Source organism: Podarcis liolepis (assembly GCF_965112155.1).
Source record: "Podarcis liolepis genome assembly, chromosome: 6".
NCBI classification, from domain to species: Eukaryota; Metazoa; Chordata; class Lepidosauria; order Squamata; family Lacertidae; genus Podarcis; species Podarcis liolepis.
In genome coordinates this window covers 69,680,270-69,749,164 of record NC_139559.1, presented here as the reverse complement: position 1 = coordinate 69,749,164, position 68,895 = coordinate 69,680,270, and the positions used below count along the sequence as shown (strand labels likewise).

General features: G+C 42.1%; 2 protein-coding genes across 3 annotated transcripts; both read left to right on the top strand.

The window, feature by feature from the left end:
* The first annotated feature begins 19,086 nt into the window (after window positions 1–19,086).
* SSX2IP (SSX family member 2 interacting protein) lies at window positions 19,087–33,607 on the top strand. Of its 2 annotated transcripts, none has more exons than XM_083508699.1 (13): window positions 19,087–19,222; window positions 19,927–20,090; window positions 20,263–20,463; window positions 22,507–22,617; window positions 23,902–24,037; window positions 24,775–24,850; window positions 24,964–25,141; window positions 26,555–26,705; window positions 27,875–28,011; window positions 28,659–28,829; window positions 31,007–31,118; window positions 31,421–31,541; window positions 33,327–33,607. In XM_083508699.1, the coding sequence occupies exons 1-13, from the start codon at window positions 19,180–19,182 to the stop codon at window positions 33,496–33,498; spliced, it is 1,773 nt and encodes a 590-aa protein (XP_083364825.1). In that variant the 5' UTR covers window positions 19,087–19,179; the 3' UTR covers window positions 33,499–33,607. The 2 variants fall into 2 exon arrangements, with proteins under 2 accessions (XP_083364825.1, XP_083364824.1); XM_083508698.1 differs by having other exon boundaries at window positions 28,656–28,829.
* A 7,921-nt stretch (window positions 33,608–41,528) lies between these two features.
* Window positions 41,529–66,912, top strand: LOC310709813 (vitellogenin-2-like; the record flags this gene model as incomplete). Its single annotated transcript, XM_083509852.1, has 36 exons — window positions 41,529–41,625; window positions 41,936–41,956; window positions 42,628–42,648; window positions 43,469–43,617; window positions 44,930–45,181; window positions 46,506–46,667; window positions 46,759–46,913; window positions 48,018–48,156; window positions 48,280–48,434; window positions 48,678–48,855; window positions 49,020–49,145; window positions 49,685–49,888; window positions 50,209–50,426; window positions 50,810–50,895; window positions 51,340–51,464; window positions 51,620–51,721; window positions 52,077–52,190; window positions 52,277–52,463; window positions 53,107–53,176; window positions 53,283–53,471; window positions 53,978–54,098; window positions 54,836–55,001; window positions 55,094–55,185; window positions 55,554–56,246; window positions 56,901–56,951; window positions 58,288–58,371; window positions 59,442–59,618; window positions 59,715–59,857; window positions 60,922–61,060; window positions 61,957–62,068; window positions 62,780–62,966; window positions 63,845–63,936; window positions 64,288–64,382; window positions 64,920–65,070; window positions 65,671–65,832; window positions 66,600–66,912. 36 exons carry the CDS (start codon window positions 41,529–41,531, stop codon window positions 66,710–66,712), a joined length of 5,328 nt encoding a protein of 1,775 aa, XP_083365978.1. The 3' UTR covers window positions 66,713–66,912.
* Window positions 66,913–68,895: the final 1,983 nt, after the last annotated feature.

Here is a 68,895-nt window from a genome sequence, read left to right as displayed (position 1 = left end):
ACGGGAGCTCACCCCATCATGGGGATTCGAACCGCCGACCTTCTGACTGGCAAGCCTTGGGCTCTGTAGTTTAGACCACAGCGCCACCCGCGTCCCAAGCCTTTCTCTATTTTATAGTAATTTCTTGTGGTTTGTACTGTAGCTTTATGAAGAACTGTGATATTTTTATTTGCTGTATGCTGTATGCTGCACTGAGTAATCTATCACATTAAAAAGACAGGATAGAAATATTAACTTTGGTCAGGCAGCTTTTCACATATCTGTTAACTTCTTGGTGTTCTCTAAATGACCTTATGAAGCTATTCACTTCCGAGAGAAGCTTACATTGTTGGCAATTTCCATGTGGTATTCTCTGCCTTCTCTTTTCATGCTAATCTCTGGTTCATAAATTATCTGAAGGGATTAATCGGGTCCCCCCTTAAAGAGGGCACGAATTGTGGTGAGACCTGGAAAACTGACACCCTGTGTTGTGGGTGGGTACAATTGGTCAGCCACAACACCTGATTGGTAGGTCCCTTGAAGCTGGGTGCAATCTGGCCAATGGGACACAGTCCAAACGGTTTGAGGGACCTATTTATGCCCATGCATGTGACCCAGAGCTTCCTCTTTCGGTGCATGCATTCAGAACACCCGCCCACCTTTCCTTACTTTTAGGGCTTTGCGCTTGACCTTGCTATGCTATCGTGTGTCGTCTGTCATTGGGACAGGGGCACGGCAGGAATTTCCCCCACTTGGCTGATTGGCTGTTGCCATTTGGGTTTCGCCTGCCGCCTAGCAAATCGTCACAACTTGTAAGGTTGCGGATAGGCTCTGGTTCAGGTGATAGAGATGGGAGAAGGCTCTTGCCATCTCTATGTGAAGGGTATTCCATTAAAGGAATCCAGGGACTCAATGATTTGGTCAACCTCTGTGAGGGGGTTGTGCCCATGCCTGAGTCCAGGGAGACATTTGGGTGGCGGACTTAGCCCGTTCCCAGCTTTCCGCTTATTGAGATATTCACCCTAGGCTGACCTATGCTGGAACCCTGGGTCAGCGCTATCTGCATAGAAGGGAGCTAGTTGAACCGGGCCTATGAGCCAGTCACTTTCTGTAATCAATAAAATTGTGGCCTAAATTCTGCCGAAAACCAAAACCAAAATTTTGAGTCAAGTGTGAATTTATTTAGGGGGGAGGTTTCTGGGTCTGAACATGCAAATATGTACTTAACAACTATCATTGACTCCCATTAAAATTATGTGTACCTGGCATCTCTAAAACATTAAATCTTTATTTTCCAAACACTGTGAGTGTTCAAAATAAGAGGCTGGGGTTTTTTTGGAAAAACAATATGTGCTAAGGCAATAATCTAAAAACAGTGCAAACCAATATTTGACAGAAGCCCTATGCTCTTTCTGGGGGGTGCTAAATGTTTTATACTGAAAAGTTGGGGCACTTCCAGACTGCCACTATTTTCAGTGAGATTCCACCACAAACTGGCAAATTCAGGTTGCACACTTGATTTGGTGCTCTTGCAGAATAAACCATCTTCTCCCTAAAATTGGACTTTTGTCAGAAGTGGTGGGGAAATACATTGGGAAGTGGGGAGAGCATTTGCTTAATGCAATATTCTATAACCCCCTCCCAAAGAAAACCCAAATATGGCTTCTTCTTCTTCTTCTTCTTCTTCTTCTTCTTCTTCTTCTTATTATTATTATTATTATTACTACTACTACTACTACTACTATTAATACCCCGCCCATCTGACTGGGTTGCCCCAGCTACTCTGCACAGCTTCCGACATATATAAAAACATAACAAAACATTAAACATTTTTTAAAAAACTTCCCAATACAGGGCTGCTTTCAGATGTCTTCTAAAGGTTGCATAGTTATTTATTTCCTTGGCTAGGGGGTTGTAGAACTCCATACCCTCCAACATTTCTCTGATGAAAATAAGGACATCCTAAGGAAAAGTGGGACATTCTGGGATCAAATAAGAAACCGGGGCGGCTTCTATAAATCTGGGAGTGTCCCTGCAAAATAGGGACACTTGGAGGGTCTGTATTGAGCCAGAAGCCTTTATACTGGAAATTAACCCCATAATTGCCTGGGCTGTTGCTGTTCGGATACCACCAACAGACCTGTCACCCCAAAGGAATCTAAAAGGCATTGTGAAAAGTTTGCTGGGAGCTATTGGTTCTTGTTGCCATAGAGATTGGCATGAGATTGGCAATAGCACAGTTTTAGAATATTCTTTTAAAAACACGAAACCAAGGCAGGTAATAAATAGATCTGTAGTGTTATGTTCCCGTAACTCATCTCACGTTGCTATTTTAAACCTCACATTTCATTTTCCTCCTCTGACTATGACTTATCTGCCTATTTGAATGCATATGTTGAACATCACCATGGCACCACAGAGGACTGAAAGCTTAGTTTCTGCAGTGCTTGGGCAAGGAGAAGGCACAGCCCGTCCCCTCCCAGTTAGCTAAAATGAAATAATTTCCAAAGTGCATGGACCCAACATTTCCTTGAATTAAGCTTAATTTCTTTAAAAAGCATGTTCATGTTGCCTTTTTCTAGAGAGAATAATTTCCCACTCTTCATCCAGTCTAAATTTAGAAGCTACAGTATTTCCACTCTCTATTATGTTACTAATAAATATACTGTGATATTTATACCACCACCCCCTTTCGTATATATTGCCTTAGCCCGGGTCCTTAATTTCTAGGTATGTGGGTGTTCTGTGCAGATTCTTGGGAAACAGTATAATTTTAGAATCAGCATTCAACTCACTGGGAAATTAAACTCCACAGTAATGACTCTGTTGGAACATCTCGCTGATTTGGAAAAGTGGGGAATATGTGCAACAACTTCCACAGGGCGTATGGGGTGTTGGGGGGGGTAGTACCTCCGGTGGGGGACATGTCATGCTCCTTCTGGGGTACTTTGTCCACCTTTGGTCCTCAAGCTGCACTCAGTTCTCACCTGTGGCTTCTAGAAGCTGTCATCATGCAACAGCAGCAGCAGCCATACCCCAGGAACTGGCCAGCAAAACCAGGTGAGGGTAGCTGATGGGTCTTGAACCCTCGTTGAGCTAAGGATTTCCCCCTACATGCAAAGACATGGCGGATTGAGTAGATGAGATCAATAGTGGGTCCAATGGTCAAGATGGCATTTTCTGCATGTGCTGTAGAGGGAAGTGATGGGCAGATGGGGCCCATCAAATTGTGAAGGTTTAACTCTGACCCTAAACCTCCACTGCCTTGAGGGATATCTTCAGGAGCTGAACAGGCTAAGCCTAAGGAGTAACCCCTACCAGAGTAAAGTCCCTAACACACTTGGATGGCGTCTTGTACACCTCCTTCCGGCAACTCCTGCAGCCAAGCTGGTGCCAAACGTATTGCTCTGCTTTCCTTTGGACCACATCAGTGAGGCCAGGAGTGGAGTCTTGTTGTCTGGGCAGCCCAGGGCCTCCATACACACTGCCCAGGCTTGCACCCCACAGTGGTCACTTTGGTGCTATTAACGCAGCAGTTTGACTTCACCCCCGGAGGCGCACTCCACTGTCTCTCAAGACAGATGCATGCCAACAACACTTCCACAGTTTACCTGGCATCTCAATAAAGACAATTTTTATATTGATTTGATTTTTTTAGTTAAGTAAAATTCAAATACTATGTAAGAATCTTTTTTTAAAAAAAATGCATGAAAAGTTTGGGGAATTATTATTATTATTAATTTATACCCCGCCCATCTGACTGGGTTTCCCCAGTCACTCTAGGCGGCTCTCAACAGAATATTAAAAACATGATAAAAGATCAAACATTAAAAGCTTCCCTAAGCAGGGCTGGCTTCAGATGCCTTCTGAAAGTCAGGAACTTGTTTATTTCCTTGACATATGGTGGGAGGGTGTTCCACAGGGCGGGCGCCAATCATAGCTGTCAAAGTTTCCCTTTTTAAAAGGGAAATTCCTTTATTCCAAATAGTATTCCTCGCAAGAAAAGAGAAAAGTTGACAGCTATGGCGCCACTACCAAGAAGGCCCTCTGACTGGTTCCCTGTAACTTTGCTTCTTGCAGTGAGGGAGCCACCAGAAGGCCCTCGGCGCTGGATCTCAGTGTCCAGGCAGAATGATGGAGGTGGAGACGCTCTGATAAACTGATAAAAACAACAACAGGGCAGGAGTTGGGGAAGATATTTCTTTTGAACAGAGGAATTGTGTTATGTCCGAGGGCATAATACAGACAACAGGTATAAACAAGAGTCCACATTGGGAGGAAGTCAAAAAAATTACTATATTTTTGGCTATTTTATTGTGGTACTATCTGCAGCAGTGCCAACATGTCCCGGATTAGTTCATACTTATGGGCTCTAAAAATAAATAAGGAATATTGCCATACTAAACCTCAACTCAATTTTACAGCCATATGGAAGTAACATAAACTCTGATTCTTTATGTAATAAGAGCAATGGATAATTGTCACTCTGATTCGGAAAGATCAGCTCCACAACTCCAGGGAAATCATTTTGGAGGTTGTTGGTTGTTGTTTTTTACACAGAGTATGACTAGGACTATTACATATATTATGCCTGTGCTATCTTCTCTCCCACACGCCCTCAAAGTTGTGTAAAATGATTTTTTTGTCTAGCCTCTGATCCTGATTGTGCAGTCAGATCAATTTTCCTTACTCTGTGCGGCAAGGAGATTGCCATGTCTGCTGCTTTATTCGATATCAAAATAAGATTCGGATCGCTGCCTTAGTTGAGTCTCACAAATGTTAACTGTGACGGATGGATGCAAATGATCTGATTTTATTTTCATTTTAACTCAGCAGATGGGAGTACATGCTGTTCTTCACTCTGTTTTTCAGTTCAGCGAGAGTTACTAATAAGAGGGTGTAGCAAGCAATAATGGCATTCCTTCCCTGCTGAAAAACAGATTTGGACATAAGAAAATTGATTACATTACGAAGAGGATGCACATTCAGATCAGCCTGTTTAGCCTTTTAGTATATATGACAGTGACATGGATGGCGCTGTGGGTTAAACCACAGAGCCTAGAACTTGCTGATCAGAAGGTCGGTGGTTCGAATCCCCGCGACGGGGTGAGCTCCCGTTGCTCGGTCCCTGCTCCTGCCAACCTAGCAGTTCAAAAGCAAGTCAAAGTACAAGTAGATAAATAGGTACCACTCTGGCAGGAAGGTAAACGGCATTTCCGTGTGCTCACCAGAAGCGGCTTAGTCATGTTGGCCACATGACCTGGAAGCTGTAAAGCGAGATGAGCGCCGCAACCCCAGAGTCGGCCACGACTGGACCTAATGGTCAGGGGTCCCTTTACCCCTTTACTATATATGACAGTTGCTTAATGAAAACTTTTGAGGAAGAGATTTGTGCAAACACTCCAAGGAATCTGCATCATGTCAACGCTTTAAAGCAAAGGGCCCTAGTAGTAGACTTAGGAACCAGATTTTTCTTTGTTTTGGCCCAGTTCATATGCCACAGAAAACCACAGATTATGGTTTACAGTGGTACCTTGGTACTCGAACAGCTTATCTCCCGAACAAATCGGCTCCCGAACACTGTTTCAGTTTGTGAATGTTTTTCAGAAGCCAAACGTCTGACGCAGCATTCGCTTGAGTGCAGGAAGCTCCTGCAGCCAATCGGAAGCCACACCTTGGTTTTCGAACGGTTTCAGGAGTTGAATGGACTACTGGAAGAGATTAAGTTCGACAACCAAGGTACCACTGTATTCTAATCACAAAAAATTGCTTCTGCCTTTGCTCCACCCATTGTGCAAGCATTCCTTAGTGTTACGTCATGGTTTCTTTCACTCCATTTCTGCAGTAATTTACATGCAAATTAATCCTCACTAACATTTTCGTGTGGATTTATCCCAATATACACATTTTTGCATGCTGTTTTGACTATATACACATTTTCCAAGCAGCCCCCCCCCCAAAGGTAATGATTATCCGTATGCTATTTTCACTCAAGTCCAATTTTTAATGAATATTTCTCCCTAGTATGTGTATTTTTGGTTAGAAACATTGTTTGGTTGAAAAACTGCACTGCAAAATTTAGAGATTTCAAAAGATAATTGTGATTTGGTTCCCACGTCAGTTTAAAAAGTGTGAAATAAATAGTTTCTCATTAAAGTGCAAACAGAATCAAATTTCTCCCTCATCTCTGCTTCTGGCAGTCTGAAATTTATTCCACCTAATCTTAGTGGAAGCCAGCAGTACACAACTGAGAAACAGTCCCCTTTACAAATGTTCCATTCTTCCAAAGATAACCTCTATCGGACTGCCGTTCTCAATAAAGTATCACTTCCTTTTCATTCCTGTCTAAAGTCTGCTCCCCTTATTTTAAAATGCAGAGGCTGAGGCATGCAGGGCTCCATAAACCATGAAGCAATGATGACTAAGGCTCTGAATTTCCTTCGATCGCTAGGGGGAATGGACAGCCTCATTGATGCTTGCTGGCCACAGGGGGCCACTGTTGCTCCAGTAAAAATAGATGAGTTGTACTGTACAGGTTATTTTCCTGAGCTTGCCCACCGTCTGCAGATGCAGAAGCGAATATGTGTGTTGTGAGAGATTCATTTCGTCACTGTATTTTTCCTAAAAAGTGAATAGGCAACGTTTCACCACATCGTTATGCATTTGTTTGGATGGAATCTGGGTGCCAGTCACCATCTCTGCTGCTGGAAATGTGCAACCAAATATTTAGGGGGTAGCAGGGAGAAGTTACGCCTGGTGGTAGCGAAATAAGTGTCCTTCTGATCACCGATGCTATCACAGGCGCTCGTCAACAGGTCAGCTTCAGTCCATGCAGTATTATGATTGCAATGGATGTGCAATTTCAGGTGAGAAGCAACACTTTCCCAACTGCAGTAAGTTGCTATTTGAATGTGAGGAAAAGATACCCTAATAAAAAGGTCCTTCAATTCTGCTTTGTTCAGACCTTGTCTAAATTATAGCATTGTTTCCATTTCAGGGCACTGCAGTTTAAGATGGATAATGACAAACTGGAGCATGTCCAGAAGAGGGCGATAAATATGATGAGGGACTTGAAGACCAAGTCTAATGAGGGGGAAATGGAAGGGGTTGGATATCTTTACTCTGGAGAAAGAGACATGCAGGCGATGGAAGCTGAACACACACCTGGGCCATTCCTAAACTCCATGTATTCTTATTCCTTCAGGCATTTTCCTCTTAAACACCCTGATCACTAGTGGAACCCAAGTCAGACTGGGGGAATTGGCCTTTTTCATGCAAAAACTAGGCACACCAATTTGGCATATTCGCTTCCACATATTCCTGTTTTTTCAGTCATGGATATGAAGTGCTATTCCACCAATTGCCAATCAAATCGGTGGAATGAACTTGATGGAATGTATCCAGAGGTTTTGATGTTGAAAAGTTTGTCTTTGTCCCAAGTTAATTTGCCCTGAGTATTCTGTTTACACAGTATTTTTATATTCCAGTACTAACCAAAATTATGTCATGTGTACTATGATGGGACATGTCATAGGCTCAAAGGTCAGTTGTTAGATATGTTTGATTTGTACACGTTTTAGGTTATAATAACTTTCCAATGTACAAATGTATTAATAGCACCATTTTAGTTGTTCTAGGAGTTAGGTCTTTAAAATAATAATAATAATAATTGTCTGTTTTCTCCAGTGCTTTGATTTTGCTGCTCTAAATCTGCATGACAAACATGATAAAATATGCCAAATCTAACAAGATGCACAAAAAGCATCTTTTCTCACTTCCGAAAATTTTTTATTGCCAAGTGTAAGTGTAAAGATCTAATTGTTTGCATAACTTTTTACACCTTTTACCGGCAAGTTCTGTCACGTCAGAGCCAAAGCTACACATATATTATTGATTGCTCATTCCTCAACCAAGGACCAAAATAAACATAGCATTAGTTGTGGGAATGCAATTAACACCTTTTTAAAAAAAGAAATCTAATTAGCAACCACTGAGGGAAGGTCAGAATTAGGAATGCATGCAGGAAGGGAGGAATTCATTCCTTGAACCTCCTTTGGATAAGGCACAGTAGGGACTGTGGTGTCTTTGTGATATATGGTTTATTTACACAGATATACAACCTGAGCCTACGATGGAGGGGTTCGCAGCATGAACACCACAAGAAACTCTTGTTTCTCCCATAGCCACAGCCTTGGATTCAAACAGAAATCAAGCATTGCTCTCAAACATTGCTCAGATTCTCTCTCCAGCTTGCTGCTTTTCTTCTAAGTCACATCACTGCAACTCAACTCTAAACCCTGGTTTTGTCTTGTAACTAACCACCCATTTGCCGTCTCACAGAGAGTCCCTTTCCTTTGTTCCCCTTAATGGCCCATCACGCAGGTGATCACCTCAACAAAGGAAGCTAGCCTGGCTTATATTTTAACACTTGTTGGATCCAGGGCTTGGAAGGGTCTCACATGTAGCCTACTCCCCCTCCCCCAAAACTCATAACAATATTTTGCCCTGAGGTATTAAATAATGGTAGGGCTGCCAGGGTTGTTAGGAACGCCCAGTCTTCAGTGTTGCACTTCCATGAAAATTCCAAGTGCAAACCTGGTTTGTAATCTGAGTAATTTGTGAGTATGGTGTGTATCCAGTGTGCCACTCAGGCAAATGTTCCCTCAGAACACAGATTTATGTGAAGCAAACTTACTCCCCTTCTTCTCCACCTGCCCTGGGAGCAGATTGTGGAACAAAACAGGTTGCATGTGGGGAGAGAAATCCCATTGTAGATTTGCACTGTCACCTACCCCACCCCCCAAATAGTTTAATATTGCATTATGTAGAATCATCGAATTGTAGAGTTGGAAGGGACCCCAGGAGTCATCTAGTGCAACTGCCTGCAATGCAGGAATCTCAACTAAAGCATCCATGACCAATGGCCATCCAACCTCTGCTTACAAACCTCCAAAGGAGAGTCCACCACCTCTCACGCCAATCTTCTTCACCGTCAAACAGTTCTTTCTGTCAGAAAGTTCTTCCTCGTGTTTAGTTGGAATCTCCTTTCTTGTAACTTGAATCCCTTGGTTCCTAGCCTCCAGAGAAGGAGAGAACAAGCTTGCTTCATCTTCCATGTGGCAGACCTTTAGATATTTGAGGAATGTGTCTATTGCAACTTCTAATTGAACAATAGGAAATGCTGTAAGAAGCCAAGTTCGCAAAGGAATGACCGTTCTGTTAACTGGGTTAGTGGCAGCGGTATATTTTTGAACAATGTATTCTTTTCACAAAACATAATTGGTAACGAACTATTTGTGGAGTGTTTCTTCATAGCCCCAGGGAGCTTATAATGAAGGTTTCCTTGGCAGCTTGTTATTTGGCCTCTGTATGAAATTCCTTAGTTTTCCCCATTTTCTACACAGATTTGTTTTCTTAAACCAAGGACTAAAGTATGAGATATCCATGGTATCTTAATTAAATATATTTTACGATATTGTGCATATTTCATATTTTAGTTTTGGAATTACAATCTGACATCTGCAGTATATTATGCTGCTTCAATTAAGGATGTGACTAAAGATCTGAAAGGTTGTGTCAACAAACATTCCAGATAATTACTTATCTCCTTGGCTCTGGAGGGGACATATAACTCCATACCCTCCAACATTTCTCAGATGAAAATAGGGATGTCCTAAGGAAGGGACACAGGTGGCGCTGTGGGTTAAACCACAGAGCCTAGGGCTTACTGATCAGAAGGTTGGTGGTTTGAAGCTCCCGTTGCTCGGTCCCTGCTCCTGCCCACCTAGCAGTTTGAAAGCACAAAGTGGAAGTAGATAAATAGGTACCGCTCCGGCGGGAAGGTAAATGGTGTTTCTGTGCACTGCTCTGGTCCACCAGAAGCGGCTTAGTCATGCTGACCACATGACCCGGAAGCTGTACGCTGGCTCCCTCAGCCAATAAAGCGAGATGAGCACCGCAACCCCAGAGTCGTCCACAACTGGACCTAATGGTCAGGGGTCCCTTTGCCTTTAAGGAAAAGCAGGATATTCCAGGATCAAATCAGAAACTAGGATGGCTTCTGTAAATCCGGGAGTGTCCCTGGAAATTAGGAACACTTAAGGTCCGTTACTTCCAGGTAAATGGGTATAGAATTCTACCCTAAGGCACTGTTACCCCCTCACTACATCTTTCCTACTAAACCCCCCCCCCCCCGCTGTTCCTTCACCAACCATCCCTCTAGGTTGGCAGCCTTCGAACAGAGTACAGTGCTGTGATCATGGACAGACACCTACAGCCACATTCAACAGATCAAGTGTACCTGTGTACCTAAGAGCTCTTTCAATGGCTGTTATAAAGAGCTTATTTTAAATGACAAAACCTTGTCACACAGTAAAGTTAAGGAAACATTTGAAACGGCTTTGTGCAAAGTAGAAAACAAGAAAGTATAAGTACGATTTGAAATAATTATGGTGTGACCGAACACAGGCGGAGGACAAGGGCCTTGCAAAATACTTTGCAGGAAAATGAAATATTACACACACACACACACACACAGCTGGATTTTATAGCTGTGCTATATCATTTGTCCACATGCCCCGTTGCACCCCCACATTGTACTGTATTAACTCACTGGCTTCCCATACAGTTGTAGCACAAGGGTAATCAAATCTTACACTTCAGTGTAAGCTGATAACAGTGGTTAGAAAGGAATGTTTCTATGGATCACACAACTAGCACAATGAACTGTGAGGCTTTCGTAAATTTCTTTGGAAGGAATCAGGTTATGATACCCTACTTCATAGAAATATACTAGGCCAGCTGGTCCAAACTGTTGGGGCATAAATTATTGCCTCTGGTGCAAGAATAGCTATAATGTTGTGTAGCTCAGGGAGTAAGTTCAGAGAGCAAAGCATTTAATATCCAATGACCATTCCAGGAGATTAGTATTTCTGCAGTATTAAAAATCCTATCAAAACACTGTATGGATTTTCCATTTGCAAGACCATGAGGCCATATATTTAATCTCTAGGGTTGTAAAATGAACATAGCCTTCTAGATTACTGCAGAAGCATTTATAAACGATACTGACCCACTGATCACAGAGCACAGCACTTTCTGAAAGTGCATTCTTTTCGCAGGATTATATGGATTCCTTTCTTCAATTTAAATGCAAAAGCCTTCTATTAGTTTCTCAATGGTTGGGTGCCCATGTTTAGGACCTCAGCCTCTGCAGGAGAAAACTTAGAACAGTTAATAATTGTTCTCTGTGCCACATGCCTCTTATTTTTGAAGTCTGTTTTGCCAGCACTGATTACATTTCACTGAATCTGCTATTTCAAGTGTATCTTGCTCATGCTATTCTGTTAGGAATAATTATTCAACTGGCCTTTTGGACAATAATTTTTGTCCTCTGCAAAATTACTCTCATCACTAATATCACAGTCTCAGCAAGGGGCACGAAATCCTAGGTAGTTTTGGTAGAGTTAAACTGTAACCATAAAACATGCACACTCAGATTAAGACAGCGATTGTGAAATACAAACCCTTCACAGTCTGAATTTCTAATCCTGACTTGAACCCGGAAGCCTGGGATTTCTTTATAACCACAGAGTTGTATTCTGTGGAGGCTTTTTAATAGCAGAAAGTAGTGATGATGAAGAAATTAGATTTGGTTGGACTTTTAATAACAACTGCATATTGGTTGGAGAAGTGGGAATTTGGTAAAGTAAAACACAATTATCCTTTGAAATTTGCTCTTCTCCAGATTGTGATGCAGTTCTTCAGCCAAATAACGTTTACCAAAAAAGCATGTATTACTTAGTGTGCATGCCCACAAAATGCAGATATGAAAATAAAATATAATAATGAATGTTATTAGTGAAAATTGCTTGCCAAAATGTGTATATTACTCAGAATCACATACATAAATGTATGTATGGGGTGGGGGGGATCCACTAACATGCTGACAAAATTTCTGTGTTGTTGTTTTTAAAAAAAATAAGAAACAGAAACTAATAGTCCTAGTGTGGAACAAGAGACAGATTAAATTTCACATTGTGTTCACATAGTTGCCCTCTTCCCTTTTATCAGCTTCTTCTATGTTTGTTGTGCATATGAACCAGTGCTTTTTTTCTGGAGGGAGGCAGGGGTACGCATACCCCTAAACATTTTGCGAATCTTTTGTACTTTTGTCCATTTACTGTGTTTATTTTCCCTGATTTGAACTATAAAATGGTGATTTTCTTGAGTCAAAATGAGAGTACCCCTAAACACTTTTTTAAAAGAAAAAAGCACTGATTGAAACCAGTGGCGTAGCGTGGGTTGTCAGCACCCGGGGCAAGGCAAGTAATTTGCGCCCCCTAACCCATGGATTTGCGCCCCCTAACCCGTGGATTTGCGCCCCCTAACCCATGGATTTGCGCCCCCTAACCCTAACCCCCAGATGTTGCGCCCGGTGCGGCCGGCCCCCCCTGCACCCCCCACGCTACGCCACTGATTGAAACTAATTCAGAGCCAGTGCAAACATTCAGACACAGGTGTTATGTATGTAGAAGGAAGGCTACTGTTTATTATTCTGTTATGTCTTACCCATTTTGGACCAACTGCAACCATATCCGCGCGCGCGCACACACACACATATTATGATAGTCTAATGTGAAGAATATCAAGGCATGTGTGACATTAGAGGGCCCTTGTTTCTCAGCAGCAGACACCAAACAAAGATGGTGAAAAGTGTTCCTAGCCTTAATTGCCATGTGAGCTATTCAGAAGCAATTCCAGATCCAGATATTCTCAAACTGTGGACTTGCTCCTTAAGGCAAATGCAATTCTATCTAGAACAAGGCAACTCCCACCATCAACACCCATGTTTTCTGGATTACGTTTCACTCAGTTCGACCTCATCTAGCCCACCTCTAACCTGACTCAGAACCGAGATGGTCTCATGAGACCAAGGAAGAAGCTGAGCTTTGTAACAGCAGCGTGCTGATGATACCTTACCCCCAAATTCCGGACTACCTCACCCAGTGATTTCATGCAGATTTTAAAATAGCATAGGGTACAAGATGGAACTTGCAACATGCCACAAAGCAGCTGCCATGGGGTGGTGCAGAAATTTGCTATGTACAAAGTATAAGACTATTATCCAATTAAAGAAATCTTAGTTGATTAATCGTATGGTCTGCAATCCATTAATTAATTAAGTGTTATATGAGTTTTAAAAAAAAGTTCTGAAAAAGTAAACTCCCTTATGTGTTGTAAGAACAAGCAGCCATGACCTTAAAGATAACAGAGGCTCAGTGCTGTAACATTGGCTGGGATTCTGCAACTAGTGTTTCAAACAAATTAGTTTTTATCTGCAGAGTACAAGGTTGCTTGAATGTCAGAGGCACCTTTGCTTGCCTGCCAGCGCCTTCTCTGGTACCCTTTCTTACTGAAGTAATATGCCGTTTCTCCTACACTTTCCTACTCTGTTAAATGCCATGCAGATATGTGGCAAGAGAAGTACTGTTACTTAAAAAATTTTAAACCCTGAAAAAGTACCAGCTATAGGGTGTGTGTGTCATATGTGTGGTGTGCATATGTAGTGTGTAAGGGGAGCGGGTGGCGCTGTGGTCTAAACCACTGAGCCTCTTGGGCTTGCCAATCGGAAGGTTGGCGGTTTGAGTCCACACAACGGGGTTCGAAAGCACACCAGTGCAAGTAGATAAATAGGTACCGCTGCGGCAGGAAGTTGCACCAGAAGCGGTTTTATCATGCTGGCCACATGACCCAGAAAGCTGTCTGCAGACAAACATCAGCTAACTCGGCCTGAATTGAAATGAGCGCCTCACCCCATAGTCTCCATAGACTGGACTTAACCGTCCAGGGGTCCTTTACCTTTTGTTTTAACCTATATGTAGTGTGTACACATACATCAGCTCTCACAGGGTTGGCTAACCTTGAAGGTGGCTCTCAGGCTGAAGAACATTAAAGCATTCTCCTTTATTCTAGAAATAAAAGTTCCTTAAGGAAAACAGGGATCACACCTTAGTTATTCACTCTTCCAGAATGTAATGGGTGACTCATATATAGAGCTGCCAGACAAACCAAAGAAAACAATAGCATTGCCCACTTAAAGGGAGCTTGATATACAGAGATTAGCAAGTCAAGTTGCCATGGCATGGAGACAAACAAGACCACCTGCTAACTGCTGCAGATCAAGCACTATGCAAAAGACGGTTATGTTTTTTGTTTTGCTTTTTAAAGCTGGTACCCTTATTGCATTCCTATGGACATGTGCGTCTCAGATGCATCTCAGAGCCCACAGCATGCCTAACACTGCATAGGATTGCAGCTTTACTCGGAAGTCATTCCCACTAAACTAAGGTTAGCATACGTCCCCGTTTCCCGGGGACAGTCCCCGGATTTACAAATCAGTCCCCATACAAAATCCATTGAAGTTGAAAAGTGTCCCCGGTTCATTGGGGGGAAAAACTGGTTACCTTACACTAAACTCAGTTGCCAGGTCAAAAGTAGGATGTGGCCATGATCTTCAGAAACTGGATCTCAGTTGAGAACAGAGCAAAAAAATAACCTTCTGAAATTCTCTGCATTTTTTTATGGGTGGTGAAATTTGGGGGAGTTTTGCCAAACTGTTATTTGGAGGAAGGGCTCACTGTTAAGCAGCATGACTGGCATAACTTCCTCCCCCCCCCCATGCAGTAGTAGCTGCCATGGCTGTGGCTGCCACTTACCTGGATGCTGAGAGACCAGGTGGGCAGGGGAAGGTCAGGATGGAGGGAACACACTGCTGGAGCCAAATCTGGTGGTCCTGACAAGTGTGCCTGCGCTGCACTGACTTTTCCACCTGCCCAGGTAACACAGCAGTAATTCCACAGAAATGCCCCACCGGGTTAGTCGTGTTCGCTTTTGCTACACTGCAAGCAACCACAGTGGCAACAGTCGGCAACCTGGCCAGCATTTTGCTCTTGCTGCAATGCTCCAGTACTAAAACTGGTGCAAAGTATCTTATATGTGTGAAAGAGTGAACTGGGTGGCTGAGTTGTGGACTCTCTTCAGGTTTTTAAGTAAGAAGGTTGATGGCCACCTGCCACAGATGCTTTAGGTGAGATTCCTGCATTGCAGGGGGTTGGGCTAGATGACCCTGGGGGTTCCCTTCCAACTCTACGATTTTATCATTAAATGCAAAAAAAAAAAAAAAAAAAAATCAAGGTAACGGCTCTGTACTTATCTTGGGAAGCAAAACAAAAATTATTAGAAATTTTCCCAGAGGGGAGGAGCTTCGGTTACAGAAATCAGTCACCACCTCTCTCCTTTCTCCCTGGAGAGCTTTTAATCATGAGAAAACTGCGAGCACATCACAGACACATCTTATGCCCTTTTAAAATGTGCTTTTTTGTGGGGTGAGGGGCTGTTGGCTTTTTTATTATTATTATTGTGTGTTTTGTGGTTTTACATCTTGATTTTATTTTGTGAACCGCCCTGAGACGGTATAGGCTGGTATATAAATAAAATAAAATAAAATAAAATAAAATAAAATAAAATAAAATAAAATAAAATAAAATAAAATAAAATAAAATAAAATAAAAATACACTCCCCCCCCCATCACTTGAATCCTGTGTCCCGTCCCGTCCCCCCAAAAAACGCTCCCCAGTCCTCCCAGAACACTCTCATCTCTTCTGACTGCAGCCTGGGAAACTCTATATAGCCTTAGCCTCCCAATGCAGAGTGGCCCCTTTTCTCAGAGGAACGTTGCAACAGGTGAGAAAGGCGCTTCTGGCGCGCAGGGTGGGCGGCGGCGTCGTCAGCAGCAGCTGCAGAGCCTCCCAGGGCCTCTTGTTGAAAGGTCTCCTAGCAACCTCCCGGCCAATGGGGCGCCGCGTGGGGAAGGGGGAGGCGGGGCCCGCGCAGTTCGCCCGCGCGTGGGCAGGGCCAGGTCGGTTAGTGCCGGAGGCGGCGGCGGCGGCGAAGGAGGTAGAAGCAGCCGAGGTCGCCAGCTTGCCCCGCCCCCTGTCCTTTCGCGGCAGCAGCAGCAGGTGGGCAGCGCCAGGTGCCTGGCAGGGGAGGGGAGGGAAGTTGCCTCTCAGCCCAGCGGGGGGGGGGGGGCGGAGCTGCCCCAGGAGCAGGTTTTGGTTTGGGGGGCGGCAGCTCACCCCCCCTACCCCGAGGTGGGTGGGGGGTAGGGAGAATACCAAGGGGAAGGGTGGGGGGCAGATGCATAGGGAGGCGGTGCACACGTGGTAGCGGGCCTTGTGGGGGGGGGGGGCTGCTAGCTCGAGCTGCAACTGCATTGTAGATTTTGGAAGGGAGCACGAGGGTCATCTAGTCCAACCCCGTTCTGCAATGCAGGACTCTCTTTGCAATGCAGGACCCTCACGACCCTGAGGTTAAGAATTTGGGAACAGGGACTCAAGCACCCACGTGCGCTTGCACCGCCCACGGGGTGGGATGGGGCTTTGCATACAGCGTTAATCCCTAAATCCCCTGTGGTGACGTGTTGTTTTTTCTCTCTGTCTATCTCGTCCAGTTCTGATCTCTTGTCTGCTTGTAAGTAGCCAAACTGGATTCCCTGCCTCTCCTCCCCCACCCCGAGCTTTTGGAGATTTAAGTCCAGCCCCCCTCTTAAGTTGATGCGAGCTGTTTGTGGATCTGGTTAATCATTGCTTGGGACAGTCAAGGTTGTCTGCTAGTTTGGTATGTCACAGGGATTACACCTGGTTGTTTTCCAGTTCACACTGTGCTTGAGCTGCGAAGTGTGGTTCTTGTGCGTTTTCTTAGCTCTGGTGGAAAGAAAAAATAGCAACATCATCTAGCATTAGAAGGACAAATGGAAATGATAGTGTTATACTTACTAAACTTATTTTTATCCACCAGGCTTTTTTAAAATTGTGGTTGTAGAGCCTTTATGCAGTCCAGTTTCCCCAGATCTTTCCGGAGATTGCATGCTGATTCTCGTTATAGCGCAAAGACATTGTCCATCAGTTGCAGATAAACTGTTTATTGTCCCCTCCTCTTGCTACCTTATGCTTAGTACTCATGCTTCCCCAGACATCTAGTATAAAACATACGGGAGACAAACAAAGAGCTTGTTAGAAAATTTTAATGTTAGTTATAGAGTTGTATAATTGCATCATTTCTGTGGCCCCTTAAATTATCCTTTGCAAAATTGGTTTTGTTTCATACGGATAACAGAGCTGTCTATTAAGGAGATTACTTGCCAAATGAAAGGCTTAAGCTTTTATAAACTCTCTTTGCAATCTAATCTTAGAACACAGTTCTCCATGTGCTGTTCCTAGTTATGGTGTGCAACACCGTCTCCTATAATGGCTTAACATACATCCTTACCCATGGTTAATCTCTGAAGCCATGAGCAGCTGTGAACGAGATTTGAAATAAAGTTACGTGATGTCAACTCTTTTATGGATGCTTTGTCTCAACATTTGCAAAATAATCTGAACCCTGTTAGGGGAGGTACATATGCTGCCGCAGAAAGAGGGTTGTGTTTTTAAGAACTTGGAGCAAGCCTCTTTTCTTTTTGGATGACACAGCATGTGGTATTGAAAAGGCAGATGGTGTAATGTGATTGCACTGTAGTGCTGTAGGAACCTATTTATCTTCTGTCACTTAATTCTGAACTAGCCAGGGTTCTAAAATCTCACTTTAAACCTATTTATCAAGTCTAAATAATTTACAGCACCATATGAGCTTATAATCAAGCTGTTCTGCATGGAAAGGCTTGCAGTAAAGCTGTCGATATGAATTTGTTTTTAAACCTACAGTTAAAATTTGCCACTCTCATAGTCTGAATTCAACCTTGTGTTCACTCTGTTCTGTGAAAATATTTATTCCTGGGGAGGGAATCCTAAGGCACAAATCGAAAATCCACACTGAAGCAAACCAATCAATTGTTGTATGTTATATAGAGTGACAGGAAACATAGATGGGCTGTACAACACAGATGTAGTTAAGTAACATCTAGTGCTGGTGACTGTTAAATTGGGTTGAATTTTGTACTACCCGAAATTATAAATTCATTCTAGGGCTATTGAAAGCCAGTGTGGTGTAGTGTTTGGGTTCAAATCACTATATGGCCACAAAACTTGCTGGGTCACCATGGGTCAGTGGTTGCCTCTTCGCCTATAATTTGATCTCTTTGGAGGAAGTGAGCCTAAAAATGTAATAGCTACTGGCATGTCAATGTCAAGAAAGCATTTCTCTTACATAAAATATAGGTATCCACTATGCATCTTTTGAGCATGGATGCGTAAATGAGAGAGTTTGCTACAACCAGAGGTGAGGTAGCTGGGTAGAGGAGACTTTGGACCCTATAAACTTTTATTTGTGAGAGGATTGGCTCATGATTTCCATTTTCACTTTTAGCATATTATAAAGTCACCACGGGGTTATTTTCCTTAAGACGGTTTTGCTCTTTCCTATGAATGTGGCTTAAGCTGATGTTTGTCTCCACTTCAGGGAGCTAGTTCTGAAGTTTATACCCTGACGCCATCAATACTTCTTGCTACATGGAGTGATGAAGTAATCACCACGCAAAATTGGCTTGGTAGCATAAAAAAAAGAATAGAGGTAAATCGTCTAACAATTTTGTTCAATTCTGATGTCATATTCTGACCTCGAGTGAATCAGATTTTCTTCCCAGTTTTGAAAATCATGGAAATATTGTCAGTAATGTCTCTTCCCTCTTTGTGCAGCACACTTTTTTGGGGAGGAATTAACACCGATTCCTGAATGCTTCTATTTTCCCCCCTCTGTGAAGAATACAGAGTTGATGTGATTGCATATTGATAAACTTCCAATGTATAAAATGCTTTCATTGCTTATAAGAGCACATTTGCCATACACGGATGATAAGGCAATTTGTCTAACGCAACCCTGTTACTTTTCCTTTTCTTCACATGGATGATTAAGTATTGATTTGTAACTTGAGGTTTACCTAACTATCGCAAACCTCTGCATGGTGATGCATTTATGAACAGTTAGCCAGGCCCATGGATCTGAAAATCAAAGAGTGTGGCTTCTAACATACATAGAATGCCTTCTGTGCCTGCTTTAGCCTCTCATTTGATTTAAATACTCACGTTAATCTAAAACGCTCTTGCTATTTTAGGAGATGCTTACGTAGGAGATTTAACCCGCAGTGGCTCATAATGCTTCTCTGCTGAAGCAGTTGATCTGTTTCTCTGGATGCGTTAGTTGCTATGGGAGATTGGAACACTGTTACAGTGCCAGCACTGTCCCCAGGTGAATTATTGAAGTCATAAGTTAAATTTTGGATGTCTTAATGCAGGAAGGGTTGATTATAATTATTAAAAGATCTGAGCAGTTGATAGTTGAGACTGACCGTCTGTATACAAAATAGTTAAATTAATCTTTAAAATGGAAATGCATAACTATGTAACTGCTTCTAATAGGTTTTGCTGAAGAAAGTTGGTTTTTGCAGAATTGTGATATATATATATATATATATATATATATATAGCGAGCGAGAGAGAGAGAGGTAGCTAAGTATTTCCATCTAACAATCAACAGAAAATTTATTGTAATGTTCAGAATGTTGTGACTAACGTAGTAAGCTTTGTTGGGGAAAGTTGAGGTATAAGATACTGTATCTACAAGGTCACTCGTATTGATTATACATAAGAAAGAAGGAAAGCACATTCGTTATTTAATCAGATGCAAAGCTTCACAGTGAGAGATATTGCCACAAATCTTTTGGAATTGTTCTTATAATTAGCTTGCTGGATGTCATAGCTCTCGGTTTCCAACGTTTAGCTGCCATTGGTTAGTCATCCAAATTCTTCAATTGTGTATTGTTTATTTTTGTTACGCAGGAATTACACTTGCCTTGAAACCAATTGAATGGTCTCTGATGATGGGTATACATGTTTGAGTAAAACAAAAACGATTGGTAATATTTTTGTAATATTTTGCTTTTTCCTCTCCAGATAATATCACTTGGTATACCTCAGGCAGAAACATGTCCCCCTCAAGCTTAAGTGCACAGCAAGCGCATTGCTCACCACTGCCTTTGTCCAAAAGTGCGCACAGCTTTTTCAGTGCCTTCTGCACAGAAGAGAATGTTGAACAGAGCCTCTCCTATCTTAACAGGGTAAATTGACTTAATTGTGTAGCAAATATAAGCATGCTTTTTGAGGAATGAATGTGCCACTCCCACCCACCCACCCACCATTTGCTCCTTATGGCAGAAATAGTACTCTGTTTGATAAAGACCTGAATGTTGCCAGAGATTGGTTTAAAAGGAATTTGTTCTGTTGCGCTAGGAGCTGACCACGCTGGGCTTCCCTTCGCTTTATGCAGACTCCAGAGGCAAAGAGTTAAATGTGGTATCGGTTTTAAACTGTGTGAATGACATGCTGCTGCTTCAGCGCAAGACTCTGCGAGCTCAGGAAGAAACAGAAACCCAGCATCTAAAACTGGGTAGCGACATGGACCACCTGCAGAACAGCTATACTAAGTTAAAGGTGCAACATTTTATTATTAATTGTTTTATTTTATTTGGATTACTCATTTGCTCTTGATTCCATGGCAGGTTACAGCCATAAAATTCATTGAAACGCCACCAACATATCAGAATGCAGCATGACAGCAGATAATAATAATAATAATAATAATAATAATAATAATAATAATATATTTATACCCCACCCATCTGGCTGAGTTTCCCCAGCCACTCTGGGCAGCTCCCATTCAAATGTTAAAAACAGTACAGCATTAAATATTAAAAACTTCCCTGAACAGGGCTGCCTTCAGATATCTTTTAAAGATAGGATAGCTGCTTATTTCCTTCACATCTGAAGGGAGGGTGTTCCACAGGGTGGGCGCCACTACTGAGAAGGCCCTCTGTTTGGTTCCCTGTAACTTCACTTCTCGCAATGAGGGAACCGCCAGAAGCCCCTCGGCGCTGGATCTCAGTGTCCGGGCTGAACAATGGGGGTGGAGATGCTCCTTCAGATATACTGGACTGCGGCCATTTGGGGCTTTAAAGGTCAGCACCAACACTTTGAATTGTGCTTGGAAACGTACTGGGAGCCAATGCAGGTCTCCCAGGACCGGTGTTATGTGGTCCCGGCGGCCAGTCCCAGTCACCAGTCTAGCTGCCGCATTCTGGATTAATTGCAGTTTCCGGGTCACCTTCAAAGGTAGCCCCATGTAGAGCGCATTGCAGTAGTCCAAGTGGACAACCAAACATTTACCACTGTCCACCTCAGATCAACCCCCTCTTAAAGCCCAGGCAACTCAGTGTTTAACTGGCACCAAAAGATTAATGATGGTTCAAACTGTTTTCCAAGGAGGAGCGAGTTCCATAAACAGGGTGCCATCTTAGAGAAGGTGATTTCTCATGCCATTGTGCAGTGATTGCTCCCTAAGAAATGAACAGCGAGAGGGGCCTTTCCTGATAACCTTAGCACAAGGGGCACAAATAGGAAGAGATGGCTCTTTCAAATATTTGTGCCCCGAGTCATTTTGCTTTTAATGCTAACTCCTTGAATTGGGCTTGGTAGCATACAGTAGGCGAAGATTATTCTGAGATACCAAGCTGATCACCTGGTCTGATTTCTATTTATCTTCTGAAGTAGAATTTGGATTTATTATTGCAGGTAAATAGAATATTTTAAATGTGCGCTTTGATGTCAACTGACTTACTTAGAATGCCCTCAGTATTTTGTAAGGGAACTCGCTTCAGCCTTGTCATGGATGCAATGTTTAGCTTCCCTGTGTGCCACAATATAGGCATGTATTTTTTTAAGAGTATATCACATGAAAAACTCATAGCGATTAGAGCAAATTCTTGAAGTTGCATTTCACATCAGGGGGCCTTTTACTGCCATATCCTTTTGGTTGGGTCTTCATAGCAGTGCGCTTTATTTAATTCAGAGCAGCGCTACAGCCAGGGCCTTTTTGCAACAATATTCACGGGTATGGAGTACTGGAACATTTATATTTTATTTTTATTTTTTTGCTGCCTGTGCCAGCCATTTTATGCAGGCACTCATGGCACTTTTATCGCTATATGAGCATGGTCATCTCTCTCTCTTTTTAAAAAAACCACTTGCTATGGTAGATATCCTGGTGGTTCTCTCTTTAACACAGCATGGTTAACACAGCACACTTTGCATGCAGTATAAATGACTCTCAGCCTTACCACTTCTAGCCTTGTGTTAATGAATTAATTGCAGAAGGCAGAGTGTGCTGTGCAACGCACAGGGTCGCAACTAGGATTAGTCCCACCTTATTCCAGGTCTGCAGGTTGGAGGCAAATTGAACAACTTCATTAAAATACAGAAGAACATAGAACTTGATTTCAATGCATTCCGTGAAGGTAAGCTGTTGTGCTAATGCCCTGGGGTTCAGACTAATAGAAGCCAATCGCTTAGTACTAAATGTTTGTTTCTGTGACCGAACACTACAATCTCAGTAGTTTGGCAGCAGCCAGTTGTATTTCAGGTAAACTTGTGAGAGTGAATTGTGGGTCACTTCCTCTCCCCCTCTTTTTTTTTAAACAGGAGCAGCTGGAAGCCTCTAGAAGAGAAATAGTTGGACTTCAAGAAAGAGACAGGCAGTTGCAATGCAAAAACAGGAATCTACACCAGTTGCTAAAAACGGAAAAAGATGAGGTTAGTCAGCCTGTACGTTGATGGCAGTGGCATCGATAATTTTTGCGAGACTGAGCGAACTTTTAAAAAATATTGCCAGCCTTTCATTTAAAAGGAAATTCACTAGGTGTGGAGTTGTTGAAACCTGTGTTTGCAGCAGGCTTGTGTAATTGACAATGTGTAAGCTATAGCCCTCCAGATTGCGATGGACTACAACTCCCATCATCACTGACCAGCACTGGCTGCTGATTTTCTGGGGTTCTAAAATGTGAAAGCGTCCCACACAAGTACACATGGTTGCCTTCCGCAATTTGGAAGGTGACGTGACCAGGGGCTAGAGCTGGCATACTCAATGCGGGTGGTGCTGTGGTCTAAACCACTGAGCCTGTTGGGCTTGCCGGTCATAAGGTTGGCGGTTCGAATCCCTGCGATGGAGTGAGCTCCCGTTGCTCTGTTCTAGCTCCTGCCAACCTAGCAGTTTGAAAGCACGCCAGTGCAAGTAGATAAATAGATACTGCTGTGGTGGTAAGGTAAAGGATGTTTCCATGTGCTCTGGTTTCCATCACGGTGTTCCATTGTGCCAGAAGTGGTTTAGTCATGCTGGCCGCATGATCTGGAAAGCTGTCTATGGACAAACGCCGGCTCCCTCACCCTGTAAGCAAGATGAGCGCCACACCCCATAGTCACCTTTGACTATGTCCAGGGGTCCTTTACCTTTTACCTTTACTCAACCCAGCAGCTCACCTATTTTGTGTTAAAGAAACACATTTCTAGGAAACTCTGCACTGTATCTGCAGTTTCACACCACAGGTAATCAAGTTGTTTTCACGATTATTAACTCTGAAATGAAATAGAGGTGATTTAACGTTATTAGCATCTTAGTTTTTCATTCTAAATCTGCTCAGTAGCTTTGAAGTAAGGTTACCAGACGTTCCTGTTTCCTGGGGACAGTCCCTGGATTTACAAATCAGACCCCATACAAAATCCATTGAAGTTGAGAAGTGTTCCCAGATTCATTGAAAATAATCTGGTAACCTTACTTTGAAGGACTTCTTGGAACAGTAGGGAAGGTTGTGTAGGCAAAAGAGAATTTGTGGGTCACCCCTCCCCTTTTATTTGGCTCAAGGAAGCTTCCACTGTATCAAAGAGCTTTCCAGAAGCAGTGACACAATTGTATCCAAACCAATAATTGGAATTTCTGGCTGCATCAATAGCAGAAATACTGACCTAAGCAGTTTCATTTTAGGCAGGAATTTTAATTCAAAACCAAGAGTAATCTTTTCTTTAAAAATATGCATTTTGTAGGTACAGAAACTACAGAACATTGTTGCAAGTCGAGCCACCCAGTACAATCATGATATGAAGAGGAAGGAAAGAGAATACAACAAACTGAAGGAGCGCTTTCATCAACTTCTTATGAACAAGAAAGATAAAAAAATGAGTATGTCTTCTAAATCTTTTTCTAGGGATGGGGCTGGTCAGTTTTGTTCCCCATTCTAGTTTTAATTTATCAGTCATTCCCTTTTTTGTTTCCAAACTGATAGGCATGGAAACTCCTAAATTTTGGTAAATTCTGGCAGTTTAGGGACTGTTCCTCAGGTTGCATTGTCCAAACATCATGATGTATAGTGCAGGAAAAGTGGTACCTTCGAAGAAACACAGTACAGTTGTACCTTGGAAGTCCGTTTGACTTCCAAAACGTTTGGAAACCAAAATGCAGCTTCTGATTGGCTGCAGGAAGCTCCTGCAGCCAATTGGAAGCTGCGGTAGCCCCGTCAGACGTTTGGATTCCAAAGAATGTTCACAAACCGGAACAATCACTTCCGGGTTTGCGGAGCTGGGGAGCCAAAACATCCGAGTACCAAGGTGTTTGGGATCCAGGGTACGACTGTATATTGCTTTTCTCAGAACCTAACTTGATATGAAGCCTAACTCGGGGTTGGCAGGTAGACGGCACTGGATGTTTCTGGTATGTTTAGGTTCAGACATAGCAAGGACGACAACCAGTGCCAACTTGCCAATGTCCATCTGCATGAGGCTGAAAGTGGACAGTGTAATGACACAGTCTCACTCACTTGGGCTTCTGTACTTCACACAGCATAATGCAATACAAAATGTATGGTCAATTGGCATCTTCTAGGGTGTCTGAAATGTGTTTTTAATTTATCCTTCTTGCAGCCATGGATGTTCTAAACTATGTAGGTAGAGTTGATGGGAAGAGAGGTGCATGGAGAACTGGGAAAACAGAAGCGAGGTGAGCTGGTCACCATCTAATGATAAAGGGCTTTTACTGCTTTATTTTTGCTCACAACACAGTTTTATTTTTGCATTTTTCATGCTTAGTTACTATGCGTGTTCTGCTTTCAGAAACGAAGAGGAGATGTTCAAAGCTCTCTTAAACGAGTACGAACAGCGTCAGAAACAGCTTCTGATAGAAAATGCTGAGCTCAAAAAGCTGCTTCAGCAAATGAAGAAGGAGATAATCTCTCTCCTTCCACCACAGAAGCAGAAACCCAAGGAGAAGGCTGAAGATGGCAATGGAACTGTAAGTTTTAAAACACAAACACACGTCACACAGAGCAAAAACAAAATTGCACCATAAGGTGTTGTACCATGAGATCGTATGAATTGTTTTTCACTTTTGTCTTCTGTGATTCATCTTTCAAATGGTTAGACTTGCATCTTCCACCAGGTGCTACTTGAGTAGTTCTGAACTAAGATAACCAAACAGTCCTGTTGAAATCAATGGGAATTAGTCATAAATAACCTAACTTCTCCTGTTGACTTCAGAATGTGCCATAGTCAGGCTCTAACTCCACATGTTTTATTTTCTGCAAGACAGGAATAGCAGATTTCTGTTCCTTGTGGGAGAGCATAGTTTATATATACGGGTGTGTTTTCATTAACTTGGGCATGTGGGAATTGTTGCTCTTAAACCAGAAATTAAATTCCTGCCAGCAGCATTTCATTTTAAAAAATATTTCCCATTATTACACAAACTTCAGAGCTAGATTATATTTGCAAAACAGATTAACTCCAGCTAAACTGCCCTGGTATTTGACTCCCCTTATTATTCTATCTACTCTGTGCGCCTGTATCTGCCAGTTACTTTCACTGCTTCCATAGTTATTAAAGCATCACTTGACAGTCTTCATAACATTTAACACTATAACATTTGAACACATTGTGTCATTCTTTTTTACTTTCAGTAGATGGAGTTATTGCTTTATTTTGCCACAAGAAACACCCTGGTTTATAGGATTGGAACTAGTGACTTGGGGTGCCAGGCTTAAAGCACGAGAGAAATTGGGAGATTCTTGGGGACTGAATTCATGTATCTTCTTTGAAGAATTATATTTTGTGTGGTTTTTTTAAAAAAAATGATCAAAGTACTATTTTCCTGAAATGTTCCATGCTGCCTTTTCAACTGCCTTTGCAGTATATTTGAAATAAACATGTTTTTTTAAAAAAGTTTTTGGAGCCAGCGCAATTTCACAACCAGTTCTGAGTGCATCGTGTCCAGAAAAACAGGATTTTAGAATTCTGAGCTGCCTTAACTGGTAGGAGACGCCTGGTTAAAGGCTATGGAAATATCCTTTTATTTAAGTGGTTTTCTAGAAGAGGTGTACACATTGTGCATATAAATAGCTGTGTAGATGAATAGCCTATGCTGGAAAGCATAATGTTGTAACTGTAAGAGAGATTTCTGCAAGAAATAAATTTATGTATATTTGTTTGAAGATTTATCTTTGTTTTTCAACTCAAAAAAAGTTCTCAAAATAGAGAGGAGCACTAAAATAAAAGTATTTACAGTAAACCATCTACGTTAAAACACAAACTAAATCGACAGTATTAAAAGTAGGATAACATGAACCAAACAACCCCACAATTAGCTCATACACTTTTGGAAACCACTGTTGCTTCATGGATATCTTCTAAAGTAGGCATTTCCTTTCAGGTTCTCTCAGACATGGAGGAGGACTCTGGAGAAGCAAATAAAGAGAATGTGTGGGAACTTTCTTGTGAAACAGTGCGTGAACAGCTTGCTAACAGCATTCGGAAACAGTGGAGAATGCTGAAAAATCATGTTGAAAACCTGGACAACCAAGGTAAAAGTAGAGATCTGCATCATACTTGTGACATCTTCAGTCCTTCTGTAATGTTGGTTGAGCACTTGCTATGGAAATATCTATTTAATACTGTTTTCTAGTGGTGCTGTGATCCCTCACTACAAACCATCTCAAGCAATAGAAACTGGATTTTCCTTACTACAGGGGAACAGCTAGAAGAAAGTTGCATTTAGTACAATCATTTTATTTCAGATATATTATGACAGAAAAATTTCGTTATGCCCTTCAGGAATTGGGGGGGGGGCTTACACCATTGTCTATTTACAAATCACTTAATTCATAATCACACAAGCATTATTAGCAGGTTTGACTTTAATGGAAAAAATTCCTTTGCCCTCAGACACTTTATCTCAGTTCTTTCAGTTGTAGAAGTTTTGAGAATAGCACTTCTGTTATCCTGTATTTTCAGGCATTTTGGGTTCTTCTGCTTTCCATCTCTAAAGTTTTCTCCTTCTATATATTACAACCCCTAACAAACTCAGTAATGTCCAGTGCCCATCTTTTTTATTATTTTTCCTTTGTACATTAAGTAAACAATCAAATTCTGATTCCATTCAAGTCTTTTGGAGCCTTGCTAATGCCTTCATTGGACTTTTGGCATAATTGCTTTGAAAGAAATGCTGGCTATTTATCTAATGACTAAGTGAGTCCATGTAGCCCCAGAGAACCTGAGCAATTTAACAGACAACTGAGTGTTGGTTTTCTCTATTTCCATTATACAGAGGACTGGTGAGTATGATTTGTGCTGCAACACCTCCAGAATTTATTAACTTCTATTAAAAATGGTCGATTCTTTGTAGAGTTAGATTTTTCTCCTCTAGAATGAATTCAGTAACTACTGTATTTTTTGCTCTATGACTCACTTTTTCCCTCCTAAAAAGTAAGGGGAAATGTGTGTGCGTCTTATGGAGCGAATGCAGGCTGCGCAGCTATTCCAGAAGCCAGAACAGCAAGAGGGATTGCTGCTTTCACTGTGCAGCAATCCCTCTTGATGTTCTGGCTTCTGAGAGTCAGAATATTTTTTTTCTTATTTTCCTTCTCCAAAAACTAGGTGCGTCTTGTGGTCTGGTGCGTCTTATAGAGCAAAAAATACGGTATTTCTTAATAAAAAGGCAGAAATTAACAGAAGGCACTTTTCAAACTTGCAGTGTCGCATGTGCATTCTGGGTCACCGAACGAGAAAGATACAATCTCAAGAGAGAGCCATGAGCTAGAAGTCGAGAGGCTGCAGTTGGAAATTCAGCAGTGCAAAGAGATGGTAAAAACTCAGCAGCAGCTCTTACAGGTAAGCATCTTATCAGATGCATGGTCTTAGATGAAGTGTGCAAGAGGTATCAAGTAGTTCAGCCTTAGCTTTCCACTTAACAATTTCCTCATGTTCTTTTAGGTCTGTAGTAATTAAATAATAATAATACAGATCTACAAACAGCTTTAAAACGTGCACATTTTAACATGATTTTAAGAAGTCTGCCTTGCCTGTGCATTGTTGGATCCTGGCACAAATGGAAAAGAACAAGGTCACAAATTCCTGAAGGGGATTATGCAGGCTTTTGTATCCTGGTGTGCTTCAGAACTAATTTTAGGAAGGAGGGCAAGGAAAACAAAACTCTAGCTGCCCTGCTTCCTTGCACTTTGAATTGACTAGTTTTAGAACTTTTCATGCCTGCTGCAGGTTACATAATGTTCCAAGTACAGAGCAGCTGAATTGAAATGGAATCTTTTTCTTATGCCCAGTAGTTCACTTTATAGATTCCTCCTTTCCACCAACACATGCTTTTCTGACTTTTTGGCCTAGTAGAACACCTAGTTAATTATCTTTGTCAAGTTTATTTTGACTTTTTCTGGTAACTAAATATAACTTAATTTTGGCCCAGGTAGTAGCTTCCAAATAATCACTTCTCATTCCCCCCCCCCCATACTTACGTGCAGCAGCAGCTAACTTCTCCATGTGATGATGACACCAATATGTTGCTAAAGGACTGTTACTTGCTGGAAGAAAAGGAGAGGCTGAAGGAGGAGTGGAAACTGTTCCGGGAACAGAAGAAGAACTTTGAGAGAGAGCGCAAAAGTTTTACAGAGGCTGCTATCAGGCTAGGACTTGAGGTACTCAAAATGATTCTGTGCTTTCTAAGGCTGGAGAGCAGCCTTTTTCTGTGCTTCTCAGGTAAATCAAATTACCAGGAACTAGAGCTGATCTGTGTCGCAGGCCTTGTTCATATTGTGTCCACTGTTTACCACACAATGAACACTCAAATGTTTGAAAGCAAAAGCAGGCAGGGCATGTTTAAGGGAGCTGCAGCTAGCTACAGCTTCTTTGCATTTATCTATTTGTATTTATAGATCTGCACCCCTCACTAAAACATGCCTGCTGTATGATGTCTGGTCAGCCTTTGGTTCTAATTCCAACCATCCAAGTATTACAGCTTGTGGGTTCCCCTGGGTTGGCCTAGGGCATGTTGAGCTGAAAGAGCCATGGACCTGATCTACCTCGGATGCTCTTAAATGCTTACAGTTTGTGCTCAGCAGCACCATAGTTCCAGGCGAAGCTCTGCAAAAGCTCTAAAACTTTGCGATAGCATTCCTTCTCTGTTTAGTGTGGGAGGTACGCAAGCATATTTTTTTATTCCTCTTTCTACAGGAAAGCAGAGGTTGTGTGAGTTTAGATCCAGTGAGCCAGTGTGGTGTAGTGGTTAAGAGCGGTAGACAAGTTATCTGGGGAACCGGGTTCGCGTCTCTGCTCCTCCACATGCAGCTGCTGGGTGACCTTGGGCTAGTCACACTTCTCTGAAGTCTCTCAGCCTCACTCACCTCACAGAGTGTTTGTTGTGGGGGAGGAAGGGAAAGGAGAATGTTAGCCGCTTTGAGACTCCTTCGGGTAGTGATAAAGCGGGATATCCAATCCAAACTCCTCTTCCTCCTCCTCTTCTTCTTTTAACTAAGCATCTCTTAGAAGCTCCTTTCTCACTCTTTCCTGCGCTTGCTCAGAGTGGATCCAAATTCTCTCTTTGCTGCTTGTTCTCAGGCATCCTCTCCCTCTTTCATTTCTTCTTTCCTTTTGCCTTATAATCCTTTGAACCTATGAAAATCCGTGATGTTAAAGCTTCTGCGTACTTCAAGTTAGAAGACTATGATCAACTCATGTGTTTTTCATAAGAGCAGAATAGTCCTTAGGTCAGATCCTTCTTTCATCTTTGAAGTCGACACCATATTTCACAGGACATTTTTCAAAGGAGCTTGCTCTTACTCCCTCATGTCCTGAACCCTTTGCTGTTGTCCCAAATGTTCTCTGGTTGCTGAGCAAAACCTGGCACAAATTACCGTACACATCATTCAGAGAGACAATCTCTTTGTTTCCTTCCATCTCACCTCCTTGGGGGAAAAGGTCACCAGCCCTGCAATTGCCAGGTGGACCAAAGCCTGCTTAGCTTTGGCCTGTGAAGCACAGCAAATCCCAACACCTCTGAACATAGGAGGTGAACATTCCACCAGTGTGGCTGCCGCCTCAATCAAATGTCTTCTGCAATCCTGGAAAGCTGCCAGGCAGCAACTTTGGTCCTTGGATAAGCACCTTCACAAGATGCTACAATCAGGACTAACGCATCTCCCCATTGGCCAGTGTTGAGTGGGTCCCCAGATGTTGTGGGACTACAACTCCCATCATTCCTAGCCAGCATGATCAGTGGTCAGGGATGATGGGAGTTGTAGTCCAACAACATCTGGGGACTCACAGGTTGAGAACCACTGCCGTAGGCAGTGTTTTCAGCCCAGAGTTGTCCTCCCTTTGTAAACAGCCACTTGCCCACCCAGTATTTAATAGAGCCTGTTACGTATTCCATCTTGGGAGAACTCCTTCACCAAACAGAGAATGGAATGTTGGTACTTGCAGGGAAGCTCATTTCTGATTTGGGGTGCAGATGTATTAAGCTTAAATTGGCTATCAAATTGTGCAGGAGGCTCTTTCATGGTCTCCTATAGCCAGGTCATTACGTGCATTATTAAATTGCTTTTTCTGGTGCAGACTTGGCCATGATGTGAAACTTATGGGGGTGGGGTGGGGAGAGCTTAGTTTCAGTGCCTGAAGTTGCATGGTCCATGTTTTCCTGTGTGAGTGGGAGATAACCCACCTTTGATACCTCCACTAACCAAAGCAGAAGGGGACCTCCAGCTGAAGGCCAATGTTATGATCTTCTTTAACAGCCTGCGTTCAATTAATTTATTAAGTATAGTGCCAAGATGTATGTTGATTTGTTGTGGTAATTTTGGGTTTTCTCTTGGTGTAGAGGAAGGCATTTGAGGAGGATCGCGGGACTTGGCTGAAGCAACAGTTCTTGAGTATGACTCCTGACCAAAATAAATGCGACAACGCGAAACCTCAAAGTGCCTTCTGGGGAAGTAAGACTTTTATAAAAAAACTCTTCACAAACTCATTCTCCCTTTAACAGCAGAAATGCCTACCTTTAGCTGTAAATCTCTACGACTAAATTTGTGGTGATAAGTGCAATATTGTTCACTGGGTTTCTGTTGTATGCACTTAGCGTAAGTAAAGGACATGATAAAGGACAAGGCGGTGTACTGCAATGATTTTATTTTGCTTCCTAATGAACTGCTCGCTGCACCAACAAACCTCTATTAGCTTTCTGGTTCTGACAGCATTTGGCCTTATTTTTTCCTAAGAAGCAACATTTGTTTTGCAGGTACCGACTCGGATTATCCATTATCAAATTTCAGGTATCGCCAAAAGAAACTGAACCACATGACCAATGCCTCCAAATTCTCAGATGTTTGTCAGGCAGCTCTGCATATCCTTGAGAACAGGTACCCGCATTTATTCTGTCACTTTTGCCTTCCCTTCCCTACAGCATCAGAAAGTTAACAGGCTGTGGTAGAAATATTCACGAACCTCAGAAGTTTTTGGATTAGATGTTTGTTCCAAGAGATGTTAGAATCACTTGACTCTGTGTAATAATTGTTCTCTTGCATAGGAGCCAACTCCTAAGGGCCCGGGGGGGGGGGGGGCTTCCGCCCCCACAATAAAATATTTGAGGGGGCTGGCCCCCAATAAAATTGATGGGCATTCCCAAATGGGGTGTGTGCACTGTGTCATGTGATTGGTTATGCTTCCCCACAATATTTATTCAAGTTGGCACCCTTGTTCTTTCTCTTATGTAATCTTTTCTTAGCTGTTTCCTGGCTTCAACAAGTATAATGGTTAGACAGTTGGATTAGGGTCTGAGAGACCTGGGTTCAAATCCTCACTCAGCCATGAGGCTCACTGGATGGTCTTGAGGCAGTTGCCTTCTCTCAGCCCAAGTGGGGGGTTCTTGTGAGGCTAAAACGGGAAGGTGGGTGACCCACGTTTGCCACTCTGAACTCATTTCCGGAAAGGTGGGGTAGGAATATAATAGTAAATATAATACAACCCCTCCCTAACAGTTTTCCAGTCTCACAAGGTCTTGCAAGAAGTCTGACGGGGAGATGGGTTAATTCTGCAATGAATTGGGGCATTCCAACATAGGTTTATTTTTTATTACAGTCATACCTCAAAAGTCGAACGAACTCCATTCCGGAAGTCCGTTCGACTTCCAAAACTTTTGGAAACCAAGGCGCGGCTTCCGATTGGCTGCAGGAAGCTCCTGCAGCCAATAGGAACCCGTTTCAGACGTTTGGGATCCAAAGGACCTTTGAAAACCAGAACACTCACTTCCGGGTTTGCAGCGTTTGGGAGCCAAAATGTTCAACTCGCAAGGCGTTTGACTTCTGCGGTACGACTGTATTTACTTATAAAAGTATTTAAATACCACTAAATCGCATGAAAGTGGTTTTACAACATTATAAAGATATAAAATAACAAAAGAGTTTAAAACAAGCATCAACAAACCATTGTGGGGGGGAGTACTGATAATTGCCTGCACAGGAGGCCTGGCAGACTAAAAAAGTTTTCAGCAGGCATTTAAAAGTTGTCACAGAAGGCGCCCGATGAATCTCTGTTGACAGAGTATTCCGCAATACTGGGCCAATGACACAACTTGGTTTCTTCTTGTTGTCACACGAACCTCACCAACTTGGGGAACGGTCAGCAATGCTCCTGCATAGGGTCTCAGTGACTGAGCTGTGATATAAGGGTTCAGGGTGCTCCCTGAGTTGCCTTGGAGTGGACCTAAGTTGTTCAGGGACTTGTAAATCAATACAAGAACCTTGAACCTGGCTTGGTGGTAAATGGGCAGTCAGTGCAGCTGTTTTAACAATGGTGCCATACATTTTCGGCCAGAAACTCCCATCAGCGGCCCTCAAGTTTATTGTCGCACACCTGGCCATAGAGCTGTCGTTGGAATTGTTCAGGGCAGGGCAAGTCTACACAACGTAGACCAAGCCGACTGTATCCCACCAGCCCTGTGTTTTGCTTGGCATGGGCCATTCCTTGCACCATGGAGGTAGAAAATGAAGAACCCAGTGGTACATTGCCATATATAATTGCCGTATAGAATTGGTAAACGCTGCCTGTCTTGGGGGAGGTGTCATAAATTGCGTGAGCCAGGGCTCCTCCTCCAAATTAACGTGCTTGACCCTCTCTTCTTGTTGCTGTTTCTCCTTCGCCTCAAGTGCTCCTCTGGATAAAACGCCCGATGACCGAAAGCCAAGCCAGGTTAGAAAGGAACAGTTGAGGAAGATGCAGACTACTGATGCCAGTCCCGTTGCGCAAGACGATGTGGACAGCTTGCACATGCTACTGCCAGCAAACTTATGCACAGAGCACATAGATAACTTGCCTTAGATTCTCGGACCTCTTTCTCTCTCTCTCTCTCTCTCTCTCTCTCTCTCTCTCTCTCTCTCTCTCTCTCTTTGCTTAACTGGATGTGTCCATAAACTTTCGTTTGGCGAAACAGGGTGTTTGTTTTTCATGGAAGCAATCAGCGGACATTGATAGCGGTTGTGCTGTATGTGTGGCTTTTTAAGGATTCCCCCCCCCATCCCAGCCCTCACTTTGGACCTTTCCTGTCTGTACCCTTTTGAAAGGCTGTTTAAAAATATATGTCTTGAAACAGATTATATTCTTAGAACAGAAGACGTTCTTGAACGGAAGGAATATGTGAATCTTCTGATAGCGAAATTGTATTTTTTACTTCAGGTACTAGTAGTGCTTTTAGCACTAGTATGGGGGGATATTCACTTGCGTCTCAAGTGTAACTGGCATTGAAACTCTTCCCCCCGCCCCCACCCCCAACTTGAATGTACAGCATATTGCAGGTGATTAAAACGGCAGGTTCTATATTTATTGTGTGACTTTGGGATTACCTCTTTTCATAAATTAAAAAGTAAGGTATTAGCTTGCACATAGATGGATACACACACACACACACACACACACACGAGATAACGTGTCAATGCCATGAAATTAAATTCATAGGTCCCAAAAAATCATAGTATTTTACATGCCAATTGTCACAGAGGTGTTTTTTTTTAAATGTGATACTATGTTTACAGATGGGGGATTTTTTTTAATGCTCAGAGAAAAAGAACCTTATAATGCATCTGCAAAATAAATGTAATAAGCGTATTCTACAAAATACAAATGAATGGATTCTGGTGTTTTATTTATCAATTGGAGACACTGTACCAAATCGGAGGTAGGTTACGATGGAGCTCCCTCTGGCTTGCCAGGGTCTTCCATCTGGCCTCTGAATTCTAACTGCTAAGCATTAAGTGTTTCATCAGCTCATGAATCTATGCTTGAAGAATCAAAGTTGTGTTTATTTGTATGCAATATAATTTTTAGAATTGATTCTTTCCGTGAAAAGGCGTTGCGGTATCTCCCTGCTACACAGTTTGCATTATGTAATGCATTTTAGCAAAACAAATAAGAACTTTGCAATTCTTTTTGCAAGTTTCTGGGGTTTCTAAAATGTAAGACTTGGAGCCAATTCACACAAAATTATTTCTTCTACATGAGAGAAGACCCGATACACTTTTTTAATGGTGTGCATGCAGGCATATACCTACTGCAGAGGTCACTCATCGTATTGGGCCAATGGCCACATTTGGAATAGCAGTTGTGAGGGTGTGACTTGTAACACAAAATAACACCCACATCTTGAAAGAGCACCACAAGAGACAAGGCAGCAGAGTGTTGTGAATGTGCCTCACCCTCCAGTGTGGGGGAAAGGCAGCTACATCACCCATCATCGTGCTCAGGGAAGCTCCTTATTCAGAACATTAAATAAAAAAAGCACATTGCCTGCTTTTGACACAGTGACATTCTTGGCTTCATGGAATGCTTGAGAATATTTGACAGTGATCAAACAACGGGCAATCTGTTGACTGGTCAACTGACACTCTTGACCTGTCAGCTCCCCAACTTGCCAACACAACACTGACATCAGTCAAACTTTCAGTTTAGGTCATACTCAGATAATCTGCAAACTTGATAAACCCAAAAGGTAAATGGAAACATGGTGAGTGAAGACACCTCAACCCCCCGTCAAATCTTCTAACTTAGCCAGCAAGTGCTGGTAGGACTTCAGATACAGTTGGCAATCCATTGCTCCACATACATCAAGGTTAGAATCCTGCAACGTGTTATACATAAGGCTGCCTCTGAAGACAGCTTGGAAACCTGCTGGTGCAGAATTCAGCAGCCTGGTTGCTTACAGGAGCAAGACAGAGCATATAATGTAAATCCTGGTCCAGCTGCACTGGCAGCCAATTAGTTTCTGAGCCCAATTCAAAGGGCTGGATTTGACCTATAAAACCTTCAATGGCTCAGGACCGCAATAATGCTTCTCCATTTGAACCTACCCAGGCCCTACGTTCAGCATCTGAGGCCCTTCTTCATGAGCCTCATCCGCGAAAAACCCAGAGGGTAGCAACATGAGAAAGGGCCTTTTCTGCAGTGGCTTCCCACTTGTGGAATGTTCTCCCCAAGGAGGCCTGAGTAGCGCCTTCATAATACACCTTTAGGCACCAGGCAAAAATGTTCCTCTTGAACCAGGCCTTTGGCTGATTAACCTTCTATGGCCTTTCAAATCTGTGGGAGGGGGGAATTATTGGTTTCCCTTTGTTCTTATTTTTATTATGTATTTGGTGGGCTTTATATTGTAATTTTACATTTTGAACCTCCCTGAGATCTACGGATGAAGGGCAGTATATAAATGTAATCGACAACAACAACAGTCCACCCCACTAAGAATTACAGTCTGAGATTGCACTCCTATATCCAATTAACCCAGGAGTAAACCCCAGTGAACTGAATGGGGCTTGCTTCCGAATCGACGTGTAGGATTTCACTGTAAATTAGTCACACTTAGTCCAGAGGTAGAGGACGTATGACCCTGCAGATGTTGTGGGCTACAGCTCTAAAATTCAAGTACAGAATGTTCACAGCAGCCAGAAAGTCTTAATTTCTCATCTTTGCTTGTATAAACAATAAAAGAGTGCCAATTTGTCACAAAAGTATATTTATATTTCGCTCCTTTAACCAGACCTATTTGTTACTTCTCCCACCAGAGCGACTTGCCAAGCCATTTAATAACCATTAGCTAATGTGGCAACTTCCAGTATTCCAATATTGAGCAACAACCAGCCAGGTAGCTACAAGAAGACAGCCCATTAGAGGTTTGAAATGGCAATCCATGTTGTTTTGAAAAAAAATCTTTAACTCCACCAGTTCCAGAGATTTCAGTACAGTGGTGCCCCGCAAGACGAATGCCTCGCAAGACGAAAAACCCGCTAGACGAAAGGGTTTTCCGTTTTTCGATGCGCTTCGCAACACGAATTTCCCTATGGGCTTGCTTTGCAAGACGAAAACGTCTTGCGAGTCTTGCAATTTTTTTTGCTTCCCCCCCTTTTTTTAAGCCGCTAAGCCGCTAATAGCCTTTTAGCCGCTAAGCCTTTAATAGCCGCTAAACCGCTAATAGCGCTAATCCGCTAAGCTGCTAATAGGGTTGCTTCGCAAGACGAAAAAACTGCTAGACAAAGATACTCGCAGAACGGATTATTTTCGTCTTGCGAGGCACCACTGTAGTTGCTGTCCAGGCATTTTAGTAATTTCTGCAAAGACCCCAGTACAAAACTGCAACCTACCTTTCTTTTTAAAGTCCACCACATATGCTGGAATGACCCTGGTTCCTTACACAATCTTGAATTAGAGATTGTCAGTTGAAGCTGTCTCACAGTGCAAAAATGATATATGACCTCTATTTTTAATGCTTGTTCCCACATACTAGATTATATCAATTTAAATGGGAAATTTAACCACATAAAATTCTACCAATGGTCTTCGATCAAAATATTCCAGTTGGACTCTTACATCCGTTTCAGGCCTTCTTCAGAGCCAATATCAATGCTAAGAAGTAAATTTTAAGCACGAGACACCAACCCTTCCTTTCGCCTTCAGTGCTCGGAAACAATAGCTCAGGGGTCAGTAAACTTTTTCAGCAGGGGGCCAGCCCACGGTCCCTCAGACCTTGTGGGGGGCTGGACTATATTTTCAAAAAAAGAAAAGGAACATATTCCTATGCCCCACAAATAACCTAGAGATGCTTTTTAAATAAAAGCACACATTCTACTCATGTAAAAACATGCTGATTCCTGGACTGTCTGCGGGCCAGATTTAGAAGGCGATTGGGCCAGATCTGGCCCCGGGGCCTTAGTTTGCCTACCCATGCAATAGCTGAAAGATCCTTCAGGAATTGCTGATCAACATGTTCCTATCTAATAAAGGAACCCACTTGATACTAATTCAACCAGTTAAAACAGTTAAAGGTTGAATATTTCTAACAGGAGTCCTGTCTATTGGGATGGAATTTTAATTTAGCCATACTATTAACACTGAATAATCAGCAAGCAATTATATTCAGCTGCAATGAAGCTGGATGGACAAACGACTCTGGCTTGTCTTGGTTCTTTGCTTCCCTGGAATGACCTTCTGGGGGGGCCAGAGAAAGTTTTCACTGACCTGCTATTGCCCCAATACCCCTTTCTTCTGGAAACCTACATGACTTGGCATTCATGGAAGATACAATATTTGCTAATCACTGTCAATATTTTTGTAGACAAAAAAGTAATCCCTTGGTCACTGTGACCGGTGATAAAAGGACACACTGCAAATTGCAGCAATGTTGCCAAAGAGGAAAACAACCCAGAGAGGCAGATTATGAATTTAAATATCAAATTTTAAAATCATGTAAATATCTGTTCACCCCCTTTCCCCTGCCTGTATCTTCATATTTTTGCAATAGTACTATTGATGGATTTTTTTGGGGGGGGGGGGATGCTGTAGAAGATCTAAAGTACATTCTTTAGAAAAACAACAACAAGTTAATGCACAAATCTTCCTTTAAGATGTTGATGAATTCCCAATACCCATCAGCTCCAGCCAGGATGGCTAATGGTCAGTGGTGGACATTCTTGGACTGTGGGTCTGGGCAGTTGCCTTCATTTAACATGGATCTTGAATGTGTGTCCACTGCCTGCCTCAGACTCACAAACCCTCCAAGTGTCCCTATTTTCCAGTGACAGTCCTGGATTTACAGAAGCCGTCCCGGTTTCTGACCTGAACCTGAAATGTCCTGTTTTTCCTTAGGACGTCCCTACTTTCATCCAAGAAATGTTGGAGGGTATGATAAGATGTCCCTATTTTCCTCAGAGAAATGTTGGAGGGTATGGAGTTACACAACCCCTGAGCCAAGCCGTTAAGTAACTACAACATTTAGGTGACATCTGAATGCAGTCCTATATAGTTTTATTATGTTTTTTATATATGTTGGAAGCCACCCAGTGTGGCTGAGGCAACCAAATCAGGTAGGCGGTGTAGAAATAATAAAATTATTGTTTTTATTATGGAATAGGACATCTCTATTTTCATCAGAGAAATGTTGGGGGGTATGGACTCATTATGTCCCAAACTACAACGTTACTTTTTACTCACAAGGCTTCCACTCCTCTCTCCATCCTTCTTGAGAATGACACCATTGCCTTGGCTTTCTCTATGACTAATGCTACCATTTCCTTGTAACAAGTTTTGTCACTTCTCTCCTTAAAACATAGCAAAATATGCCCTGCCACTTGTTCCCTTAGCACCCAAACCAACCCTTCAAGCTGACACCTCCTGTTCATTCCTCACCCTTGACTCCTGCAACCTCCTCCTCCTCTCTGTTAATCCATTAGCTCGCCTCAGTCTTCTTGCCTCTGTCCAGAACGTAAGCCAAAATAGTTATTGTGTTGCACTGATCAGGGCCAGTCCTACCATTAGGCAGAGTCAAGCAGCTGCCTCAGGCAGTGGATGCAATGAGGCGGGGAGCAATGGAGGACAGAGGACAGAGCTGTGTGCCTGACCTGCTCCCCATAACCTAACCTGCTGTCTTCAGTAGTGGTGGAAGAGACTGCAGATATTCAAGTAAGAGTCAACTGCTAATCCAGCCGGCTTTTGAACAAGAGCATCATCTTGACCTTTGCCTCAGACAGGAGATGGTCTAGACTACAGGATGCCCCAGGAAGCTCCCAGCACAGGTTTCTTGCCATCTCCCAGATCTTTCACAGGCTCCTTCAAAGCCCTCCATGGTCTTGTCCATCTATCTGTGCCACACCTTTCAGCTCTTATATTTTGGTATTTCTCAGCCCCTCCACTTTCAACATGTTAAGAAAAGGATTTTGCTCCATCAAACAGCTCTGCACCTTCTCCATAAGGAGGCTACCTCTTACCATGAGGCAAGGTGAGGTCACTGCCTCAGAGGCAGAAGATCCATTCCTTAAGGAATGCATTACCACCTGTTGCTGCCGCAGTGGCAATCTCAGCTGTGGTGCATTCCTTGGAGGCCACATCTGCTGCCTCCTCAGCAGCCCCCTCCACAATGCTGCCTCTACAATGGCCTCTGGGCAAAGAGGAGGTGCTGCTGGTCTTCCCCCACCCTTGTTCTCAGTGTAGATCATCCCTCGCTCCTTCTTCTCTGGCAGAGTGGGTTCTCCTGAGGCGCCAAAATGTCTTGGCCCAGCTCTGGCTGCAGTGGAGTGAGAGGGACATACTAATATGATGTAAGCTGCCCAGAGTGGCTGGGGAAACCAGATGGGTGAGGTATAAATAATAACATTATTATTATAGCAGAGTAAGAGTCCTGCTAGATTAGGCCAAAGGCCCCTCTAATCCAGCATCCCAGACCTTCCAAGTGTCCCTATTTTCCAGGGACAGTCCTGGATTTACAGAAGCCGTCCCGATTTCTGATTTGATCCCAGAATGTCTGGCTTTTCCTTAGGACGTCCCTATTTTCATCAGATAGATGTTGGAGGGTATGAAGTTATCTGACCCCTGAGCCATCTGAAGGTTGCCCTTTATAGGGAAGTTTTTAATTTTTAATGTTTTATTCTGCTTTTATATATGGTGGAAGCCGCCCAGCCAGATGGGTGGGGTATAATAATAATAATAATAATAATAATAATAATAATAATAATAATAGGATGTCCCTATTTTCATCAGAGAAATGTTGGAAAGTATGGCATTCTGCTCTCACAGTGGTTAACCAGATGTTTGACTATACAATGGTAGGTCCAAGGTTCAAAATAACTTATCCGTATTTGTCAGTAGGTAAACTATTGCATCATATGTTAGGTTAGAATGACCAGGTCAATGTCTCTCTCACCTAAAGTGATGCCTAAGATGACTGCTGGGCATGAGGAAATCTACACCCCCAAAATTATTATTTTTTAAAAAAATCAGCGATTGCCAAAAGAAAAGTTTGCTGAGAGAGATAAACATCTGCATGTTCAGCAAAATCTTGACCAGTATGGATCACGTGATGCTGCTGATCTCCCTATAAAAAGCCCACTGTGGCTGAGGGCTATCATTCGCCTTCACCATGAGGGGAATAGTCCTAGCCCTCCTGTTCGCCCTTGTGGGTAAGTCAGCAATTGCTTTTACTATTATCCTTTTGCAGAACTCTGTAGAGTTTAGCAAAAAAAGAAGAAGGTTGTTTTCTGCTGTCAGTACTCACATTGTGACTTATTCAATTTCTCTCTTCTAGCGTGCCAGAAGATTCCATACAGTAAGTTCATCAGTATTCTAACCTTATTTTAAAATCACCATAGTACCTTTGTTGAAGTTGCATTTATGATAGTCAACCACTAAGGGTAGAGTGGGGAGAGATTAGTTGAGTTTGTGTAGCGTAGTGTCTGAACTGCAAAATCTTGAAGTTCCTTGTTTAAGTGTTGTTAAGTGACCCAAAATGCTTAAATCTTTCTGAGCCTCAGCCCTGAAATATGGGGAACAATAATTATGACCTACCTTGCAGGCTTGTTGTAAGAATTACAAAATTAAATTATGAGAAGAGCTTGAAAATTATAGAGGGCTGTCTAAATTCTAAGCTTTATTAATTCATTCATTAATGATTTTTAAATGCACTTACATCTCACCCAAAGCTCAGTATGAGTACGTTTTAAAGATACTGAAGGAAGTATGAAGTAATTTACGAATTAATAAGCAGAAGCAACAACTCACTGTTCAAAGGAAATTTCGTTTCCTATTGCAGTGTTATACTAAAGCCCAAAGAGGCTCACAAATACATAAATTACAGCTCTGCTAATTAAAACTTCTCTCCTTATTAATCAAGTGAAGTTTTAGTGTGATCATCACTGAGTAATTAATCTGACTGTTGCATGCAGTTCTAGTGGCAATACATTTATGAAACACAATGGGTGTAAATGAAACTTTGCGGATATATCTTTGTGGGTATAGATTTGAGCAGCAGAAAGCTTTTCCAGTAATGAATCCATTTTCCAGCATACACTTTAGCTAAGCCACTCTAATAGCAAACTCAGATGGTAGGTGCCAAAAGAAATGGAGCTGAAAAAGGGCAATGCTCAGGGAAAGCGGTGTGTGTGAGAGTGTTATCAGCATGCTCAGGAAAACCCAGAGGTATTTTAAAGTGTGTTTTAAAGTGGGGGGGGGGGGAGAGAAATCTCCAATCTGCATGCTCAGATGCCAGAGAATATTAAGTGTCAGTTGGAAAATAAACCTGGAAAACCAGGAGGGAGGGGATATGGACTGCAGCAACCTGAAAAAGTGCATAGCTGGCTGGCTGGAATCCTGAACAGGAGTTCTGATAATAAACTGCATAGATGATAGATAGATAGATAGATAGATAGATAGATAGATAGATAGATAGATAGATAGATTTGTTTGTGCAGTTATGCTCACATTAACCTATCCAATTTCTTTCCCTCAGAGGGCCAGACGCAAGAACCTGGTAAGTCTGAGAGGAATTTAAATCAACTGAAAATCTCCAGTTTAATTCCCACCCGGGTGTGTCTCCATCTGGAATATAGGGACAATTCTGCAGGCCAGCCTTAGATAGTTGTTGTAAGGATTGCAGGAAGATCATTTATGTGAACTGCTTTGAACACTATAAAGTGCTCCGCACTATTGATTCACAATACTAAATGTTTTTAATTCATGAATTTCTTTAACTGATAATCAATTACTGCAGCCAGTGTGGTGACCGAATAGGAACCAAAATGGGGCAACAGAGAAACAAGAGGGTAGTATTAAGTGTGTTTGGTGAACCCCTGAGGTTCCCAGAAGTACAAATTCTTTAAAACAAACAAACAAACAAACAAACAAACAAACAAACAAACAAACAAAAACACATGCCTTAAAGCAGCCCCATGAGGCTTGGAATAGCTATGGAATGTTGGCTGCCATTTGACGTGGTGGTGGGGAAACTACATAGGGAATGGAATGGAGTGAGGCAAAGAAGGGCATGGCTGGCTGACGAGAATCTTAGACAGGAACACTTCTATTAGAACATGAGGATACACCAAAACATTTTGTTTTAGGACCCACTTGTATATTTCACAGTGAAGTGGTTATGGTCTACTGTTATACACAATTTGTAACCTATCCAATTTCTTTCCCCAGGGCCTGAGACTGCCGAAATCAGTAAGTCTATCTATAACACGTCATAACACTGATTAACATGACTTTTAGGGCAGTTGACTACCCGAGGGGGGGATTAGTTGAGCTGGTATATTGCCAAAGGCTTCAAACCTATACACCATAGGTGGGGAAACTGTGGCCCTACAGATCTTCTTAGACCACAGGCTCATTATCTTGCCCATTGACCATTGATGTGTGTTGAAGCCCAGCATCACCCCTGCTATTATACACACCTACCAATGGAAGTAAGCTCCATTGCACTCAAGAGAATTTACATATTTCTGAGTAGATAGCCATAGGATTGCACTGTGCAGCTGAGCTACAAATTTGAAAATTCCCAGTGTATATCCTTAGGCGCACCACCCTATTTGCTCCTCAGCCACGAATCTATCTGCAATATGGGGATAATAATACTGACCAAATCAGTATTACAAAATAAACGACCTAAAGCGCTTTGAACGCTCAAGTCCTATCTAAACGTTGAACATTTTAGATTAATCATTTAGTGACATTTAAATGCACCCACATCTCACCCAAAGCTCAGGACTGGAGACATTTTCAAGATGCTGAAGGAAGTATAAAGCAATGGTAGTAAGCGAAAGCAGCACTCATGCTTAAAAGAAACGTTTTCTTGCCTGTTTCCTATTGCAGGGCAAAACTTTAAAATTGCAGCCCTGAGGGCAAAACATCACCCTGCAATTAATCCACTAAAGTGTTAAATTAATCACAACATAGATTAAGCTGAATAAATATTGACACCCTACTGGGTGTGCATATATGGAATACAGCAGGTGTAAATTGTTCTCTCTCTTATTTTTTGTAGAGCCACGCTTTGAACATGGGAAACGCTACCACTACAAGTATGTCGCCGACGTTGTCACCACAGTGCAAGGATATGAGATGGGAAGATCTGTTGTGAGGCTGACTGGAGGGCTAGATATCTATGGAGGCGATCAGGAGAATATTCTCAAGGTAAGCATCATCATTATGCAGTCCCTTTAAATAGCCATCAGACTACAGAGCATCCCTTCTAGAATTCCTGATGCATTGCAAGCAAGGAGGTGCCATCTAGCTTTCACTGTAAACTCCAGTGCTCTCCACCCATCATGCAATCCTAAAATCAAATGTGTATCCAAAATAGAATCGGTGGGAGGGGAGAGGGTAGGTGATGTTCTTGATGAACCTTAAAGTAAATGTATGATGAGCTTTAAATTAACCTTAAGTTAAAGATTAAACATGAAAAAGTAAAGCAGCTGTTTACCAACAACAACATTTTAATTTCCCCCCCAAATGTGGATTTCCTCAAATTTCTGTTGTGGTGGCCCAGAGAAGGCAGGAATGAGGAGAGGTGAAATGAAGACAACTAGACCAGCCATAGTACTGGGCAGAAGAGAGAGAGGCAGCTGTTTTGGGGTGTCATGAAAGGGCAGCAAATCATATTGACTAAATGTTCACATGGGACTAAAATCACCCATGGATTGCAAAGGGGGAAAGCTAAGTTGGCTTTCATTTCACTCTTTGACAACACAACTGTTTAAAAAAAATAGTTGCGAACTTTTCACAAAACATTGTTTTTGGGGCTATAGTTCATAAAATAGTTCCTATGCACATGTTTGCTTTATCTCTACTACATTATATAACAGTACACCGGGGAGCCAGTTTAATTACAAGGAAAGAAGGGGGAATTAAGTTAGCTCTTTATTTAGATCACTACACCAGCATGGTGCAGTAGTTCAAGTGTTAGACTAGGAGTTAGGGGACCGGAGTTCAAATCCCCACTTAGCTGTGATGCTCACGGGGTGAACTCAGATCAGCCACAGTCCCTGAGCCTAATCTACCTCACAGGGGTGTTGTGAGGAGAACAACCATGTAGACCACCTTGAGCTACTCTGAGGAAAAGTGGGGTAAAAATGCAATAATAGTAAGAACAATACGTTTATCGCTTGAATATATTGAAGATATTATATGCAAAAGTATATCTAATGCAAAAAAACAAAGACAGTATAATCATTTTTAGGGCATCCTGTTTGTATTTAAAACACGTTATTTGGTATAACATGAAAGGGCACGATGCAGCCGAAACTAATAATTGTTGCCCTGCAATCTGCACACACTTCAGTAGAGCTTACTTCTGAGTAGACGTGTATTAGATGGCACTCTTTATCTCTCCCGCTGAAGTCAGTTGGATTTACAGGTGCTTCGCTTAAGTTAGATTAAGACACTGTTCTTCATTTCAGAAACAAAATGAAAAGCAATTTGTTTACTCTCTCATCTTTGTCCTCAGATTGCATCTCTGAAAGTTGAAGATGCTGTGGGAATCTTTCCGGGAGAGCCTCCATTTGTAGCACCCTCCAGGCAACCTGAATCACTTATTGCTTGCACCAAATATTCTTTCCTGTTTGGCTACGTCAATGGCAAAGTTCAGAACATCCGTGTGCCAAGAGACCCACCTCTGCCTTGTGTGAATCTTGTCAGAGGCTTCCTGAACGGATTTTCCATGTCAATTAAAAACCAGAAAGAGTATGAGCTACAAGAGGTTCGTTTCCTCCATGTACATTTAATATGCATTTGGACTCGTCTTTTCGAGCAGCTTTAGTTTACCTCAGTACTGAACTATCTCACTTTTTTTTTACTTTCCCCACTGTTTTCTGTTCCCCTGAATGACTCCTGTGGTTTTCTGCTTTTCTGTCTGGCCCTACCATTTGGTAGAGTGAGGCAGCTGCCTCAGGCAACAGTTGCTGCAGTAGCAAGGCCTTGGAGGGTGGAGCTATGTGGATCACATGGCCTGCCCTCTGCCCCTTAAGTTAGCCTGCAGGCCTCAGGTGGACACTTGTCCTCCTGTCACCAGTGCTGAAACAAGCCAACCTGATCAGCACCTATAAGTTGTAGGAGGAGGGAGGCAACATTTTGTTCACCTCAGGAAGCAAAATGTGTGATGCCACCCCTTTCCCATCTCACTCCAAGCCACCAAATTTCCCATTTCCACCTAGATAATTAGAAATGCTATTCAGTTAGATACTTTCTCATTGAGTAATTGAATTTGCAATTGAGGTTTCCTGGACAATGCTATTTTTCTAGAAAAAGAAGTGCCAGAACTCATCACGAACACCTCCCTTGTTCTCTTGTAATGGCAATTGTGCCCACCTGAGAGGTGCCGGAACTGAGTTTCAGGGATTTCAGATGGTAGGGTTTGACTCCCACAGTTTGGGTTTCCCTCACCATGAAATCCACAGGCCTATGTCAGTGTTTGGGGCTTACTCAAATAACTGCAAGCCCTACTTCTATCTGGCTGTCTAGAATATCAATAAATAAATAACATGTGGTGTTTTAAAACAGAATAAATGAGATAAGTCATGCAGTTAGGTAATCTTATGCTCTGGAGACTTAATAGTCTAACCAGGGTGGGGGTCTACTTAGACGGTAAAGTGTATTAAAGTGTATTAATTCACTTATTTCATAATGTGGTAAGCCAGCCTTCCTGATCATTCCATTGAGTGGGGCCCTGGATCTCTGCCCTGAAGTCCAGCCCCTTATGAAGCCACTAAATGAATGCTGTCATGGATGTGCATCTTGCCATTCATGGTTCATTATCTGTCATGGATGCTTTAGCTGAGATTCCTGTTTTGCAGGAATTTGGACCAAAGGACCCTTGTGGTCCCTTCAAACTCTACAATTCTATGATTCTACAAAACACTCAGCTGTGGAAATTGTACATGCCTAACATTAGTTCCAGTGTCCTGGGATACACCCCACAAATTCCTTTGCATGCCTTCTTCCTCTCATTTAAAAAATAAAACCAACCCCCCCCCCCGGAGTTTATCATGTGCCATTCTACAGAGTGACTAAATCTATACTTGCAGGATGGAATTGGAGGTGAGTGCCACACAAGATACGTCATCCGAGATGACAGGAGGAGCAGCACAGTCCTCGTTTCTAGGACCAAAGACTCAAACAACTGCAGGAACAAAATGGAGCGCAGCATTGGAACGTTCTTCATCCACCGTAACCCCAACTGCCTGCTGGTAAGAATGTTGGAACGTGATTTGCTTACAAGCGAGGGTAACGTCCGCCTGAAAGCCATGCTAACTAGAGGCGCTTCCTTCTGTGCTATAGCAAAACAGGATGATTCAAGGGACTGAAGCTTTCACCTTCAAACTGAAATATAATCCCTCTGGAGCTGAAGCTCAGATCATGCAAGTCGATGCCGAACAAGTCTACCAGCTTTCTCCATTCAGTGGAGCTGAGGGTGCCGGAGTTATGAAAGCTACGTAAGTAACCATAGCTTAAATAATAACTTTTAAAAGAGTCTGCAAGTGAGCCATGGTTCCAGCTAGGCTATGCACAGTGGCGTAGCATGGGTTGTCAGCACCCGGGGCAAGGCAAGTAATTTGCGCCCCCTAACCCGTGGATTTGACCCCCTAACCCATGGATTTGCGCCCCCTAACCCTAACCCCCAGATGTTGCGCCTGGTGCGGCTGGCCCCCCCTGCACCCCCTACGCTACGCCACTGGCTATGCAAGAGTTGGTCTTAGTAGCAACTGGGTTGCTACTAAAAGCATTTGCAGCATTGCAAAATAAAAATAAAATAAAGAAAATCCTCCCAAATAATAGCTGCTGTTATCTGTTGTAGGTAAAGGCTGTTCATGTCCACTTAACTGCTTTACACCAATGAAATATTAGTTTTAAAGTCCTGGGCCTGGAGACAATGGGCAGAATTAACCCAATGAGTTCTGACAGCATAAGCTCTGTGTAAGGACTTTCACCTAGGCAATGGGTTTTCCCCTACCTCTGTTCCTCACCCCATGCCCTTCCCATGCCTTCCTGTATCAGGAGAATCCCCAGAACATTGACCAGGAGAGGAGAGGGAGAGATAATTCCATCTGAAATGATGAAGCTGGTGAAACATTTAACATAGCACCACGCTGTTGAGTATTTTGCAAACTACAAATGGCAAAGGGAAAAACAGAAAAAGGTTTGGGATGCGAAATCAAATGCTTGCCATTACATGGGGACAGGTGTCATTCGTGTGGTCTACATTCTCTTGATTTCAGTATCCCCACAGACTTTAATACATCAGACTTCCATTCAGGAGTAAATGAGGCATTGCACAGAGTGTAAATTAACAGCAGAAGTTTGTTGTATGAACACATGGAATGGAAGTCAGGCCTGCAAGCAGAAACAATCCAATCAAATATTTCCCTATCATCCTCTAGAGATGCAATTCTGACTCAGTCTTGGCTACATTTCCACCAGCTTCCCCATATCTCCCAGTTGTCCTCCTCCTAATTTTTCCTGGGCCAATCTAGAAACTGCCTGGATGAGCAACAGCACAAATCACTGAATGGTACTTGTGGTTTTCTCTTCCCTTCCAGGCAAAGGCTCACACTGACTGAGGTGACAAATGAACATGCCCAACTGCCACAGGCTCAGCTTCGGAATGTAAACATTCATTACGAGTTCCCAGAGGTTCTTCCCCAAATGCTTGTCAGAACCGGAGACGTTAAGCAACAGGTAGGGAATGTGTTGGCATATGGAATGGTTCTACGGTTCATAAAGCCGATAAGAGAGCAGTGTGCATTTCTCCATCACAGTGAATATATTCTAGTTACTGTTTCCTTCTTGTTACTATGACAGATTGAAGAGCTATTGGTTGAGCTTGACCGCTTCCCACAAGACATCCGTGGAGACAATGCCCACAAGTACTTACAGCTTAGCCAGCTGCTCCGTTATTTGAATCTGGAAAATTTGCACCTTCTCTACAATAAGTTTTCGAACAAACCTAACGCCAGGTACGTTGGCTGTCTAGCACATAAGACACAGCAGTTGCAAACACACTAGCACCAAAACATAGGTTTCCCCCCTCCCCTATTCTGAATCGTTCATGCTCATCATCAGCATGCTTCTTTCAATCTAGATTGATTCTAGATCCTGTTGTCCACAAGGGTGGATGGGCTCTGAACCAGCCAGTGTTTGCTCTGTAGTGAAGAATGAAGAATGAAATTTTCAGAATGTTCTTTTTCTGCTCACTGCAGGAATGCCTTCCTGATTGGAGTCGCCTCTGTTGGCACTATAGAATCACTGACATTCCTCAAAGAAAAAGTTGTCAAAGATGAACTGCACGATTTGGAATTGTACTGGACAATTTCCCTAGCCTTACACTCTGTCAAGCCTAACGTAGATAAAGCTGAAGAAATTGCTGACGTGCTAATCGTAAGTACATGTAAAATTATAATTGAGTGTATCAGAATGAACAATGTGTTACACAGGAAATCGCATTAGCTATAAAATCTACAGGAGAAAAAATTATCACAAAGTAACAAGCAGCTTGCTTCAAATTCTGGTTCATTGGAAATCTTTCTTTCTCTCACCCACAGAAAATGCTCCCCAAAATAAAGAATACTGGATCAGTTTGGCTTGTGAAGATTTTCTACCTGGGATATGGTACCACCGTCTACAAACAATGTGTTCATTCTCGCTCCTGCTCCAGCAAATTGCTTGAGGTATATGGTCCTTGTTCCAAGTTATCCCCCCCCCCCAAATAAAAAGAAGAATGCCTTTCCCAGAGAGAAGGGAGAATTACACACCTTAAACTATTAATTTTGAAATCCCACCATAGCCAGAATGTACCTGCTCCGCATAGGGACTTGATTAGCTTCCCACACAAAGATGTATAGTTTTCCTTGAGTGAATTTCGCCCTGTGCCTTTCAAGAAGGCCAGTTGTGTGCTTGTGAAACATTTGGGATCTTGGGTTAGCTTGTCAACAAAGAGTTCTTGCCTTTTTTTGGAGTTTTCTTTGTGTGAATGGACTGTTGGACCCCTAAAGTCTTTTCAGTGCCATCAGTGCCACGTTCCTATACTTTTGCAATCAGCACTTAACATATTCTGAAACCATAGAGACACTTATAGGCGGTTCCAGTAATCTATGGTCCCTCTCAATCTCACTCTTCATCTTTCCCTCACTGAGCGAGGATAGTGACATGTACAACATTTATGGGGTTCTGAATGGAATTAAAAAGTGTTCATCTCATTTGTCTGCAGCCTCTGCACGACTTCCTAACTGATGCAACCAGGGAACACAATGAAAACAAAATTACTCTGGCTCTGAAAGCCATCGGCAATGCAGCTCAGCCAGCCAGCCTGAAGCTAGTGAAAACCGTGATTGATTCCCACAGATATTCAGCATACATTCAAGCAGTTGCTGTTCAGACTATGGCGCGAATTGGCAAACAGGAACCTACAAAGGTAAGAAGAGCAAAGGAAAGTCACCTCGATATATTGATTGCAAAGTATTTGGCATTATGAAGTGGCTGAGATTTACTGCTGTCAATGGACTGCAAACTTACACAGTCACATCTGATAAAGATCTTTTTAAAACAACAGCAGCAACCCCTTTCTCAAAGCTATTTTAAACTCTCCCATACATTGTTTTCCTGTCTGTGAGTTGATCCCCAAGACAGATCCATTTAAATCTGAGCATTTGATACATCCCTTCAATGCGCTCAACTGCTGCCAGGTAAATACTATAAGTTGATCCCCCACATGGTGGGTTTCTCTTTCTGTAGGTGCAAGGCATTCTCCTCCAGATCTTTGCAGACCCTTCATATAATGTGACCATCCGAATGATGGCTTGCATTGGCCTCTTCGAAACCAACCCTGCCATCCCAACAGTGACAGCTATTGCCAATGTCTTGCTCAAAGAGAACAATTTGCAACTGGTCAATTTCGCCTACTCTCACATGAAAGCTTGGTCAAATGTCAGGATCCCACTGTACTACAGCCTGTAAGTCGATCTACAACCAGATCACCTTTCATGCAATAAATCTGTTGCTGCTCTTCATTAGAGTTGGTTCTGGTCCTACTGCTAAACTGGTAACATTTCAGTGGGACTCAAGTTAGTAAGATTTATTGCAGCAGGTTTGCTCTAAGCATAACTAAATCTGGATCCAGTTCACTGTAATTGAGCTGTCTGTTCTGCCAAATTTGGGAAGTGCTTTCATTTTTATATGTGTTTTCGTAGTATTTTAATAATCAAATTCTCATTGAAGACCACCTTGGGATTTGTTGCGCAAAGGGCAGAACATGAATGCATTAAGTAAACAAGCAAACATGCATGTAGAGACTTTTGCTATTACCTGCTGCTAATTTCAAACCTGTTTTATTTAGGTCTTCTGCATGCAGTATGGCTCTTAAACTTCTGAACCCCAGACCCCTCCACCAGAGCAAAGTTTTATTTGTCAGTGGCTTCAGCAGTAAGTAGCAGACAACTGTTCATTTCCTGGCTTTTATCCAAACGAGCCACCATCTTTTGGATATCACAATCTGCTCCTTAGCACTTTGGAACTAAAAGCATCTATTCCAAAGGGCTCGATGATTTTAAAGACCCTTTAACATACTATGTTGGACATGGGCATAGCAGGGGGTGGCAGATCCCCCCCCCCCAATCAAGCAAATAAATAAAAATACTTAACTAAAAGTAGAAGTAAACCGAATATTTGAAACTGAAATTTCAAATATTCTGTTGTGTTGGCAGCAGTAACATCCTGTTGAATTTCACAAACGAAAAAACCATGGATGGTCCACAAGTTTCTGCCAGGGAAAATCTTTCCAAGCAGTAGTAGCCAAGGGATCCCATTTTGATTCACAAGGATTAATAACACAGCAATGGCTCATTGTTGTCGCTTTTTCCACCGCAGGCAAACACAGAGCAGGATTCCTCGTGAAATGGTTTATGATCGAAAGCCCCCAAACAATGCTCCCTTCGACTATAATCTGGAAAACAGAAGTAAACTTTGCAGGTTCAACTATTCAGCCTCTAGAGGTTTGTGTTACATTTTATTCAGATCATTTCTAGGGGTTGGGAGATAGGGATGCTTGAGTGGTTTCTTTTGCTATCATTCCATGTTGCTCCATAGATGCTGAACATTCTCTCAACTGCTCTCAAAACTTTCCCTCTGTTTTTTGTGTTTTCTAAAGGTTAGAGTGAGAACTCAGGGCCTCAAGGAACTTCTCTGGAGGAACACGCATCAATTCGACAAATACCCTGCATATCAGAAGATAAAGGACACTGAAGCAAAAGTATGCATATTTCCAGATTCTCAATGTATTCGCCATAGGGGAATGATGGAGGAGGTCCTTGTCAGGGTGGTTACACTAGTGAAACCCTGGATTTGGTGCCACATTTCTCCACTTCAAATGGAGATCCACAGTGTGGCAAAAGCTGCAGTGAATAACCTGATAACCCATTCACAGCTAAATAAATTGAGCTGTTTTTGAGGGCATTGTAAAATCAAGGAAAGCTGTAAGCATTTGCAACAGGAGTGTATTGAGGGCTGCAGAATTAAATAGAAAAACCATTTCTGTTGCTCTTTATTTCCTTAAATTAACTTGAATAAACCCAGTATTGAATAACCCTCATGGGCTTGATTTTCAGCTGCCAGGATTCAAGGAGTTCCCTCGTGAGATTCCTGTGATATCTGCCTCTGTCAAAATGTTTGGCCAAGAACTGATCTTTATGACCACTGATGAAATGCAGGCATTTATGAAGGTATGGAAGTTTGTGTCCCCCCACCCTCAACATATTTATCAGCTTTGTCTCCTTGTCTTTTAACCTATTGCATCTTTGCCCTATAGAACATGCAGCAGCAAAGACAAGATCAGCTGCCCATGCTGCATAAGGTTATCGAAGGCCTTAAAAACATCAACCAACATTTTATGAAAGCTGTGATGCTAGATGTTCAGTACGTGGTTCCAACAGTTATCGGTCTGCCATTCCAAGCAAGAGCCAATAGCATCATCATGGCACACGGTTTATTAAAGGGTAAGCTTGGAGATAAACAAATTTCACAATGGTTTGTTGGAAATCACATACGTTGGAGAAAACCACAGAGCACGACAGATTTGAGACCCAGGTTTTAGGGAACAGGCTTAATTACTTTGCTTCCCCCAGAAAATAATTGGAAGTGTCATTTCAGAAGGGTTGTGGGAATTGTGCCTCTGTGAGGGGCAAATGGCAGTTCCTGGGATCCTTTGGGGAAAACCATGGCTGTTGAAGTGGTATAAACGTGCTTTAAATCTAAGGTGTGTGGATGTGATCTACTGCATTTCACACTAGTCTAATTTCAATGAAGTTATTTCCTATTTACTAAGGTGTAATGAGAGCACAACAAAGGTCTGTCTTTTGCTTCATCGAAGCATCATCTGTCATGCTCATGACAACTTAGTTAATAGCACCAGAGTACACTAACATCCCTGCCTGAGTTGTAAGCAGAAGAGCACTCCGTTTTTTTCTACAATGTTTCATCAGTTAATGGCCTATTTCTTTGATATACCAAATCATTAGCAAATATATTTAAAAGCCCTATATTTACTAATGTAAATGGTTCACTAGTAAATGGTTAAGAGAAACTTCATAGATGTTTGTCTATGTTTTGAGCATTTTTGTTTTCCCTTTGTCTCTCTAGCAAGGACAGAATTATCTCATGGTGATCTCAGAGAAGCCAATATCCACCTTCAAGTTGACAGCAAACTTGCGTAAGTAAATGAACATTATTAGATTGGAAAAATAAGGAAATGGGAGAAACGAAGCACACAGATTATTCCAGCATACTAAAATGTTCTCATTCTCATTGCCTTTTAGCCTCCAGGGCTACGGAATGATTTTCTGGGGAGTGAACACATACGACATGCAACACGGTTTGGAAATGAGAGCCCAGATCCGTACACAAGGCGTATTCAACATGAATGCCACAGTGGACATCAGAAACAAGAACTTCAAATTTGACATCGCCCCACCCCGTGATGATCAGTTTGAGTTGGCAATGGCAAGGTAGAGTGGCTATTTTATCATTTTTCTTGTTAGCTACTGCCCCTAAAGGTTTTTCCTCATAAGTAAGGATACATACAACTTGACCATAGGGGATTTTTAGGTAAGAGCCAGACGCAAAATCAAGGCTTATATCATTCTCTGTTATTGGCTTCCCCAAAATCCTGTTTTGTGATATAATTCTCCATTTTGAGCGGAGGATTAGTATGAATATATGAAGTTGCTCTAAATAGAGTCAGGCCATAAGCTTAACTTGCCCAGTGCCATTTCCTATGACGAGCAATTCAAGGTTTCAGACAGAGATGTGTCCCAGTCGTGCAGCCCAAACCATCTTTTAACAATGTCAAGAATCCAAAATTGAGCCCCGGCATCCTGTATCTTCAGAGTCAGCCTCTTACTTCTCAGCTAGTCTCTCTCCTCTTGCTGTGTTCCTAGCACAAATGAGTTCTTTTTGATATGCCCGGCTTCATATTTGCATGTTGAAAAGTTTTCATTGCATATCCACACAGCCATGAGGCACATACTGTTGCAAGATACATACATTCTGAGAAGAAGGCTTCAGTACTTCCCGAAAGACCTGAAATAGATATTTTGGATGGAGATTTCGACTCAGAAAAAGGCAACATTAAGGTAAATTGTGTGTGTGTGTGTGTGTGTGCAGATGTGTTCTGTGGTAAATGCCATTATACCCTGTCCTTGTATTTAGCTGATTGTGGTTCAGATATGTCGTCTTTTTCTTCTTCTATAACTCTCCTTTTATTTAGTTAGTATTGTTTAGAAATCTGGGGGAAATTGTCCTTGTGTATTTAGCGAAATTAGATTCTTTCTTGAAAGTGCTTGGACACTATGGATATTCACAGATAAAAGTCAAATGATGGTGGCTCCATGCTAAGTTTACAACTAATATAGACATGCCTTTTGCAAAAGTTAACGTGCCATGGTAAAGATGTAAATTATTAGCTAAAGGCTAAAGGTGTCACCTCAGCAGAGAAATCTTGAGTCATCTTATGAGTTTTAACTCATTAATTAATCAATTTAATTATGGATCAAAGCAATAGTTCTGAAGAAGAAGAAATGCTTTTCTTTCCCATAATTTATATCCACAGGTGATATTTTATAAAAGGTACTCCCCACACTCATGAGATGGGCTTATAGTAATAATAATAATAATTAATAATAACAACAGTAATAGTAATATAATAATAATAACATGTTTCCAGAGCCCTCCTAGAACACACACACCCCTCAGATTCCACAGGGTTGGGTTTTTTAAAAATTATTATTGTATGGTGCCCATTTCTGGTTTTGGCGTATGTTACTGTGCCGGGATATATTTCTAAATACTGACAAGCCTCTGTTCCATTCAGCAATCAAGCGATTCCTACAGATATAAGCCCACTTGCATATGGGTGCCTTGGTGCATGACTCAGTTGTGTTTGAAGACCATCAAGAAAACAAAAGACATGCCCAAAGTGACTTCTTGGTTGCACTACCTGTGCGAAGAACATCAAGTGCAGCTTCTCTATGTACAAGGTATTATCATATGACCAAGACATTCTCTTTGTAAGCACCCACAAGGTTGCCTTCCACTTCTAACGTTTATGCACGCTTTCTAATCTATACAGCTGTTCCTTTGGAGAAGATTCAAGGGGAGGTCCAACTTGGCTCTGGAGCACTGAGGACGAAAAGGGATGTGAGAGCTTCTGAGGCAGCAAAGGTACGTAAGCGACACCTGATTTTAAGGTGTCACTTCTACTGTCCAAACTAAATATTTCTGTGGAACAATCTATAGAGGGGGGCTATGGTGGGACTGCGCCATTTTAAAGGGTTGAAGCCGTCCATGTAAGAATCATGGGGTATGAGGTGCTGGAGATGAAATGTATTTCTGAACAAATGAGCACCTCCGTTTTGCCCACCTCCTCTTCTCTGCAGCGACTAACATAGCTATGCATGTATTATAACAAATACAGCCAGTTGAACAGCTATTATTATTTGCCCCTTGTTAAGGAAAGCAAGTGAATGATGTCATGATGTATATATATTTAACCGAGGTGTTTCTTTGCTTTCCTCTGAATCACGCTGCAGCGTGGAGACAAAACGCAGAAGGATGCAAGGGATGCCAAAGACCACGATGATGAGCATTACAGAAAATCGGATCGTTTCCCATCTCCACCACCCGGTTCTACTAAAAAATGGCCCAGCAAAAAGAGCAGCAGCAGCAGCAGCAGCAGCAGTGACAGCAGCAGTGACAGCAGCAGCAGCAGTGATAGCAGCAGCAGTGGCAGTAGCAGCAGCGACAGCAGCGACACCAGCAGCAGCGACAGCAGCAGCAGCAGCAGCGATAGCAGCAACAGTGACATCAAAGATAAACATCCCCGTAAAACCAAGTATTCTCCACAGAGAAAGTCCAGAGACAGTTCTTCCAGCAGCAGCAGCAGCAGCAGCAGTGACAGCAGCAGCAGCAGTGACAGCAGTGACAGCAGCAGCAGCAGCAGCAGTGACAGCAGTGACAGCAGTGACAGCAGCAGCAGCAGCAGCAGCAGCAGCAGTGACAGTAGTGACAGCAGCAGTGACAGCAGCAGCAGCAGCAGCAGTGACAGCAGCAGTGACAGCAGCAGCAGCAGCAGCAGCAGCAGTGACAGCAGTGACAGTAGTGACAGCAGCAGCAGTGACAGCAGTGACAGCAGCGACAGCAGCAGTAGCAGCAGCAGTGACAGCAGCAGTGACAGCAGCGACAGCAGCAGCAGCAGTGAAAGCTCTGACATTTCCCAGGAAAAGGTAACTATTTTGTCATTGCTCTCAGTCGAATGCATGAGTGTGGTTGGAATGCAGCCGTAGCCACCACATTTGAAAGGAAAGAGAAAGCAAGCAGAACTGCTTCATGGGCGCCAGCATGTCTGGCTAGGGCAGGCAGCAACTGGCACACCAGACCAAGCAGCCACTGCTCTTACTCTGAGGCCGGGCCACATGGGGAGAGGTCTCATATAGACTGCTCCCAAGTCACCCCCAAATCTGCCAAGGTCTCCTGAGACGTCACAAAGATTGAAAAGAGACTTTGGTGAAGCTTAATGATGCTTGAGGTGGCTTTTCTGTGGTGGCGGCGGAGGCAACAGCAGCAGCAGCAAGGGGTGAAGGTGCCAACAAGTTCTGCCTCGGGTGACGAAACAAGCTGGGCTGGCTGTTTCTACCTAATATTCCAACAGAAAAGGCTTGGATTTTGCTAATTATATTAATGAATATTCACTTTCTCTGACAATATTTCCAAGAGGTTCGTCTTCAGAAGCACCCGCTGTTAAATTTTTAAAAACCAACATTGTTCATGGGGTTAAATCTGTCATGTTATCTTTTTAAAGTTTTGTTATTCTGTGTTGATGCCATTGAAAAAAGCAATCCCTTTTCTTGAAAACTCTTAAAACTTTCTTCTTTCCTCAGGGAAGGCATTCCAAACTTCTTCAATATTCTTTCCTGTCAGTGAAACAGCAGGTAAGATTTTTGTTTGTTTGTTTTTTGTTTGTTTTTAGTTATGGGGTGACATAGAAGGCAGATTGCACTAGCAGCAATTCAGTTTTTTAAAAACATTGTTGCAAAAGTTTGGTGCCATCCCCACTTTCTGCTGAGTGGTAGCAAGATTATTGGGGGGGGTGTCTGGGCACTCACCCAGGGTCTGCGTTCCTGTGGAGAACTGAGACACGGCGGAGACTGTTGTATCTTTAAGAAATATGGTTTATTCACCTATTTACATCTCCTGTCTGCATGGAGGGAGTAAAGAACTTACAGCATCGTCGTTTCAAGAGGGGCTTTGTCCCTCACAGCACTGCAGCCCTGGAGCCCAAAGGATCTCTCCCTGCCAGCCTTCAGCCAGCCTGCCCAACAGGGATGCCATGTCTTTTCTCTTCCTTCTTTTTCTGTCACCTCAAACTCATACCGCATCACCATGGCAACCCAAGCCCAGGCTCTCAGATGGGCCATCAACCCCCTTTGTCATGTTAATGCCTCTATCCCACGTGAGGCCCTGGCTTGGAAAGAAATATTAGCCTGTAGTTTTCCACTGACCTCAAATCTTCCCTTCAATACTCCAAATAATCAAAACCACAATTTCTAGGGAGTTTTTTTGGGGGGGGTCACCCCCATTCCATAACACCACCCTTTCTATTCACCATTACACCATTTCTCCCAAATTGTCCGCGCCATTTTCTTGCAAAGCCAGATGATGATATTCTCAGCCTGCTGGATTGCTGATTTCTCGTTATCGTTATGACTAGTATTTTAAAATTGCACTGCAGTTGCAATCCTGCCCTTTTCCGTGTGAGGTGATGGTGTAATCTTCTGGGTGAAGGAGTGCTTGGTGACTTTTTCAGCATTACTGATACTCATCCCCCACCCTCCCACTCCCACCGTCTTTGTTAAAATGCATAGGGTGGTATACTGTAGTCCGAAACAATTTCATGATGGAGACCAGGAGATAACGATTATATACTTTAACAGCGTTTAACACCCACAAGGAAACTGTAGAGGCTGGTCCATTGTGGCAAATGGAGCCCTGCCACACTGCCTCACTTGCATCCAGTACAGGAGGAGGCCCTGACTGCCAACTTCATCCTTCTTAGTTGCAGTGTCACCCTTTTAAAACACAGCAGGGAGCAGGGAGGTGGGACTAGAATGAGTTAGCTCTGCTTGTCATTGGCTCCGTCTCCACCTATCGTTGGCCTCTCCACCTTTCCCTCTGCCAGTCACTGCTGCAAAGAAAACTGCCTTCATCACTGCTTAATCTGGGACTAACTTTAAATCTTGACGATGCTTTTTCTTTTCATTTTTTTAGCGAAGGCAACAGCAAAGTAGCTCCTCCTCCAGCTCCAGCAGCTCCTCTAGCTCCAGCAATGAAGAATACACAAAAGGCTCTTCGGTCAGTATCCCTTTGGAAAATGGCAAGGCTGAAGGAAATTTACAAGCTGGGCATATTTGGAATAAATTGGAAAATATATTAATCACTTATAGCTTATTTGGGTTTTATATACTTAATTATCTTTTGATGTATTCATTGCCTTTTGACTCAGTAGGGACATCAAAGTAGTTCTTGATAAATTAAAATACAAATAAAACCCCAGTAATAAATTAGTATCTAGACTGAGTAGGCTAGAGCAGAACAGAAATCTGTTATGATGAGGCTGCCTCAATGAGCCATTTCTGAAAGGGCCAAAGAAATAACTTAATCATCCTTCCAAAGGTTTCAGAAGAGACTCAATTGACTCCCCCCAACATTTTATTTATTTGATTATATACCATCCTTCATCGAAAGATGGCACGGCAGTGTACAACATTAAGAACACATTTTACTGGGCACGATAATAAAAACTCAATAAACAGTATAATAATAAAATAATCATAATAACACACACCCCGCCCCAGCTTTAACAACCCATATATTATTTAATGGCCAAAGGCCTGGGTAAAGAGGAAAGCCTAAGGGCATGTAATAATGGTGCCAGGCGAGCCTCTTAGGGGAGAGTATTCCACAAATGGGGAGCCACTACAGAGAAGGCCCTCCCAGACCTTACGTGGAGGAGGTACACATAGAAGGGCCTCAGATGATGAATGCAGAGTCTGGGACAGTTTATATGGGGAGAGGCAGTCCTTGAGGTATTGCGGTCCTGAGGTGTTTGAGGCTTTATAGGTCAGAACCAGAATTTTGAATTGGGTCCAGAATTGCTAATTGGCAGCCAGTGCAGTTGGGCCACAATCGGTGTAATAAACCATCTTGTCTCAGTGAGCAACCTGGCCACTGAATTCAGCACCAGCTGAAGCCTCTGAACCGTCTTCAGAGGCAGCCCTGCGTTTAACACTTTGCAGTAATCCGATCTAGAGGTTATGGAGCCACTGGCATCTGTCGAGTAGATGATACTAATAGGTCTGAGTAATTTCTTTGACTAGACAAACAATCTAAATAATGTTGTTTTCCTTCTTTTTTGGTCCCAGGAAAAAGTAGCATCCTTTGCTGTCAAATGCCTCACTCGCAATAAGAGACAATACGGAATCGTCGGCGACGTTTATCACGGCTCCTCCATGCTGAAAGTGACAATAAGAAACATCACACGGCCAAGCAAGCCAGTTGTCTGCTTCCAAAGCATAATGGTCACCCCTCACAAGCTCAGGGTGAGTCTCTTCAAAGCGTGTTGACCCCTCACAGAGCATTCAATCCAAATGCTAATGCTGCTTTTTAACAAAAATGTGCTGTACTCTGCCACTTAGACCACTCTAGAAGCAGGCTGGGATTGCAAAGACTACCAGGTCGCTGCAGAAGTCGAGACGGGTTGGTTTGCTAAAAGGCCAGCAGTTCAGTTCAAGGCTAAACACAAAAGGCTTCCTGCAGTAATGACGAACTTTGTGGAACAGTGAGTAGATGTGCATCTTCAAATGATTCACTTATGACATCCCTGCTAAGTGTATTGCAGCCAAGCATATGGGTGTGTTTACTGTGACCAAAAAGGAGATGTCCAGTTTTAATCTAAATCCCATCTCAGACATGTTGCTGGAAGCTGCCCAAAATGGCTGGGAAAATAGAAAGTGGGGTGTGAATACCTGCTGAAGAGGAACAGCCTTCAAAAAGCTGTTAGCTTTTCTTCACAAACTGTTGTCACTTTTGGAGCAGAAGCCAAATCAGGCCTATGGATAATTGCTACTTATCATCCCTTTATGTCCTTCTGGCAATAAAAAATGGGAGACATTTAGCCCCGGCAAGCCTCCTACTTGCTGTTGATATGAAGACATTCCCTGGAAAGCTCAACCAAGTAGTTGCCATAGGTTTCCATCTCAGGACAGGCAGCTATCTCTGAGTACATTGGCAAAGAGCAAACAAAGAGAAGGGGTGACAAAGATTCAGCCCCTCACCTCTTTGACCTGCCTTACACTTATTTAGTTTAGTGTGGTGTGCAGCAATCTGGGATAAAACCATCCTTGCCCATCAAGTCAGTCACAATCCAGAGCCTACATTTCTGGAAGATTTCTATGGGAAAGTCCCCGCCCCCCCGCCCACCGTTTGAACAACAAAAACACAATACTCAGTGCCAAATGTAAACTGCCCACCCTGCTGCCTAAATCTTCTTTAAATTTATCAACATGCCCTAAAGTCTGAATTTGCTTTGTGGTGGGTCATCTGTGATGGTTTTATGTTAGTCCTGAAGGCTATTTGAATGAGACTGCTATAGTTGTTGTTGTTTTAGCTTCTTTTCATGTCTAAGACAGTCTTATATGGCCAAGATTCATCATCTCTCAGTTTTTTATTCTTAAACAACACCTAAATTTTATGTCCACTACATTCTTATTTCTGCTTATTTTGCCCGGCCATTATTATTGTTAATTATTTCTTCATATATGTACCCCCATGCATAGAGTTACTGCTAATCACACCTTTTATGTTACTACAGCCAATTAAGAAACATTTTCTTTTTTTTTAAAGAATAACTACAGTGATTCCTGGAGCTGCTTACATGATGGGCTACTCATACAAAGTTCAAAGAAATCCCTCTCAACAGGTTACACTGGTTATAGCTCTAACTGATCCTAGAAGCTACGCTGTGATCATGAGGACACCCACTGTGAGTTGCAGATGACATTATTTGAGATGTGACAGGTGTGAAAGTATTATTTTGAATGAAATTCAGGGGTGTACATGTCCACCATTTTTATGACCCTTTGGTTTTTTGGAACTGGGACCATGATTAAGAGGGATAGCTGGCAGTATTTATAATGTATCGCCAGAGGTGAAATTCTTGACCATTTTAAGATGACCTCTGGTTGTTGTTCCAAGAACTGAGTTTACAGTCATGTGTAAAGAGGAAGCCTTTTATACTAGTCTTCCTGTGTGCACTTAGTACATATCCATTTGTCCCCAAAGTGTACATTTAAAGTTGTTCAGCTATTAACTTCTGATATACAATGCAATACAAGTTATTGGACCAGTATGATTTTAGTTGACCAATCATACAAAGAGAAAGGAATATGTTATGTACTGAAGTTCTCACCCTGGGCCAGCAGGGGGATACTGTAGATAGTTTTCACTCAGGTCCACATATGCAAATAAGGGATTGAAAGTGACGTTCAGTGATTGGATAGTTACAGAAAATGGTTACTGTTGCGTTCTAGTGGAGCTCTATATAAGCAGGCTGGCTGAAGCCTTCAGTTCAGTTCTGTTCTGGCCTGTGAATAAACAAGAGCTGTTTGAAGAATTGCTGTGTCATCTGATATGTTCACCCACAACTTAACAGAATACTTGAGGATGAAGTGAGAAATCATTCATGTATAATGATGTTGCTGAACTGTGTGCGAACAACGTAAGGGTTTGACATGTGAACCGCCGTGAGATTTACGGATGAGAGGCGGTATACAATTTAATAAATATTAATAATAAAATAACACATCCTTGTGCCTGTTTGAAGAACAAAGAGAAAGACAACACAGCCAATTTCTAATTTGTTTTCCTATTCCTTTCCAGGTGACCATCTATGCTGAAGACTGCATGATTCCATTTTCACTGCCTATTGGCGATTCTAACCAACCTTCAAAACTCTGGGATGTTCCATCAGTGATACTTGCTAGTCAGAATGGTCAGTAGTTAAACCATTCCCATAGAATCAATAATAATAATAATTTTTTTTTAGCGAATCAGTTTCATTGAATGCCTCTATGTATTTTTCTTTACAATTATCTCAGATTATTGTGAATGCAGAAAAGAAAGTGAAAGCTGCAAAATCCAGTATTCCCAGTATTTATTTCTTAGCTGAGCTAAAATGTATCAAGACTTCTTGCATATTCACCATAGTTCCATTAAAAAAAACAACAACATAATTTTAAATCCTATTTCAGAGGCCTTTTACTTAAAACCCAGTCCACTGCCAGCTAATTCAAATCTATCACTTAACAAGATTTGTCCTGGGTGATGTTCAAACGATTAAAAACCAAAATCTTTCTGCTAAAATTATATACAAAATGTAGGGTTTCCGGGCAGAAATCAGCAACAATTATGGGAAAATCCGGACGTATGGCCACCCATGTTGGCAGTGTTGTTTTTGCTGATTTTCCTGAAAAACATCAATTTTCTTTTGTGGTTTTGCCAAAAAAGCTGAACAAATTTGGCCAAAAAAAGCTCTGGATTTTTGAAATATGGCAACCCTAACAAAATGCCCACGTTATTCTCCAAGTTCATTATCTCCTTGGCCAATATGTTTGTTATTGATTGCTTCCATAATGTACATAATATTTAAAAAATGTTTATCCCTCTCTCTCTCTCTTACTCATATTTATTTCTCTGTTATCAGGTGTCTGCAAAATCGATGGTCAAAAGATCACAACCTTCACTGGACAAAACTTTGACAAAAGATTGCCTCCAGATTGTTTCATGACTTTGTTACAAGACTGTACCTGTGACAAGAAGTTTATGGTGCTGATAAAATATGAATCTAATAATGCAAACAACATCCTACTCAAATTAACCATCGCTGGCAGGTAAGTACTCCTAACCACAGTATCTTTGCACTATTCTAATCCAATCACAGGATGAAAGGAAAAGTTTCAGCTTCCAAAAGAAAAGAAAAAAGTGCATGTTTAATGTTTTGTTGTAAAATATTTTAACCCTACTCTTCTTCCAAAAGAAACCAGAATAGCTTGCATCAAGATTAATCAACATTAAAGCAAAAAAAACAACAACCCAAAAACAAATACATAATACATTGTTTTATTTCAGCCATGTAACTAAATCATACTGGGCATCTGGAAACATTCAGTGTAGGGGTTGGGTGGGCCTTCAAAGGGAGAGCATTTTACAAGACTGGTGTCATTAGCAATCCCACCCCTTATGTGCTTCAGCTGGTGATGGAATCCAAAGCTGAATCTCACATGTTGACTTGAAGGTGCCAAGTGGCTAATTTGGGCAGTATTAACACTTCTGGAATATATGCTATCTGTTCAAGCCTTTTATCTATTCCTCCCTTGGTTCTCTATGTTTTCCTCTTAACACTGTAAACAAACAATTCTCTAGCTTCCCAGATAAGCTTACTTGCTTTTCAAGAATTAAAACAATGACAAATCACAGGACAGGACAGGGAGTGATATTCTAACTAAGAATCAGTAGCTAGCAGAATGCAGCTTTAGTTTTAAATGAATCTGGTGAGCTTAGAATTGGGTTTGGGGTTTGAATGAAATTAATATCTGGAAAGAAAAAAAACATTAAAGGATGCACAGTAGCAGATTCAATTATTTTGTTCCTTTAATAATAGTACTTTGATAAGAGAAAAATATAATATAAACTGTTTTATTGGATGTAATTGAAACTCATTGAGAGAGAATTCATTAATTTCTTCTCCCCCCCCTTTTTTTTAAACAAGTGAAATTACCCTCAAGAATCGCAATGGAAAGAACATAGTAGAAATTGATGGTTCTGTAATACCAATGGCACGTCTCCCAGTCAGACATGAAGGTATGTAAATGTATTTTTACAAGTTAAGTCATCTGTTGTCTCAAGGTGGCAGGCAAAGAAAGAAAGAAAACACCAGTATAACACCAGCATGAAATAAATACTGGATGAGTGTTTATTGTTCCTGCAATTCAGGGCTGGGATGTTGTATTTACACAGATCAACATGCACAAAAAACGGAATAATAATGTATACTCTCTCATTTTAAACTATACTGAAATAAATAATGGAGGCATTGATGAACAGGAATTTTCATTTGAACAGGATCAGTAGTTTAATCCGAAGAATATTTTATTTTCTATGTTTACCCAATTCTCAATGGATTCATCAGATTGTCTTTTCTTTAACTTACAGAGTTTACCGTTAAATCAGACCGCAAAGGTGACGAAATTGTACTTTCTTCTTTGTTTGGAATTGACGAGCTGATCTACAGTGGACGTAATGTTCAGGTATTTTTCTTCTGCAGCTAATGCTTTCAAGGTTTTAAAACGATTTGCAAACAGCAAAACAAAACCTGTGCTTGCCTATCAGATCATCAAAGTACACTGCCCTCTTCAGCTAATAATGATAATGCTCACAGTCTCAGACTCCGCTACTCTTCGAATCAATAAAACATAACTGGGATGTTCCCAGTGCCTTTCTGATAAGCAGTGGCTGGAAGAACAGATGTGTGAAGTTATAATCATCAACGCCAGTTTTAAATCTCTCCACTCTCCAAGATAACTTTAAACTTTAAAGTGAATTATTTCACTCTAGCTATTGAATGTGTCACTAATGCAGAGAGGGTAGAGAAATCCCCATTAGGACCCTGTGTGGTGCTGGACTGAGGCACATAGCTGTAAAGATCTAGTAGACTTGGAATTTGAAACATGCTCCCCTTTGCTGTATATTATATTTTCACTGCTTGCTTTGGCAGAATGAGCCAAATTCTTATTGTCAACTCAATCCCAACTACTTCCCCCCTCTTTTTTCCTCTCTTCATAAAGGTAACCGTTACTCCCACTATCGGATATACCTGTGGTCTTTGTGAAGTATATGGCGGAAATGCAGAAAAATTACGAACACCAAGTGGCTACTCAGCTAAAGATCCAGAGAGCTTTGCTCAGTCCTGGCTGGTCCCCGATGAATGTGGTGGAGGTAGGTAGAGTCTGATAGTTGGTTTTAATTATGACTAAGGTAGCTAGGTCTGGGTTTGAAGGGATCATGCAGAATTTAGCCCTTCCTCCATCAGTAAGCTTTGGTGGACTTAACCTGGCTGCAGCAGTAGAGGGCAGCAACAGGCAGTTGGGTCTAGCTGCCATTTTAATTTCCCATAATGCCCCAGAGCAATGCCAGATCAGAGACAATGTGGAAATTGTAAATGCGGCTAAAACCAGCTGCACATCATTGCTCAAAGCAATAGGATAACAACAACAGCAACAATAAATGAGGTAGGCAACTGGGGTGGAGTGTCCACAGCTGCCCAAGGTTGCCAGTCAGATAGTCATCGAAAATGAATAGAAACTTTCCACCTTTGAATTAAATTGCTTGAATCCATATACCTGCTAAGTGACAAGCATCAAGATGGTGACTCTATAAATGTTGCTTTTCTTGTTGGGTTATGAAGCCCAGTTCATTGTTTTGTTGGACTTTATCACTGTTAAATATGGAATTATGCTGTAGAACCTCTGGCTTTTTTAGTTGTTGTTTTTTTAAAAAAACCAATGTCTTAAAAGGTTTGTACTTAATCTGTTGCAGCCTGCAAACTGAAACACTCAACTAGGAGACTGGAGAAACCAATCCGGATTGGAGAAGAAGATATGCAATGTATTTCTACTCTGCCCGTCTTGAGCTGTAAGGACAAGTGCAGACCCACCACAACAACAAAGGTGTCTTCTAGCTTCCACTGTCTCTCAGCTGGTAAGTCTACTGGTTTGGACTACACACTAAAATTACACCAGTCATGCTTTAATTTTTGCAGAATGACATTTTGCTACCTTTCTGGATGTCCCCAGGGTTTAAAACATCTTTCCTTTAGGGGGATCAAAGAAAGGAGCAGCAAGGAGCCTGATTTTATTGGAGTTCAGAATGCTATAACAGCAAGCCTAGGCTCATGGTTTTTTGCTTCTATGAAAGATTAGGCTTTTGCTTGTAGCGTGCTTAAAGCACCTGAAACTCTCTGGCATCAGTAAGCACTGTAAATAAATTTGCTTTTTCTCCTTTCACGGATTGCTAGATTGGTGTATAACATATGCTTTTATATTAATAATTGGTTAAACATGGGCTTGCGTTAATAAAAGTTTATTCACTATAGTCATAAGAATGAAAATTGCTCATCATCGGCATCTCTAAGGAAGTCTACTCAGATATAAGTCCCACGGAGTATGTCTAGCATTGTAGCCTGTACTGGAAACATGATTTGAAATGAATTTGCCACATATGAAGCACATTAGTGAGTGAAACTATACATGGGAGATGCAGGGGAACAATAATGCTCTCTTCCCTCCCAAGAGTTCATTGGCAGTGCCTTTTGAAAATAGCAATGCTAGAGCGAAGGTTTTTTGTTTTGAAAGTTGTGGCTGGGAGACTCCAGCTAAGCCTTCAGGTGTAGGTATAAGAAGCACCATTCATTTGGCAAAAGTTTAATCCTTCTCACGTTTTTTTTACTTCTTTCCTTTTGTTTCTAGCGGCAACCTTGCCAACTGATCTGGTTACCCTCGCTGCAAAATCAGAAGACCTGGTTTCCTCTGTTGAAGCCCACGTAACATGCAGTTGTGCTGAAGAACAATGTGAAGCATAACTTTCCTACTGAACAGATTAGAAGCCCAAAATACCGTTTACTGTGGGAGGCCAGTATGTTAATTCTAGGCAGCCACACAGAAGTTAATTGAAAAAGCACTGCTGAGCCATCTGAAATCGAGTCATAACCCTGCAGAAGCAAAGGCAATTATGAATGAAATGGATGAGTTTCTAATAAACACTTGCATTCAGAAAAATAAAGTGGTGGTTTCTTCCTTTCATTAGTTATGCAAAAAGGTGACGTGATATGTTTGTATGCATGAATGAATGATTGGGAATTTGGGTACTGTGACTGTGTTTTATTTTTTTAATAGTAAAGAGGCAGGAGGAAATATTCTTTTCCAATTAATTTTTATTGAATTTCATTTTTTAAAAAACCCAAATTAACATCAAGTTTAATATCAAATTGAATACATAATTTAAAAGTTGACTTCCCACCCTTCTTCCATGGTAGGAAAAGTGTTAAATGCATCAAAATAAAAGGAACAATTTCTGTCCCATCAGGAAGCATGGTACAGGACTATACTTTTTTTATAAACATTATATGCAACCAAGAATGAAAAATTATCTTATCAGAATTCCTGGGAGTTTGTTTGCTGGAAGTAAGATTAGCACCCAAAACTGTGCCATAATTATCTGTGGGCCTGTAAACATGTGTAATGATGCAGTTACACGTTTTGTGTATTTATTCACATAAGAAATATAAATCAAAATTCCCACAACACTTAACAGGTACACACAGACCATGCTCAAAGCATGGAAGACAGAAATAGGCAAACTATCCCCAACCCCATCCCCACTAACCCCCCATTATTCCACCATGCAGCACAAGACCTCTAGATAAAAAATTGGCAAACCAAAGGCTTATATCACCTAATCGACTTTTATAAAAATAACAAACCTTTGCCAACACAAGAAATACAAGACAAACTAGAAGACACCCAAATGCCCTGGTTAACACAACACCAACTACATGCCCTCTTAAACAACCCAACAGTAAAATCAGCAGCAACTCGGCCCCTGACAACCTTCAAAAACCTCCTCCTAACAACAAAGGGAAATGGTAAAGGGATGGTTTCCGCAATATAGAAAATACTACTCCAAAATCCCACAACCCCCCTAGACGCAATCAAAAAACAATGGGAGAATGACATAGGCTATGAGATTAACCCCACTCAATGGACCAGAATGTGGTCTAAACCCCCCTTTAAATCCATATCAACGAAAAGAAAAGAACCCACTCTGAAACTCACCTACAGGTGGTACCTAACACCAAGAAAACTAGTGCTAATATGCCCAGGAACCTCACCAAAATGCTGGAGAGGGTGCACCTCCACAGGCACATCCCTCCACATATGGTGGGAGTGCCCCAAAATCCAACTATTCTGGACAACAGCCATACGAGAAATATGTAAAATAACTAAGCAAGTATTAGACATCACCCCAGAATTGGCCCTACTAAACATCTTCCAAGACACAATGCCCATTTACACCACAAAGCACTCATAACCCACCTACTTTCAGCAACCAGAAACACCATAACCAGACACTGGAGAGACCTGTCAGGAGTAAGCATGGACCAATGGTACCAAATAGCATGGGGAACAGCCCTACTAGAAAAATTAACCAGTAAACTGAAACTGACACGGGGACAGACAGAAGAAGACGCCTTTACCCCGGTATGGCTCCCCTTTATCACGTACACAGCCCAATGACAACAAGACAATGACAATAATCCACCAACAGCATATAAATCAATATGACTAACCTGATTCAAAACACCCACCCACCCCACTCACACACAAAAACAAAGCCAATCACAAACAAACAACCACCCCCTAGGCCAACCCCAACCTCTTTCATCACCAAAGGTACACATGTGAACAGCGGAGAACTGGCACGAGTAACACTGACACCAAACCCTACATACATTAAGCAAAATAGAAACATTGCCACCCAACCCCACCCATCTCCCCCCCTCACCCCTTTTCTTCCAAAAGAAAAAAAGAAATATAAATCAATGTCAACCCTGCCAACCCTACCCTAGAAGCATTCTTATGTTTTTAAGACCACACAATGAACAATAAAAGATGTTCTCCTAATTCCACCAAAATTAAAGCACAGCATTGACATGCTACCCTGAACCAGCTAAAATGAAAAAGTACAAAAAAAAGACTTCTGTTG

What these genes read in the sequence shown, in the direction of transcription:
- SSX2IP (XM_083508698.1), top strand. Translation starts at nt 19,180, where the DNA reads ATGGGAGATTGGAACACTGTTACAGTGCCAGCACTGTCCCCAG. An exon ending in GCCTCTCCTATCTTAACAGG is followed by an intron (nt 20,091 to 20,262) that starts GTAAATTGACTT and finishes CTGTTGCGCTAG; the next exon opens with GAGCTGACCACGCTGGGCTT. An exon ending in TCAAAGTGCCTTCTGGGGAA is followed by an intron (nt 31,119 to 31,420) that starts GTAAGACTTTTA and finishes TTTGTTTTGCAG; the next exon opens with GTACCGACTCGGATTATCCA.